At 45.2% G+C, this 71489-nt stretch overlaps 3 protein-coding genes and 2 long non-coding RNA genes across 5 annotated transcripts; 3 read left to right on the top strand and 2 right to left on the bottom strand.

Annotated features, from left to right (window-relative positions):
- The first annotated feature begins 2720 nt into the window (after nucleotides 1-2720).
- LOC149979074 (uncharacterized) lies at nucleotides 2721-5836 on the top strand. The gene is made up of 2 exons (XR_016484878.1): nucleotides 2721-2842; nucleotides 3019-5836. It is a non-coding gene; the product is annotated as an uncharacterized LOC149979074 (long non-coding RNA).
- Nucleotides 5837-17689: 11853 nt separating this feature from the next.
- LOC110536982 (long-chain fatty acid transport protein 4) lies at nucleotides 17690-49416 on the top strand. Its single transcript, XM_090191760.1, has 13 exons — nucleotides 17690-18337; nucleotides 20610-20771; nucleotides 23357-23751; nucleotides 24618-24776; nucleotides 25558-25627; nucleotides 31430-31521; nucleotides 31619-31728; nucleotides 32132-32341; nucleotides 32766-32892; nucleotides 39440-39577; nucleotides 39868-40032; nucleotides 42962-43108; nucleotides 44172-49416. The coding sequence occupies exons 2-13, from the start codon at nucleotides 20611-20613 to the stop codon at nucleotides 44327-44329; spliced, it is 1932 nt and encodes a 643-aa protein (XP_090047886.1). The 5' UTR covers nucleotides 17690-18337; nucleotide 20610; the 3' UTR covers nucleotides 44330-49416.
- Nucleotides 29994-31193, bottom strand: LOC149979073 (uncharacterized; the record flags this gene model as incomplete). The annotated part of the gene is made up of 3 exons (XM_090191355.1): nucleotides 29994-30183; nucleotides 30249-30493; nucleotides 30567-31193. Coding segments are annotated over 3 exons (1062 nt in total), but the record flags the coding sequence as incomplete, so codon positions are not given.
- A 610-nt stretch (nucleotides 49417-50026) lies between the features above and the next one.
- Nucleotides 50027-51003, bottom strand: LOC110536981 (uncharacterized). Its single transcript, XR_016484877.1, has 3 exons — nucleotides 50479-51003; nucleotides 50247-50309; nucleotides 50027-50130 (listed from the first exon to the last, which is right to left on the bottom strand). It is a non-coding gene; the product is annotated as an uncharacterized LOC110536981 (long non-coding RNA).
- Nucleotides 51004-63400: 12397 nt separating this feature from the next.
- On the top strand, nucleotides 63401-67722 carry ambp (alpha-1-microglobulin/bikunin precursor). Its single transcript, NM_001124386.1, is given in 10 exon segments — nucleotides 63401-63558; nucleotides 63820-63962; nucleotides 64614-64690; nucleotides 65023-65139; nucleotides 65513-65614; nucleotides 65865-65926; nucleotides 66162-66243; nucleotides 66660-66827; nucleotides 67129-67305; nucleotides 67520-67722. Coding segments are annotated over 10 exon segments (1071 nt in total). The 5' UTR covers nucleotides 63401-63444; the 3' UTR covers nucleotides 67549-67722.
- Nucleotides 67723-71489: the final 3767 nt, after the last annotated feature.

Here is a 71489-nt window from a genome sequence, read left to right as displayed (position 1 = left end):
ATTAAACATTAAACATTTTCATAATTAAACAAGGGTATGATTGTTGTTTTTTAAAGATTTGTGCTTGAGCCCTTCTGACTTGAAAAAGCTGCTGGCTGTCTACTGGTGAAATAGATTGGTTAATGCCGCCGCCTAGTGGTCAAATAGTACCATCACACCTAGCGAAGGGAAACCGAGTCTTTCTGAGGTCTTGGGGCTTTCACCAAATTGTGCCGGAAAACGGGTTTAACACAATGCACATTAGTGACATCTGCTGGCCAGCAATAAAAAGCAGCGTTTGATGTTCATTTTATACGTGTTTTTCTACAATATTAATAAAATCTCCGTTGCGCGGAAGGCTTGTTCACACTGCAGGCCTTAATTCTCAAATCAATTTAGTTTTTCAAATCCGTTTTGGACTACTGAATGTTAAACAGCAAGTTACAAGTGACCAAATCGGATGTGTGTGTGTTCAGACAACAGACATTTGACAAGGCTACGCTAGTTGTCATAGTAACGATGGGTGTGTGCAGTGGTGCAGGCTGATTGTTGGTGGTGCTTGTGCTTCCTACCGCTCAAGAAGTTATGTAGCAGTGGAGGCTGGTGGGATAAGCTATAGGAGGACAGGCTCATTGTAATGGCTGGATTGGAATCCGTGGAACGGAGTCAAACATGTGGTTTACATATGTTTAATACCATTCCAGCATGTCCACTGTTATATAGCAAGCTAAGGTGACAACAATGCCTGCAATGGATGTTCCCCAGTTGCTTTGAATGTTCAAAATCATAGGGTAAGAACACTTTTAAAAACCTCAAAGAAGAAGGTGATCCAACATTCAAAATGAGTCCTATAGCTAGCTGTTCAGCTTTCTAGCACATTCACTCCATCTGTTTGTAATTAATTAACAAGCTAATTAGCTACCACTGTCAACAGCGTAGTAGCTAGCAAGCTAAGCTAAGTTATGCCAAACACATCTTCTCTATGCTGGTGTAAACTATCTGACATGAGATGTAGAACTATCAGGGGCTATAGACTACCTGCCTTTAGCTAAGAAAACTATGGTAAAATATAATTACAATCGTAAACCCAGATTTGAGTCTGTAACAGCCTGTGCCTATTGAAATGACAAGTCAATCTCGCAAATGGGCCATTTATAACAGTTTGTTGTCTTAACATCTGGCACATAATAATGGCACAATTGCCAGAAAATAGCCTGACATTTGTTTTTTTTATGTTCATCCAAGTGTTTCTTGCTCAGAGATTGAGATCCTCTGTCCAATGCTCATCACTCAAACTCTCCCGTCGCATTTATCTAAAGTTATGCACATGCGCAAAGGGGATTTATTTACATTCATAAACCTGTTTCGAGCCCTGAGTGCTGATTTTATTTATTTATTTTTAACTGCCAATGTTATTAGAACAGGCTGAAAGGCTGAACGCCGTGCTATTTCTGACCATATACCACAGGTATGACAAAACAGTACTTTTTACTGTTCTAATTACAGTGGTAAGCAGTTTGTGGTAAGGGTTTGTGGTATATGGCCAATATACCATAGCTAATGGCTGTATACAGGCACTGCGCATTGCATCGTAGTTAAGATACACCACAGCTATGGGCTGTTCTTAACTAGGAAGCAATGCAGAGTGCCTGGATACAGCCGTTAGCTGTGGTATTTTGGCCATATACCACAAACCCTTGCCACAAACTGCTTACAATAATTATTATTTTGAGGAAACCCAAATGTTGCTTCTAACTTCATTACAAGTTACTATGATATTCCTTCTTAATAATTGGTTTGATAACGTTATGGGAAAATGGTTAATTGTATAGATATGGCAACTTCTCTCTTGCTGTAAAAAAAAATGTGGGCTATTTGTCGGCCTTTTGGGTGGGTTTTGACTGGTCATTGGGCTCGAAGTTTGAGCTTGGCTTTATCAGACTGCAGTTCAAACTCTTAAAAGACAAAGCCTCGTCCACCAAGATGGTGACGGGAATCCCCGTCGTTGGGGGGTTTGGGGGGGGGTTGGTTTAAAAAAAAAAAAGTTTAACTTTATGCAAGTCAGTTAAAGAACACATCCTTATTTACCGGGGAACAGCCTAGAGGAAAGGAGATTTAACTAGAGCGTTGGGCCAGTTAACTGCCTTGTTCAGGGACAGAACCACAGACTCGATCTAGCAACCTTTCTGGTCCAACGCTCTACGCACTAGGCTAACTGCCGCCCCACAGATAGCCCAAGTAAGCCCCTCAGCCCTCGTTTTTAGTCGAGTTTGCGAGTGTACAATTATGTTCAGTTTGAGGCCCGAAAATCCCCATAATTCAATTCGCGACGATTGTACATACGTTAGGAAAAGTCAGCCAAAAAAGTAAAACCTCAACATCAATATATGGAGTCAAAACGAATGTAAATCAAATAGAAAGTGTGCTAATGCACATGACGGAACAAACACGTCTCGTAAAAGTAATTATGTTTTTGTTTGGTTAGCTTTTGGAAATTTTAGAAATAAAACATTTTCCTTCTTCAGAAGTTCCAGCTAGGCAGGTTAACGTTATTTACCTAGTTCATTTGCTAGCTATCATACAGTAGACATATATTAATAATGATATATTTAACGTAAGTATACATACAACCATAATGGACTGTAGCTCATATAAAGCACCCACAAGCCACCGGTGGCAGAAAACACAATCATCGCGGGATGAACAAGTGACGAATTTCCGGGTAAGGGCGGTCCATTTAAAACCATTCCTTCCTCGCCCTGCAAGTGTATATTCGTCAGACGTCATCAGAAGTGTCACCTTGAATTTAGGGCTGAGGGGGTAGGTAGAGTGTGTTTGGACTGCTGCCTCATTTACCGAACAGGTTCGCACCTTCCATCATGCTTCCTTTTTGGGGGGGGTTTAAGGTGAATCTATGGCATTATTTAGGATGCTTAAGAAAGAAGCGTATACTTTACTAAATAAAACGAGCTGTTTGAACAACAATGTGCAGAAAGTGTGATTTCACATAAAACGATTGTGAAAATAATGTTTCCCCAGAAATGGACCACATTCCCTGGATCTAGTTCCTGAGACTGACTACCTGCTGTACCGTTCAAGTGACGCTACATGAACGGTCGGTGTAAGAAAGCAACTTGGAATAGAATAACTAACGTGAAATGAGTGGGATCTCGCATTTGAAACATACAATTTGAAAAATCACGCGATCAACCGAAGCTTCGGCAGTCCTAATCATACCTCGACCCATAACATAATGAGGACCAATAACAATGGCGTGCGTGTAGCGTTGTACGTTTTCTGAGCGCGGTAACGAGAGAATTAGAAAACTACAGGGAAATGGAGACAAACACCCCACGAAATATAGCTTACGTCTTTCTCAGATATGCTTAATTTGCCTTTTATGTGGCTAATACTGTACTTCGAGTGGTATGGAGACAGAACGCAGTACTGAAATCTGTGGCCATGTCCCGGATGTAAAGCGTCAACACCAAAGGGGCAGGGCTTTTCCACAGTTAAAGGGGCTCATAAAATATGCGAATTTAATTTATTTTGGGTAGCAGACAACTAAATGTACCATGTGGACCCAGAGAACATTACTTGAAGATGTTAATTGAAACGCTTGTTTACAAAGTGGTCCTCGATGGTAAAAACAATAACACACATTGATTAAAAGACAAGACAAAATTACAAACAATCATAAATACATTCACTTATATTGACGTCCTAAAAAGTGGCACTATTCACTGCACTTCTCCCGAACCTTAAAAATCAACCATATTCATTTCACATTAAAACAATCTATTAATTGCACATCATACGACCCTTCAAATAAATACACCTGACCAGCAGTAGGGGCCACAAGGGGCAGTGGAGTTGTTTCTTTTACTTAGACAACCTTGTCCAAATGAAAAGCTTTGCCTGCTTTTTAAAGCTTTAAAAAAACGTTTTAACTTTTTCTTTGCTTGATCTCCAAGGGAAGAATATTCCATAGACAAATGCCTGTGCTCCTCGCAGTACTGTTTACTCTTGGGGTTTTACAAGACATAACACTAGCTCTGGTATTGTGACTGTGTTGGTTATTGACCATATCATTGTGTGGGTACAGGAGCATGTAACATTATTGTGCTCATTAAGCGTAGTAGATTGGAAACTTTGTTCTCTGTTACCATGCTCAGCTCAAAAAACTCAAACTGTGTTCCACAAAATTACTAATGAGTTGTGCACTGGGCAGGTTCATAACTACCTCTGTTGTATCTTGGGGTGACACCGTGTTGTAATTGCTCCAAATTCAAGCGTCTTCTTTCAGCTGTAGATAACTAACATTGTTATTTTTCATTTAGTTAGCTGGAAGGTTGTTGTCATGCTACATCATCCTTGCCGCTAGGTGGCGGTAATGTAGCATTATTGAAACATTATCAACAAAATGGTTACGGGTTTGAAAACTGTCAGAGGATACTAGCATAGATAGAACAATGAGCACATCTTTGGTATTAGTGCACTTTCATCAAGGTACTATGGACTTTGCTTTGCCATAACTTAACTGTCAGAGGATACTAGCATAGATAGAACAATGAGCACATCTTTGGTATTAGTGCACTTTCATCAAGGTACTATGGACTTTGCTTTGCCATAACTTAACTGTCAGAGGATACTAGCATAGATAGAACAATGAGCACATCTTTGGTATTAGTGCACTTTCATCAAGGTACTATGGACTTTGCTTTGCCATAACTTAACTGTCAGAGGATACTAGCATAGATAGAACAATGAGCACATCTTTGGTATTAGTGCACTTTCATCAAGGTACTATGGACTTTGCTTTGCCATAACTTAACTGGCAGAGGGTACTAGTGCAGTAAGGTACCTTAATTAAAGTGCACTAGTACCTTCTGCCTGTTAATTTGGGGCAAAGTCCAAAGTGTGGCACCATTCAATATCTAAGTTTATTAATCTAGGTTTATTTCAAGCGTATCATATCATAACCTCTAACACAACTTGGTGATGGTATCTTGAAAGTAATCTACCTGCCTTATCTCTAGGTCTAGATGCCTGATAACCAGACCATATTATTATACAGCCTGAGATGTGGCATGTGGAAATATTCCATATAAGTTATAGGCCAGGGATTTCACTGAATAGGATATTATAGATGCACAATCAAGAGCATCCTGTCGGGCTGTATCACCGCCTGGTACGGCAATTGCACCGCCCTCAACCATAAGGCTCTCCAGAGGATGGTGCGGTCTGCACAACGCATCACCAGGGGCAAACTACCTGCCCTCCAGGACACCTACAGGACCCGATGTCACAGGAAGGCCAAAAAGATAATCAAGGACAGCAACCACCCGAGCCAACTGCCTGTTCACCCCGCTATCACCCACCCAGGCGAGGTCAGTACAGGTGCATCAAAGCAGGGACCGAGAGACTGAAAAACAGCTTCTATCTCAAGGCCATCAGACTGTTAAACAGCCATCACTAACATTGAGAGGCTGCTGTCAACATACAGACTCAAATCTCTGACCACTTTAATAAATGGACATAATAAAGGTATCACTAGTCACCTTACATAACACCACTTTAATAATGTTTACATATCCTACACTACTCATCTCATATGTATATACTGTTCTATACCATCTACTGCATCTTGTCTATGCCGTCCGTTCATCGCTCACCCATATATCTATATGTACATGTTCTTATTCATTCCTTTACACTTGTGTAAGGTAGTTGTTGTGAATTTGTTAGACTACTTGTTAGATATTACTGCACAGTCGGAACTAGAAGCACAAGCATTTCGCTACATTAACATCTGCTAACCATGTGTATGTGACCAATAAAATATGATTTGATTTGATTTGACTCGGGATACTTAAGCATCCGTTCCAGCTCCAAGTCACCTGTAAGTCTACTGATGTAGAATCGCTTTTGCATATCACTCACACACACACACACACATCCTAGTCCTTGTGTCTTTCCCATGTCCAGACCTCAAGTACTGGCCATGTCAACCCTGAAGAGGAGATGGAGGAACTGAAGGGGAGACGGGCAGAGTTAAACTCAGAGATTACACTGCTGGAGAAAGAGTGCGTACAAGCGGAGAATTAGTATAATAGAGTTGACATTAGATCATGGTCATTCATTCAGATATCCTTCACTATTACTGCTCTACTGAATGGTAGGACAATATTATACTTCTATCAAAGCTGATACAGATTTTGGCAGAGTAGTTAGTGTGTGAAGACGTATGTGTGTTTTATCTGATAGTGTCCAATATTATTGATAACATTAACACTTAGTTTTCATACTGTTATCTGTTATTACCAACCATATACTTGGCAGTATAGGTGAAACCATGTGTGAGGGAAGAACTGTCTGTATGTCTATAGTGGGATCACAGTTGTTGAGTTGGAGCAGCACATTGACCTGCTGCATGAGGACAACAACGTCACAGACATCGGACAGTCACTAGTAGACAGGATAGGTAAGGCCTACGCACGCACACACACACACACACACACACACAGGCATTCACGATACACACACAAATCCCCATCTCGCTATCTTAATCTCTCTCACGCACATACACACTAGGTACTAACTACTCTGCCGTAATCTTATCAGCTTTGGTCAAAGTATATATCATTTCCATCTAGTAGATTAGCCACAGTCCTTAAAGAGCATGTAAATTAGCCAGTGATTGGGTTCTAATTTCAAATCATTCAAATCTATTCTACTCTAGTAAGTCCCCAGTGGATCTAATTTCAAATCATTCAACTCTATGCTACTTTAGTAATTCCCATGTAGATATCATTTTAAATCATTCAAATCTATTCTACTCTAGTAAGTCCCCAGTGGATCTAATTTCAAATCATTCAACTCTATGCTACTTTAGTAATTCCCATGTAGATATCATTTTAAATCATTCAACTCTATTCTACTCTAGTAAGTCCCCAGTGGATCTAATTTCAAATCATTCAACTCTATGCTACTTTAGTAATTCCCATGTAGATATAATTTTAAATCATTCAACTCTATTCTACTCTAGTAAGTCCCCAGTGGATCTAATTTCAAATCATTTAACTCTATGCTACTTTACTTATTCCGCAGTGGAGTCTTGTCTTATTCAGGGACAAGTATTTGACTGTTAGAAACTGTCTGCTGCCACTGAGGAAGTGTGTTAAGGTTCACATGGAGGGTGTTGTCATCACAGCAGATCTGTCACATCTATCTTTGTCTCAGGTTGGTTATTAGTTCATATTGAATATTAGAAGTCAACTGTTTTTCCCCAATTGATGTTACTGGTGAAAGAAAGTCAACCGTTTATTCCTATTAGTTTATACGTAATTGCTTCTTAAAGAGTCCACTGTCTTTCTTTCCCAGCTAGCCACTGCACAGTACCCCTCAGACAGACAGTACAGCAATGTCAAGGGTGTGATAATACCATCCTTCTACACCACACTGGGAAGCAGCAGTGGTGCCGTTTCCCTCTTCACAGAGAGAGCCTTTCAGAGTGTCCTAAGCTATTCTACTCTGCTCTTTGACTGTGGGCTGAATGAGCTGTCTGGGGGTTAGTGGTAGGGGTGGCCTGTTGGAGGCAGTCGTAGAGGTCATAGCGGACAGAGTTGACAGCGGATGTCGTTCTGGCCCTGGGTCGGTAGGTCAGTCTGGCTGGGAAGACAACTATGCCTCTGTGTGTGTTGCAGACTTGGGTTCAAATACTATTCGAAATCTTTCAAATACTTCAAGCATTTTATTTTTTCCTGCCTGGATTGTCATATGACAGGGTTTACGGACTATTCTGTTTGCCAGGCAAGCTCAATCAAGCACAGATAGAGTATTTAGAGTGCCTTCAGAACGTATTCGTACCCCTTGACTTATTCCACATTTTGTTGTTACAGCCTGAATTCAAAATGTATTAAATCAACAACAAAAATCTCACCCATCTACACACACAATACCCCATGACAAAAGTGAAAACATGTATTTTTAAAATGTTACAAAATGTATTGAAAATGAAATACAGAAATATCTAATTTACATACAGTACCAGTCAAAAGTTTGGACATGCCTACTCATTCCAGGGTGCTTCTTTCTTTTTACTATTTTCTACATTGGAGAATAATAGTGAAGACATCAAAACTATGAAATAACACGCATGGAATCATGTAGTAACCAAAAAAGTGTTAAACAAATCAAAATATATTTTAGATTCTTCAAAGTTGCCACCCTTTGCCTTGATGACAGCTTTTCACACTCTTGGCATTCTCTCAACCAGCTTCATGAGGTAGTCACCTGGAATGCATTTCATTTAACAGGTGTGCCTTGTTAAAAGTTCATTTGTGGTGTTTGAACCAATCAGTTGTGTTGTGACATGGTAGTTGTGACATGGTAAAAGACCAAGTCCATATTATGGCAAGAAAAGCTCAACTAAGCAAAGAGAAATTACAGTCCATCATTACTTTAACACATGGTCGGTCAATATTGAACATTTCAAGAAACTTTAAAGTTTCTTCAAGTGCAGTCGCAAAGCCATCAAGCGCTATGATGAAACTGGCTCTCATGAGGACAGCCACAGGAAAGGAAGACGCGGAGTAACCTCAGCTGGAGAGGATTCTGCAGTATGAACTCTAAAGAGTTACCAGCCTCAGAAATTGCACCCCAAATACAGTTGAAGTCGGAAGTTTACATACACTTAGGTTGGAGTCATTAAAACTCGTTTTTCAACCACTCCACAAATTTCTTGTTAACAAAACTATAGTTTTGGCAAGTCAGTTAGGACTATTAGGTTATTTAACTTATAATTCACTGTATCACAATTCCAGTGGGTCAGAAGTTTACATACATTAAGTTGACTGTGCCTTTAAACAGCTTGGAAAATTCCAGAAAATTATGTCATGGCTTTACAAGCTTCTGTTAGGCTAATTGGCATAATTTGAGTCAATTGGAGGTGTACCTATGGATGTATTTCAAGGCCTACCTTCACACTCAGTGCCTATTCGCTTGACATCATGGGAAAATCAAAAGAAATCAGCCAAGACCTCAGAAAATAAATTGTAGACCTCCACAATTCTGGTTCATTCTTGGGAGCAATTTCCAAATGCCTGAAGGTACCACGTTCATCTGTACAAACAATAGTATGCCAGTATAAACACCATGGGACCACGCAGCCGTCATACCGCTCAGGAAGGACACTCGTTCTGTCTCCTAGAGATGAACGTACTTTGGTGCGAAAAGTACAAATCAATCCCAGAACAACAGCAAAGGACCTTGTGCCGATGCTGGAGGAAGCAGGTACAAAAGTATCTATATCCACAGTAAAACAAGTCCTATATCGACATAATCTGAAAGGCCGCTCAGCAAAGAAGAAGCCACTGCTCCAAAACTGCCATAAAAAAGCCAGACTACGGTTTGCAACTGCACATGGGGACAAAGATCGTACTTTTTGGAGAAATGTCCTCTGGTCTGATGAAACACAAATAGAATTGTTTGGCCATAATGACCATCCTTATGTTTGGAGGAAAAAGGGGGAGGCCTGCAAGCCAAAGAACACCATCCCAACCGTGAAGCACGGGGGTGGCAGCATCATGTTGTGGGGGTGCTTTGCTGCAGGAGGGACTGGTGCACTTCATAACATAGATGGCCTCATGAGGTAGGAAAATGATGTGGATATATTGAAGCAACATCTCAAGACATCAGTCAGGAAGTTAAAGCTTGGTCGCAAATGGGTCTTCCAAATGGACAATGACCCCAAGCATACTTCCAAAGTTGTGGCAAAATGGCTTAAGGACAACAAAGTCAAGGTATTGGAGTGGCCATCACAGAGCCCTGACCTCAATCCCATAGAAAATGTTTGGGGCAGAACTGAAAAAGCGTGTGCGAGCAAGGAGGCCTACAAACCTGACTCAGTTACACCAGCTCTGTCAGGAGGAATGGGCCAAAATTCACCCAACTTATTGTGGGAAGCTTGTGGAAGGTTTCCCAAAATATTTGACCCAAGTTAAACCATTTAAAGGAAATGCTACCAAATACTAATTGAGTGTATGTAAACATCTGACCCACTGGGAATGTGAATAAATACATAAAAGCTTAAATAATTATTTCTCTCTACTATTATTCTGACATTTCACATTCTTAAAATAAAGTGGTGATCCTAACTGACCTAAGACAGGGATTTTTTTACAAGGATTAAATGTCAGGAATTGTGAAAAACTGAGCTTAAATGTAGTTGTCTAAGGTGTATGTAAACTTCTGACTTCAACTGTAAATGCTTCACAGTATGCTTCACAGTAACAGACACATCTCATCATCAACTGTTCAGAGCAGACTGTGTGAATCAGGCCTTCATGGTCGAATTGCTGCAAAGAAACCACTACTAAAGGACACCGATAAGAAGAAGAGACTTGCTTGGGCCAAGAAACATGAGCAATGGACATTAGACCGGTGGAAATGTGTTCTTTGGTCAGATTTTTGGTTCCAACTGCCGTGTCTTTGTGAGACGCGGTGTGGGTGAAAAGATGATCTCTGCATGTGTATTTCTCACTGTGAAGCATGGAGGAGGAGGTGTTAGAATGTGGGGGTGGTTTACTGGTGACACTGTGTTATTTATTTATAATTCAAGGCACACTTAACCATCATGGCTACCACAGCATTCTGCAGCGATACACCATCCCATCTGGTTTGGGCTTAGTGGGACTATCATTTGTTTTTCAACAGGACAATGACCTAACACACCTCCAGGCTGTGTAAGGGCTATTTGACCAATAAGGAGAGTGATGGTTGTTTTAGCAAGGCTACTTAAAAATCAAGAACCTTGACTTGTATATACATAACAAACATGATAATTTGTTACTGCATCAGATGACCTTGTCATGTACTGTCATGTTGTGTCTTGTCTCTGTCCTTTCCCTTCACCCTGTCTCCCTCTGCTGGTCGTTGTTAGGTTACCTTTTCTCCCCCGCTTTCCCCCAGCTGTTCCTTGTCTCCTCTAACTACCCATTCACCCCGTTTCCCACCTGTTCCCTTTTTCCCTCTGATTAGGTCCCTATATCTCTCTCTGTTTCTGTTCCTGTCCTTGTCGGATTCTTGTTTGTTGTGTTTCATGCCTGAGCCAGACTATCGTCATGTTTGCTGTAACCTTGTCCTGTCCTGTCGGAATCTGCCGGTCTATCTGAGCCTACCTATGTTTGGTTATTAAAGAAGCTCTGTTTAAGTTAGTTCGCTTTTGGGTCCTCATTCACTCACCATAACAGAAGAATCCGACCAAGAATGGACCCAGCGACTTCGGATCCTCTCCACTCAGCCGTCGGGATCCAGGGAGCGATGCTAGGCAGACACGAGCAGGAAGTGTCTGCTGCTCGACATGCCGTTGAGACCCTGGCCACCCAAGTCTCCAACCTCACAGAACAGGTTCACCATCTCCGCCTCGATCCACCGGCCACTTCCAGGGCTTTCGAATCTCCGGAGCCCAGAATCAATAACCCGCCGTGTTACTCTGGGGAGCCCACTGAATGCCGCTCGTTCCTCACCCAGTGTGATATTGTGTTTTCTCTCCAGCCCAACACTTACTCCAGGAGCACTGCTCGTGTCGCCTACGTCATATCTCTCCTTATTGGACGGGCTCGTGAGTGGGGCACGGCAATCTGGGAGGCAAGGGCTGAGTGTACTAACCAGTATCAAGACTTTAAGGAGGAGATGATACGGGTTTTTGATCGATCTGTTTTTGGGGAGGAGGCTTCCAGGGCCCTGTCTTCCCTATGTCAAGGCAATCGATCCATAACAGACTACTCTATTGAGTTTCGCACTCTTGCTGTCTCCAGTGGCTGGAACGAGCCGGCCTTGCTCGCTCGTCTTCTGGAGGGTTTCCGCGCAGAGGTAAAGGATGAGATTCTCTCCCGGGAGGTTCCTTCCAGCGTGGATTCCTTGATTGAACTCGCTATTCGCATTGAGCGACGGGTTGATCTTCGTCACCGAGCTCGTGGAAAGGAGCTCGCGCTCTCCGTCGCCTCCCTCTCCGCATCACTACCATCTTCCTCTGCCGGCTCGGGTGCTGAGCCCATGCAGCTGGGAGGTATCCGCATCTCGACTAAGGAGAGGGAACGGAGAATCACCAACCGCCTCTGTCTCTATTGCGGTTCAGCTGGTCATTTTGTCACTTCATGTCCAGTAAAAGGCCAGAGCTCGTCAGTAAGCGGAGGGCTACTGGTGAGCGCTACTACTCCTGTCTCTCCTTCAAGATCCTGCACTACCTTGTCGGTCCATCTACGCTGGACCGGTTCGTCAGCTTCCTGCAGTGCCTTAATAGACTCTGGGGCGGAGGGCTGTTTTATGGACGAGACCTGGGCTCGGGAACATGACATTCCTCTCAGACAGTTAAAGGAGCCCACGGCCTTGTTCGCTCTGGATGGTAGTCCTCTCCCCAGGATTCAGCGTGAGACGCTACCTTTAACCCTCACTGTTTCTGGTAATCATAGTGAAACCATTTCTTTTTTAATTTTTCGTTCACCTTTTACACCTGTTGTTTTGGGCCATCCCTGGCTAGTTTGTCATAATCCTTCCATTAATTGGTCTAGTAATTCTATCCTCTCCTGGAACGTCTCTTGTCATGTGAAATGTTTAATGTCTGCTATCCCTCCTGTTTCCTCTGTCTCTTCTTCACAGGAGGAGCCTGGTGATTTGACAGGGGTGCCGGAGGAATATCACGATCTGCGCACGGTGTTCAGTCGGTCCAGGGCCACCTCTCTTCCTCCACACCGGTCGTATGATTGTAGTATTGATCTCCTTCCGGGAACCACCCCCCCCCCGGGGTAGACTATACTCTCTGTCGGCTCCCGAACGTAAGGCTCTCGAAGATTATTTGTCTGTAGCTCTTGACGCCGGTACCATAGTCCCCTCCTCCTCTCCCGCCGGAGCGGGGTTTTTTTTTGTCAAGAAGAAGGACGGGTCTCTGCGCCCCTGCATAGATTATCGAGGGCTGAATGACATAACAGTGAAGAATCGTTATCCGCTTCCTCTTATGTCTTCAGCCTTCGAGATCCTGCAGGGAGCCAGGTTTTTCACTAAGTTGGACCTTCGTAACGCTTACCATCTCGTGCGCATCAGGGAGGGGGACGAGTGGAAGACGGCGTTTAACACTCCGTTAGGGCACTTTGAATACCGGGTTCTTCCTTTCGGCCTCGCTAACGCTCCAGCTGTCTTTCAGGCATTAGTCAATGATGTCCTGAGAGACATGCTGAACATCTTTGTTTTCGTTTACCTTGACGATATCCTGATTTTTTCACCGTCACTCCAGATTCATGTTCAGCACGTTCAACGTGTCCTCCAGCGCCTTTTAGAGAATTGTCTTTTTGTGAAGGCTGAGAAGTGCACTTTTCATGCCTCCTCCGTCACATTTCTCGGTTCTGTTATTTCCGCTGAAGGCATTAAGATGGATCCCGCTAAGGTCCAAGCTGTCATTGATTGGCCCGTCCCTAAGTCACGCGTCGAGCTGCAGCGCTTTCTCGGCTTCGCGAACTTCTATCGTCGTTTCATCCGTAATTTCGGTCAGGTGGCAGCTCCTCTCACAGCCCTTACTTCTGTCAAGACGTGCTTTAAGTGGTCCGTTTCCGCCCAGGGAGCTTTTGATCTCCTCAAGAATCGTTTTACATCCGCTCCTATCCTTGTTACACCTGACGTCTCTAGACAGTTCGTTGTCGAGGTTGACGCGTCAGAGGTGGGCGTGGGAGCCATCCTTTCTCAGCGCTCCCTCTCTGACGACAAGGTCCACCCATGCGCGTATTTTTCTCATCGCCTGTCGCCGTCGGAACGTAACTATGATGTGGGTAACCGCGAACTGCTCGCCATCCGGTTAGCCCTAGGCGAATGGCGACAGTGGTTGGAGGGGGCGACCGTTCCTTTTGTCGTTTGGACTGACCATAGGAACCTTGAGTACATCCGTTCTGCCAAACGACTTAATGCGCGTCAGGCGCGTTGGGCGCTGTTTTTCGCTCGTTTCGAGTTCGTGATTTCTTATCGTCCGGGCTCTAAGAACACCAAGCCTGATGCTTTGTCTCGTCTCTTCAGTTCTTCAGTAGCCTCCACTGACCCCGAGGGGATTCTCCCTGAGGGGCGTGTTGTCGGGTTGACTGTCTGGGGAATTGAGAGGCAGGTAAAACAAGCGCTCACTCACACTCCGTCGCCGCGCGCTTGTCCTAGGAACCTTCTTTTCGTTCCCGTTCCTACTCGTCTGGCCGTTCTTCAGTGGGCTCACTCTGCCAAGTTAGCCGGCCACCCTGGCGTTCGGGGTACACTTGCTTCCATTCGCCAGCGTTTTTGGTGGCCCACCCGGGAGCATGACACGCGTCGTTTCGTGGCTGCTTGTTCGGTCTGCGCGCAGACTAAGTCCGGTAACTCTCCTCCTGCCGGCCGTCTCAGGCCGCTTCCTATTCCCTCTCGACCGTGGTCTCACATCGCCTTAGATTTTGTCACCGGACTGCCTTCGTCAGCGGGGAAGACTGTTATTCTTACGGTTGTCGATAGGTTCTCTAAGGCGGCTCATTTCATTCCCCTTGCTAAGCTTCCTTCTGCTAAAGAGACGGCACAAATCATCATCGAGAATGTTTTCAGAATTCATGGCCTTCCGTCGGACGTCGTTTCGGACAGAGGTCCGCAGTTCACGTCTCAATTTTGGAGGGAGTTTTGCCGTTTGATTGGGGCTTCCGTCAGTCTCTCTTCCGGCTTTCACCCCCAGTCTAACGGTCAAGCAGAACGGGCCAATCAGACTATTGGTCGCATCTTGCGCAGTCTTTCTTTTTGTAGCCCTGCGTCTTGGTCAGAACAGCTCCCCTGGGCAGAATACGCCCACAACTCGCTTCCTTCGTCTGCGACCGGGCTATCTCCTTTTCAGAGTAGCCTCGGGTACCAGCCTCCGCTGTTCTCATCTCAGTTCGCCGAGTCCAGCGTCCCCTCCGCTCAGGCTTTTGTCCAACGTTGCGAGCGCACCTGGAAGAGGGTCAGGTCTGCACTTTGCCGTTATAGGACGCAGACTGTGAGGGCTGCTAATAAGCGTAGAACTAAGAGTCCTAGATATTGTCGCGGTCAGAGAGTTTGGCTCTCCACTCAGAACCTTCCCCTTAAGACGGCTTCTCGCAAGTTGACCCCGCGGTTCATTGGTCCGTTCCGTATTTCTCGGGTCATTAATCCTGTCGCAGTTCGACTTCTTCTTCCGCGATACCTTCGTCGCGTCCACCCGGTCTTCCATGTCTCCTGCATCAAGCCCGTCCTTCGCGCCCCCGCTCGTCTTCCCCCCCCCCCCCCATCCTTGTCGAGGGCGCACCCATCTACAGGGTCCGTAGAATTTTGGACATGCGTCCTCGGGGCCGTGGTCACCAGTACCTCGTAGATTGGGAGGGGTACGGTCCTGAGGAGAGGAGTTGGGTTCCCTCTCGGGACGTGCTGGACCGTGCGCTGATCGAGGATTTCCTCCGTTGCCGCCAGGTTTCCTCCTCGAGTGCGCCAGGAGGCGCTCGGTGAGTGGGGGGGTACTGTCATGTACTGTCATGTTGTGTCTTGTCTCTGTCCTTTCCCTTCACCCTGTCTCCCTCTGCTGGTCGTTGTTAGGTTACCTTTTCTCCCCCGCTTTCCCCCAGCTGTTCCTTGTCTCCTCTAACTACCCATTCACCCCGTTTCCCACCTGTTCCCTTTTTCCCTCTGATTAGGTCCCTATATCTCTCTCTGTTTCTGTTCCTGTCCTTGTCGGATTCTTGTTTGTTGTGTTTCATGCCTGAGCCAGACTATCGTCATGTTTGCTGTAACCTTGTCCTGTCCTGTCGGAATCTGCCGGTCTATCTGAGCCTACCTATGTTTGGTTATTAAAGAAGCTCTGTTTAAGTTAGTTCGCTTTTGGGTCCTCATTCACTCACCATAACAGACCTGGCCTCCACAATCCCCCAACCTCAACCAAATTGAGATGGTTTGGGCTGAGTCGGACTGCAGAGTGAAGGAAAAACAGCCAACAAATGCTCAGCATATGTGGGAACTCCTTCAAGACTGTTGGAAAAGCATTCCAGGTGAAGCTGATTGAGAGAATGCCAAGAGTGTGCAACGCTGTCACCTAGGCAAAGGGTGGCTACTTTTGAAGAATCTCAAATATAAAATCTATTTTGATTTGTTGCACACTTTTTTTTTGTTATTACATTATTACATTTGTGTTATTTCATAGTTTTGATGTCTTCACTATTATTATACAATGTATCAAATAGTAAAAAATTAAGAAAAACCCTTCAATGTATATATGTATATAACACGTACTTATATAAGAAACCGCACCTGCTTTATGTCAGACTGGCAGTGTCTGGAGGAAGTGTTTATGCAGAATTAAGAGAACTTAATGGAGGAATCTTTGTTTTAAACTTGCTCTCCTACATGGCACTGATATAAGAGGGTTATGCATTTAATTCCTTTGTGTTTAGGTACGCCCACATTTAGTATGTAAATATAAAAACCTGCCTCTGAAGTGCCGGTGAAAATTTAGCTCTGCTCTGTTTCCAAGTTTAGTGCTAGAAAGTTTATGGGTCCAATATAAACATAGGCCTAATACAAAACATGTAATTTTAGTATAAAACAGCTTCATAAAAACATTATTTGAGTATAAAACAGTTTTATAAAAACATAATTTGAGTATAAATGTGTTATTTTCTAATTAAGTTATTCTTGAAGATTGAAAAATACAATAAAGAGATAATACTTTTGCAGTATAAATATTCCTACATTTGTATTATCAGATGCTTTTATTTTTGTCTGCAAATTATGTCATGGGTGCGTGTACAGAGAGAAAATGATATGTCCTCTTGTCTATCTACACACTCTTAGTAAAAAATGTGATATCTAGGACTTAAAAGGGTTCTTCGGCTGTCCACATAGGATAACTCTTTAAAGAACCCTTTTGGGTTCCATGTAGAACACTTTTTTCCATAGAGGGTTCTACATGGAACCCAAAAGGGTTCTTCCTAGACCAAAAAGGGTTCTACTTGGAAATAAAGAAGTTTATCCTATGGGGGCAGCCGAAGAGCCCTTTAGAAACCCGTTTTTGTAAGAGTGCAGTGTCTTTAGAGGTTGTCTACTTGATTGCCAGTCCACAGTCACATTGGCTCCTATTGTAGGAGAAAGTTGTGAAGGTCACCGAATGAGAATGAGGCGTTTCCCGTAATCTATGTGGAAAACACTGATAAGGTTTAGTCTTGGTGACTGTTAGAAGTGCTGCTGCACCTCCCAGATGATTGAATGATTCGTAGGCTAGGCCTACTGGTGTCTTCTCTTGTTATCTGATCTTCTGCATTTCTCAAAAAGAATAGTGTCCTCTGACCCTGCACTGTCCTGGACAGGTTTATACTGTACATTTTGTCATGCTGTAGAAACAGGATATGGCAGGCAACAGCTAGGCACCCTCATTGAATAAGAATTGTATAATACTAGTCAAAGGGGCTTTCTGTAATGATCAAATGTGATTATTTTAGCAGTCTTTTTTTTCAGTTGTCTGCAGTGACTTACTGTACTGCAATAGAAGGATGTGGTTATGGTGTAAAAAAATCTGCCTTTCTGAACTCTGCACCTCGGTCCATATCCGAGCATCCAAACTGTGCCAATGCTGCGTCGTTGCGCTCTAGTGGAGGCCTGTGTTTTATTATAGGACGAATAGAACTGCCGTTATGCGCAGGTCTGGTACAGTTCCAACGTTCACCAGCGGCTCCTCGAGTGGTGGTGGTATGACTGTATACGCAAGTCTCCCCCACCCATACGATTTGTAGCTATGTGGGTTTAATACGCGTCACACAGTCCCACAGCAAGCCCGTGTCGGTGTCACAACCGGCTGGAATGAGGCGTGCACTCACTCGTCGAAAGAAGGACCGCATTTCCTTGATTGTGAAAGTTATGCTGTAGCAGGCTCCACCTCTATGGGAAGCAATTATAAACTATGGGTAATTTGATTGGTCCTAGCGCTAGTCAATCTTCGCTGCTTACACATAATACCGGTGGATACGGAGGACGGCTCAACTAAGAAAATGATAAGGTCATTCGAATTACTGTGGCGAGCGAGTTTATTGCTACAATGAAACTGAAAAAAATTGTACTGGCGATAGGAATGAACGGATGATTTCTATAGAGGCAAAGTCGAACCAAGGGGGCAGGCAAATTTGATATAAATACTCCGGAGGGGGGGGGCAATGCGCTGTTATCTGAGACCCTTGTGTCTGTCAATGTGCAAGTAGACGCCAGAGCGGTGGAAGGTTTTGCTAAACCAATCAAGGTGGAATTGTACAAAACGAGTTCCACGTCCGGTGTAATACGCACATTACTGTGTTTGTGGGGGACGTGAAACAAGGTAGGCCTCACAACACTTGTAATTTCTATATCATTCAATGGTCTGGGTTTCCGGATCCATTATTAGCCTATTTAGTAGCCTAGCCCAGTGAAGTCTGAATAGCTCAGGCTTCACCCAACTGTCCTTTATCAACCTTGCCAGTGTATACATGGAAGGAAGCCTGTGTTTGAATGGACCAGGTTTGATTCTGTTGGACCATTTATCTTCGGTTATGGAGGCCTACCCTAATGTTATACAGCGATCAGCTCCAAGAGTGCAGTTTGCGAAAAACGGGATACAGTCAGCAGCGTTGACACAATACATTTAGAGGCTACAGGATAGCCACCACTCCAATCTAGTGTCCCGTTCGTTGCGCTCCACTTATCATCTTATCATAAACGGACAACGGGTACGTTCGATCGAATGGAGATGTAACGGTTCTGATTAGGTTATATTTCGTAGGCTCGCGCACATGGCGTAGCTGCTGGTGATGGGCTCGAGCTTTTTTATTTGATGTAGCAGTGAGCACGCCTCTCTCTCCCCACTACCGCAGTACCGCTGCTTCTAGAACGCTACGGTGCGTTAAACCATATAGTTTATAGATCAGGTTATTAAACATTCACCTTTTTCTGATGTTGGATGATGATGATTTATAGCCAAGTAAATAGTAATATTATTTAATCGCAGCAATGTTTCACCCTCTATTGAGGGCCATAGCCTAAACTACATGATAAATGTATGTATTGCCATGTTGGCCAGAGCATGTAATATCCCTCGTGCCGCAGAGTGAGTCTTGATGATGAGCACTTTGACGCATGCGATCATAACTAATCCTGCTCCCCCTTCGTAACGGAAATATATATCTCGTAAACAAAAATGATGTGCTCTTGTTGACACAGGTACCAACTATTGTTACCGCATGTGTCCTCGTGATCTGTGCTGGCTCTAGTCTCTCTGTCCAACAGTAAATCATCAATTTTAATGTCATCTGTGAGCCCAAGCTTGTGCTGTAAATGGACAGGATGTCCAGACAAGAACCATAATAAACAACATTTATCTCCGGTGCTGCATACCGACATGACGCTATTGGTCCAAAGCCAATTTTATAATTCCTTGATACCAACATATACATGTACCTTTGCCCTAGTTTGTACATCGATTGTGGTGCTGGCCTTGTACATGGCCAGGAAGACTTCTTTGGTCAGGACAGTCACAAACTGGACCTTGCAGAGACAGACAAGCATAGGGCCTATCCATAATTGAATGTAGTGGTCTAAATCTGGAAGTGATAAATAAATAGGAACACCTTTTAAAGGAGGGGGGGGGGGGTGAAGAGGGAACCACTGTAGAGATTTGGAACAGAGAAAGTGAGGCCTCTCTCCCCTGATGGAGAAAACCCTGGATGTACAGAACTAATCTTCCACAACTAGATGTGATTCCTGCTCAGGAAAGGCTTGGAGGTAGCAAAGGTTGTGTTTTTGGTCACCCTCTGTAGCCCTTTCCTGCAGTCAATGACCAATAGCACCCTCTCTGGCCTCTTGGGTGGAAAGTTATTCATATTTTTCATAATTACTTTTTTAATGAAAATCCTGTCTTTCTATGTCAAACAGTTTTGTTATATTTCAGTGTTTTGTGATGTATATAAAGTGTAAAATTGGGATGGAAACTCAAAATGGAATACATTTAAACTATATATCTGACATGGTACAAGTTCCTTTTTTTTAAAGCCCACAACAATGTGTGTGAGGTGGATACTTTTGTTTCAAAGTAGATTTGTTTAAGACGACCAAGAATGACTCTGTATGGCCCTGATTTAGCCCACTGCAGTAAAAGGTTAAATTAATTACCGTACCTGGTGGTGACACTCATCTTGTGCAAAAAGGTCAGACTGTAGGCTGTAGATCTATTGTCAGGGTATATTTTCTATATTAGCTAGTAATTCAGTAGGCACTCCTATCCAGAGAGCACTGAGTGCTTTCAACTTAGGAAGTAGAGAAGACCACACACCACAGGTTCACTGTGAGTGCAACCTCTGTGCTAGAACAGAAGAGAGAAGAAAAAAAGTGAACGTGTTTTGTCAAATATAATTCTAGTTTTTCAAGCTTTAGAACAGCTTGTTAACGTTTGTTTTGTGGGAGGGAACCAAGGAAGCAAGGTGTCCTTTGCAAAAGCCAAAATGACTAACTCTTTTTCAGAAATATGGAACCATTGATCGAGACACTTGTTATTCTAAATCCAGAAAATGAATGTAACATGATGACATTAACGGTGACTTGTTTTCCTTTCTCTCCAGGATGATGCGCCTGGCTTGCTGCACCGTCCTCCTCTTCCTGCTCCGTCTCTTGGTGGGCCTGCCCTGGTTCCAGGTCCTCCCCTCCATCCTCATCTTCTACCTGGGCTCTGGAGGCTGGAAGTTCGTACTCATTTTCGCCAAAACCATCAGAAGAGATTTACAGTGAGTGGAAGTATAGTGTGGGATGTTGGGCGTGTGTCAGTGTGGACCTGTCTACACCTGTCTACACCTGTCTACACCTGTCTGCAAGTCAGAAGCACGTTTACAGAAACACAGGTTTTAATGGCGTTGAACAACCAATACATTTAGACAACAGATACCTTCACCATGGTTAGGACTATAGGAGTTTAATTGTCTACAACAAGAAAAGCAGCACATTCCTGTAAGACAAGGAGGAATGTGCCACAGAGGAGACAAGAGCTCATGTGTGTTACAGAAGGGAATGTTGAGTTAGTCATGTATGGAGGAATGTTCAAGGACGAACGAGAGACTAAACGTGGTGGAGAGAGAGTAAAGACAAAGCAGACAGAGGAGAGAGAGAGAGAGAGGGAGAGGTTCCTCTGTATTACGAGTTCACATTCAAAGCTAGCTAATGTTGTGATCTGTTCACCATGGTGACAGGTACTTCCCCTTGCACTTCAATGTTCTGATCCGAAAGGTCTGGATTGGTGTAGTAACACTTCAATGTTCTGATCCGAAAGGTCTGGATTGGTGTAGTAACACTTCAATGTTCTGATCCGAAAGGTCTGGATTGGTGTAGTAACACTTCAATGTTCTGATCCGAAAGGTCTGGATTGGTGTAGTAACACTTCAATGTTCTGATCCGAAAGGTCTGGATTGGTGTAGTAACACTTCAATGTTCTGAAGTGTCTGGATTTGGGAAGGGGAATCAGTTGTTACCAAAATACCAGAAAAACCCTTACTTGGAGTGAAGTTTGGTGTGTCGACCTGATTAGTCAGACAAGTAAAGTAATGTCCTATCTCACTTTCAATTAAAAAAAAAATATTATTTCACCTTTTATTTAACCAGGTAAATCAGTTAAGAACAAATTCTTATTTACAATGACAGCCAACACTGGCCAAACCTGGAAGACGCTGGGCCAATTGTGCGCCGCCCTATGGGACTCCCAATCACTTCCGGATGTGATACAGCCGGGTTTCAAACCAGGGACTGTAGTGACACCTCTTGCATTGAGATGCAGTGTCTTCGAGCGAGTGGCGCAGTGGTCAAAGACATGATAAGGTTTATTCCATTAGGGACAATTGTGTCGGCCACACGGGTTTCATCAGTGTCATAGATGACTCCCATAATAAACCAACCTATAAATGAATTAATTTATTATGTGATTCATCTATGGCCATGATGAAACCAATGTGGCCGACAAGGTTTATTCCATTAGGGGCTACTTTCAACTACTTGCACATTCATCTTCAGCACATCTATCACTCCAGTGTTTAATTCCTAAATTGTAATTATTTCACCACTACGGCCTATTTATTGCCTTACCTCCCTAATCTTACTACATTTACACACACTGTATATACACTTTTCTACTGTATTATTTACTATATGTTTGTTTATCCCATGTGTAACTCTGTGTTGTTGTTTGTGTCACACTGTTTTGCTTTATCTTGTCCAGATCGCAGTTGTAAATGAGAACTTGTTCTCAACTGGCCTACCTGGTTAAATAAAATATTATTGCAAGTGAGATAGGAACATACCTTTTTCTATCTGAATCGGTTGTTACTACTTACCCAAACCGAGGCGAGTTCTGTTACCCTAGTCTGGTCAGCCGTCCACCATAGTGGCTGGAACCAGGCAGGATAGGACAATGAAAATCAAATATTTGAGCCAGCACAGTGCAGTTTGGATTCGCATGATAGTGTTAAAAGAGTAGTAGTGGTGATTGGCTGTTATTGTGAGACTCATGTGAGGGGCTCTGTTTCCCTTTACCCTACTGTACAGTTTAGTAATAAAACTAAAGAGGAACTAGTCACTGGTTGGAGAGACGCCTCGTACCCCTTGAGTGACACACCCCAAAGGAATGGTTTCAGTTAAACCTGCCCGTTCAGAGGGACAACCTTGATGGACCTGTATAGCTTATGAATAGAAAGAATACAACGGGTATAACGTTTAGATACAGTAAAATACAAAGAGTACTACTCCCACTCAAATCATACAGAACAATACTTGCAGGAGGCATGTATAGCTTTCTGAAAATGTCATCTATAGCCGATCCTCATGAATAGGATGTTTTTATTGCTTATTTAGACTTTGTCCTGGAGAGCGAAACAAACCTTGGTGTTACAATATTTTACAACTGAAAGACGCTGTTTCACTAACTAATGAGTCTTTAAATGAACACTGTCTGTTTGCTCAAGAATTGCCACAGTTATAAAATTATTATAAAAGTTATAAAGTTACACGCTACAGTTTTATCAGCGTATTTGTTTCTCAATGTAAATTGGAAGCCTTTTCTGGATTTGAACTTTGATCCCGGAAACAAAACATGTATTGATAGATCGCTTAATGTAGTTTATTGCTTCCTCAGTGTACTTCACACCAGCTGCTATTTAGTCAGGAAAACCATGCAGAACAACGTCAGGGTTGTGTTCATTAGGGCATGCAAGTCCGGCTAGTTTACCACCATGTCTCTACATTCAGATTAACGTTATGTTCTCTTTCGGCTCTTAGTTCTCTGAGTTGTTGTTTCTCAGCCCCTCTTTAACCTCCCTCTCCTCCACAGTGCGGCAGGCGTCCTCCTCAAGGTGAAGTCAAACGTCAATCGTCACCTGAAGGAACGAAACACCCTCCCTAAGATCTTCGCCGAGACGGTGCGTCGCCATGGGGACAAGACTGCGCTCATTTTCGAGGGCACAGGCGAGAAGTGGTCCTTCCGGCAGCTGGATGAGTACTCCAACCGTGTAGCCAACCTGCTGCTCCAGAGGGGCTTCGTGGAAGGGGATGTGGTGGCTCTCTTCATGGAGAACCGGTCCCAGTACGTGGGCCTCTGGCTGGGCATGGCCAAGATAGGAGTGGAGGCTGCTCTGATCAACTTTAACCTGCGGCTGGAGGCCCTGGTGCACTGCGTCACCATCTCAAACGCTAAGGCTGTGGTGTTCGGCAGCGAGCTGACCGAGGGTGAGGACCAGGGGAGTTAGTGGAAGGATGGGGGGAGGATGTGGGATGGAGGGAGGATGTGGGATGGAGGGAGGGAGGATGGAGGATGTGGGATGGAGGGAGGGAGGATGTGGGATGGAGGGAGGATGAGGGATGGATGGAGGGAGGGAGGATGTGGGATGGAGGGAGGGAGGATGTGGGATAATGTATTATTATTTTTTACCTTTATTTAACCAGGCAAGTCAGTTAAGAACAAATTCTTATTTTCAATGACAGCCTAGGAACAATGGGTTAACTGCCTGTTCAGGGGCAGAACGACAGATTTGTACCTTGTCAGCTCGGGGGTTTGAACTTGCAACTTTCCGGTTACTAGTCCAACGCTCTAACCACTAGGCTACCCTGGCTGAGTGACAGGTGGCTGGAGGGGCGGGAGGGAGTGGCTGAGTGACAGGTGGCTGGGGGGATTGTTTGAATGACGGATGGAGGGAGGAAGTGGATGGAGGGATGGACAGGGGGCTGTAAATCTTTATTTAAGTAAATTGTACATGCTAAAGGCCCATTCCTGGACATACTGTAGATTTGGACTAGTGCTGGACTACATTCTTTTTAGTCTAGGACCAGGCTTAGTCTAGAACCAGGCTTAGTCTAGGACCAGGCTTAGTCTAGGACCAGGCTTAGTCTAGGACCAGGCTTAGTCTGAGTCTGGGAAACCAAGGGTTTTATTTGATTCTCTGTTTCTGTGACATTAACTTTAAGATCACTTTCCTGTCTTGTCTCGCTCTCCATCTCTCTCTCCCAATCGCCCCCTTTCTTTCTCTCTCTACCTCCCACTCCCTTTCTCTCCCTTGCTCTCTCTCTTCCCCGTCCTCCCTCCCTCTATCCTAAAGCTGTGTGTGAGGTCCACAGTTCCATGGGGAAGACAGTACAGATGCTGTGTTCAGGGGACTGGGACCCCAAACGTGTCCCTGCAGGGACAGAGTGCCTGGAGCCTCTACTGGATGCCGCCCCAACCCACCTGCCCATCCGCCCAGACCGCTGCTTCACTGGTCAGTCAATCAATCTGTCCAATCACACTCAGTCAGTTTATAAGGAGCCAAACCTGGACTTGGTTAGTATTTTTCTTTCCAAAATGTTTTAGTGTTTGATTGAACCTGTCTAAAGTGCAGTGTTTGATTGAACCTGTCTAAAGTGCAGTGTTTGATTGAACCTGTCTAAAGTGCAGTGTTTGATTGAACCTGCCTAAAGTGCAGTGTTTGATTGAACCTGTCTAAAGTGCAGTGTTTGATTGAACCTGCCTAAAGTGCAGTGTTTGATTGAACCTGTCTAAAGTGCAGTGTTTGATTGAACCTGCCTAAAGTGCAGTGTTTGATTGAACCTGTCTAAAGTGCAGTGTTTGATTGAACCTGTCTAAAGTGCAGTGTTTGATTGAACCTGCCTAAAGTGCAGTGTTTGATTGAACCTGTCTAAAGTGCAGTGTTTGATTGAACCTGTCTAAAGTGCAGTGTTTGATTGAACCTGTCTAAAGTGCAGTGTTTGATTGAACCTGTCTAAAGTGCAGTGTTTGATTGAACCTGTCTAAAGTGCAGTGTTTGATTGAACCTGTCTAAAGTGCAGTGTTTGATTGAACCTGTCTAAAGTGCAGTGTTTGATTGAACCTGTCTAAAGTGCAGTGTTTGATTGAACCTGTCTAAAGTGCAGTGTTTGCATTTTCTGGAGTATTCCAGGCAAGATCAATCAAGCCCCTAGTTTTACTGCTTTCTCCACTGTTTTCTATTGTAGTTCTGTTGTATGTTTTTATTGATTTCTCCCCATATGTCGGTCTTCCAGATCGTCTGTTCTACATCTACACATCTGGGACCACCGGGATGCCCAAAGCTGCCATCGTGGTGCACAGCAGGTAGGCACTCTGGATCTTATATATACAGTGCCTTGCGAAAGTATTTGGCCCCCTTGAACTTTGCGACCTTTTGCCACATTTCAGGCTTCAAACATAAAGATATAAAACTGCATTTTTTTGTGAAGAATCAACAACAAGTGGGACACAATCATGAAGCGGAACGACATTTATTGGATATTTCAAACTTTTTTAACAAATCAAAAACTGAAAAATTGGGCGTGCAAAATTATTCAGCCCCTTTACTTTCAGTGCAGCAAACTCTCTCCAGAAGTTCAGTGAGGATCTCTGAATGATCCAATGTTGACCTAAATGACTAATGATGATAAATACAATCCACCTGTGTGTTATCAAGTCTCCGTATAAATGCACCTGCACTGTGATAGTCTCAGAGGTCCAATAAAAGCGCAGAGAGCATCATGAAGAACAAGGAACACACCAGGCAGGTCCGAGATACTGTTGTGAAGAAGTTTAAAGCCGGATTTGGATACAAAAAGATTTCCCAAGCTTTAAACATCCCAAGGAGCACTGTGCAAGCGATAATATTGAAATGGAAGGAGTATCAGACCACTGCAAATCTACCAAGACCTGGCCGTCCCTCTAAACTTTCAGCTCATACAAGGAGAAGACTGATCAGAGATGCAGCCAAGAGGCCCATGATCACTCTGGATGAACTGCAGAGATCTACAGCTGAGGTGGGAGACTCTGTCCATAGGACAACAATCAGTCGTATATTGCACAAATCTGGCCTTTATGGAAGAGTGGCAAGAAGAAAGCCATTTCTTAAAGATATCCATAAAAAGTGTCGTTTAAAGTTTGCCACAAGCCACCTGGGAGACACACCAAACATGTGGAAGAAGGTGCTCTGGTCAGATGAAACCAAAATTGAACTTTTTGGCAACAATGCAAAACGTTATGTTTGGCGTAAAAGCAACACAGCTCATCACTCTGAACACACCATCCCCACTGTCAAACATGGTGGTGGCAGCATCATGGTTTGGGCCTGCTTTTCTTCAGCAGGGACAGGGAAGATGGTTAAAATTGATGGGAAGATGGATGGAGCCAAATACAGGACCATTCTGGAAGAAAACCTGATGGAGTCTGCAAAAGACCTGAGACTGGGACGGAGATTTGTCTTCCAACAAGACAATGATCCAAAACATAAAGCAAAATCTACAATGGAATGGTTCAAAAATAAACATATCCAGGTGTTAGAATGGCCAAGTCAAAGTCCAGACCTGAATCCAATCAATAATTTGTGGAAAGAACTGAAAACTGCTGTTCACAAATGCTCTCCATCCAACCTCACTGAGCTCGAGCTGTTTTGCAAGGAGGAATGGGAAAAAATGTCAGTCTCTCGATGTGCAAAACTGATAGAGACATACCCCAAGCGACTTACAGCAGTAATCGCAGCAAAAGGTGGCGCTACAAAGTATTAACTTAAGGGGGCTGAATAATTTTGCACGCCCAATTTTTCAGTTTTTGATTTGTTAAAAAAGTTTGAAATATCCAATAAATGTCGTTCCACTTCATGATTGTGTCCCACTTGTTGTTGATTCTTCACAAAAAAAATACAGTTTTATATCTTTATGTTTGAAGCTTGAAATGTGGCAAAAGGTCGCAAAGTTCAAGGGGGCCGAATACTTTCGCAAGGCACTGTATCTCTCTCTCTCTCTCTCTCTCTCTCTCTCTCTCTCTCTCTCTCTCTCTCTGAGGAGCTCACAGAGGTGGTGCTCGCGCTCTCTGTGGCTCTCGCTCTCTGTGGCGCGCGCTCTCTGTGGCGCGCGCTCTCTCTCTTGCTCTCTGTGGCGCACGCGCTCTCTCTCGCTCTCTGTGGCGCGCGCTCTCTCTCTTGCTCTCTGTGGCGCACGCGCTCTCTCTCGCTCTCTGTGGCGCACGCTCTCTCTCTCGCTCTCTGTAGCGCACGCTCTCTCTCTCGCTCTCTGTGGCGCTCGCTCTTGCTCTCTGTGGCGCACGCTCTCTCTCTCGCTCTCTGTGGCGCACGCTCTCTCTCTCGCTCTCTGTGGCGCACGCTCTCGCTCTCTGTGGCGCACGCTCTCTCTCGCTCTCTGTGGCTCTCGCTCTCTGTGGCGCACGCTCTCTCTCGCTCTCTGTGGCTCTCGCTCTCTGTGGCGCACGCTCTCTCTCGCTCTCTGTGGCGCACGCTCTCTCTCGCTCTCTGTGGCACTCTCTCTCTCTCTCTCTCTCTCTCTCTCTCTCTCTCTCTCTCTCTCTCTCTCTCTCTCTGAGGAGCTCACAGAGGTGGTGCACGCGCTCTCTCTCGCTCTCTGTGGCGCACGCGCTCTCTCTCGCTCTCTGTGGCGCACGCTCTCTCTCTCGCTCTCTGTGGCGCACGCGCTCTCTCTCGCTCTCTGTGGCGCACGCTCTCTCTCTCGCTCTCTGTGGCGCACGCTCTTGCTCTCTGTGGCGCACGCGCTCTCTCTCGCTCTCTGTGGCGCACGCTCTCTCTCTCGCTCTCTGTGGCGCACGCTCTCTCTCTCGCTCTCTGTGGCGCACGCTCTCTCTCTCGCTCTCTGTGGCTCTCGCTCTCTGTGGCGCACGCTCTCTCTCGCTCTCTGTGGCACACTCTCTCTCTCTCTCTCTCTCTCTCTCTCTATCTATCTATCTATCTCTCTCTCTCTCTCTCTCTCTCTCTCTCTGAGGAGCTCACAGAGGTGGTGCTCGCGCTCTCTGTGGCGCATGCTCTCGCTCTCTGTGGCGCGCGCTCTCTCTCTCGCTCTCTGTGGCGCACGCGCTCTCTCTCGCTCTCTGTGGCGCGCGCTCTCTCTCTTGCTCTCTGTGGGGCACGCGCTCTCTCTCGCTCTCTGTGGCGCACGCTCTCTCTCTCGCTCTCTGTGGCGCACGCTCTCTCTCTCGCTCTCTGTGGCGCACGCTCTTGCTCTCTGTGGCGCACGCGCTCTCTCTCGCTCTCTGTGGCGCACGCTCTCTCTCTCGCTCTCTGTGGCGCACGCTCTCTCTCTCGCTCTCTGTGGCGCACGCTCTCGCTCTCTGTGGCGCACGCTCTCTCTCGCTCTCTGTGGCTCTCGCTCTCTGTGGCGCACGCTCTCTCTCGCTCTCTGTGGCTCTCGCGCTCTGTGGCTCTCGCTCTCTGTGGCGCACGCTCTCTCTCGCTCTCTGTGGCGCACTCTCTCTCTCTCGCTCTCTGTGGCGCACGCTCTCTCTCTCGCTCTCTGTGGCGCACGCTCTCTGTGGCGCACGCGCTCTCTCTCGCTCTCTGTGGCGCACGCGCTCTCTCTCGCTCTCTGTGGCGCACGCTCTCTCTCTCGCTCTCTGTGGCGCACGCTCTCTCTCTCGCTCTCTGTGGCGCACGCTCTCTCTCTCGCTCTCTGTGGCGCACGCTCTCTCTCTCGCTCTCTGTGGCGCACGCTCTCTCTCTCGCTCTCTGTGGCGCACGCTCTCTCTCTCGCTCTCTGTGGCGCACGCTCTCTCTCTCGCTCTCTGTGGCGCACGCTCTCTCTCTCGCTCTCTGTGGCGCACGCTCTCTCTCTCGCTCTCTGTGGCGCACGCTCTCTCTCGCTCTCTGTGGCTCTCGCTCTCTGTGGCGCATGCTCTCTCTCGCTCTCTGTGGCGCACTCTCGCTCTCTGTGGCGCGCTCTCTGTGGCGCACGCTCTCTGTGGCGCACGCTCTCTGTGGCGCACGCTCTCTGTGGCGCATGCTCTCTGTGGCGCACGCTCTCTCTCTCGCTCTCTGTGGCGCACGCTCTCTCGCTCTCTGTGGCGCACGCTCTCGCTCTCTGTGGCGCACGCTCTCTCTCTCGCTCTCTGTGGCGCACGCTCTCTCTCTCGCTCTCTGTGGCGCACGCTCTCGCTCTCTGTGGCGCACGCTCTCTCGCTCTCTGTGGCGCACGCTCTCGCTCTCTGTGGCGCACGCTCTCGCTCTCTGTGGCGCACGCTCTCGCTCTCTGTGGCGCACGCTCTCGCTCTCTGTGGCGCACGCTCTCTCTCTCGCTCTCTGTGGCGCACGCTCTCTCTCTCGCTCTCTGTGGCGCACGCTCTCTCTCTCGCTCTCTGTGGCGCATGCTCTCTCTCTCTCGCTCTCTGTGGCGCACGCTCTCTCTCTCTCGCTCTCTGTGGCGCACGCTCTCTCTCTCTCGCTCTCTGTGGCGCACGCTCTCTCTCTCTCGCTCTCTGTGGCGCACGCTCTCTCTCTCTCTCGCTCTCTGTGGCGCACGCTCTCTCTCTCTCTCTGTGGCGCACGCTCTCTCTCGCTCTCTGTGGCGCACGCTCTCTCTCTCTCGCTCTCTGTGGCGCACGCTCTCTCTCGCTCTCTGTGGCGCACGCTCTCTCTCTCTCGCTCTCTGTGGCGCACGCTCTCTCTCTCTCGCTCTCTGTGGCGCACGCTCTCTCTCTCTCGCTCTCTGTGGCGCACGCTCTCTCTCTCTCGCTCTCTGTGGCGCACGCTCTCTCTCTCTCGCTCTCTGTGGCGCACGCTCTCTCTCTCTCGCTCTCTGTGGCGCACGCTCTCTCTCTCTCGCTCTCTGTGGCGCACGCTCTCTCTCTCTCGCTCTCTGTGGCGCACGCTCTCTCTCTCTCGCTCTCTGTGGCGCACGCTCTCTCTCTCTCGGTCTCTGTGGCGCTCGCTCTCGCTCTCTGTGGCGCTCGCTCTCGCTCTCGCTCTCTCTGGAGCTCTCGCTCTCTCGCTCTCTCTGGAGCTCTCGCTCTCTCGCTCTCTCTGGAGCTCTCGCTCTCTCGCTCTCTCTGGAGCTCTCGCTCTCTCTCTCTCTGGAGCTCTCGCTCTCGCTCTCTCTGGAGCTCTCGCTCTCTCTGGAGCTCTCGCTCTCTCTGGAGCTCTCGCTCTCTCTGGAGCTCTCTCTCTCTCTCTCTCTCTCTCTCTCTGGAGCACTCTCTCTGGAGCACTCTCTCTGGAGCTCTCTCTCTGGAGCTCTCTCTCTGGAGCTCTCTGGAGCTCTCTCTCTGGAGCTCTCTCTCTCTCTCTCTGGAGCTCTCTCTCTCTGGAGCTCTCTCTCTCTCTCTCTCTCTCTCTCTGGAGCTCTCTCTCTCTCTCTCTCTCTCTGGAGCTCTCTCTCTCTCTCTCTCTGGAGCTCTCTCTCTCTCTCTCTCTGGAGCTCTCTCTCTCTCTCTCTCTGGAGCTCTCTCTCTCTCTCTCTCTGGAGCTCTCTCTCTCTCTCTCTCTGGAGATCTCTCTCTCTCTCTCTGGAGATCTCTCTCTCTCTCTCTCTCTGGAGATCTCTCTCTCTCTCTCTCTCTGGAGATCTCTCTCTCTCTCTCTCTCTGGAGATCTCTCTCTCTCTCTCTCTGGAGATCTCTCTCTCTCTCTCTCTGGAGATCTCTCTCTCTCTCTCTCTCTGGAGCGCTCTCTCTCTCTCTCTCTGGAGCGCGCTCTCTCTCTCTCTCTCTGGAGCGCTCTCTCTCTCTCTCGCTCTCTCTGGAGCTCTCGCTCTCTCTGGAGCTCTCGCTCTCTCTGGAGCTCTCGCTCTCTCTGGAGCTCTCGCTCTCTCTGGAGCTCTCGCTCTCGCTCTCTCTGGAGCTCTCGCTCTCGCTCTCTCTGGAGCTCTCGCTCTCTCTCTCTCTGGAGCTCTCTCTCTCTCTCTCTGGAGCTCTCTCTCTCTCTCTGGAGCTCTCTCTCTCTCACTCTCTCTGGAGCTCTCTCTCTCTCTCTCTCACTCTCTCTGGAGCTCTCTCTCTCTCTCTCTGGAGCTCTCTCTCTCTGGAGCTCTCTCTCTCTGGAGCTCTCGCTCTCTCTCTGGAGCTCTCGCTCTGGAGCTCTCTTTCTCACTCTTTCCCATCTTCTAATTCACTCTTTCTCTCACCTGTGTTTGACAGGTACTACCGCATGGCAGCCTTGGTATACTACGGCTTCGGTATGACATCTGATGATGTGTTGTACGATTGCCTTCCACTCTACCACTCCGCAGGTAACGTGCGTGTGCGTGTGTGTGCGTGCATGTGTGTGTGTGTGTGTGGTCCGTCCATTGTAATTGTTTCTGAAACACGTGTGCATGTCTTCTCCAGGAAACATTGTTGGCGTGGGGCAGTGCCTGATCCACGGCATGACAGTGGTCATCAAGAAGAAGTTCTCTGCCTCCCGGTTCTGGGACGACTGTGCCAAGTACAACTGCACGGTGAGACAGAGACACGCTGCTAGCTGACTCCCAGCAGCTCAGAGACTGTATGACACATATGTACAGAATAGGAGACCAGTAGAGAGAAGATGCATGTTTTGGGTTACTGCTCTGTTCAATTTGTTGATGTTTATCTACAGCGAGAGCTCAAGGATATTCAGATTTACCATTAGGGTTCAGGGAAAGATCTGTTCAGTTGGTCAAAGTAGTAAAATGTAAATAAGCAGGAAGTCATGTGGGTAGACAGCATTATAAGACTACAGAAGTACCCAAAGACAACAAACTCAGAAGATTTGGGGAATAATAAAATAATATTTAGATCTGTAGATTGGTGTGGGTTCTTCACTTATCTGCACTCGTCTCATTGTGCTGGTGACTGACTGTTCGTCTCTCTGATCCCCAGATTGTCCAGTACATCGGGGAGATCTGCCGGTACCTGTTGAACCAGCCGGTAAAGGACATAGAGGGTAAACACAAGGTCCGTATGGCGCTCGGTAACGGCCTGCGCCAGTCCATCTGGGAAGAGTTCACCTCTCGCTTCAACGTACCACAGATAGCAGAGTTCTACGGAGCCACAGAGTGCAACTGTAGCCTGGGAAACTTCGACAACATGGTGAGGCGCTAGGAGGACATTTTGGATCTCACAGCAAAGAGCTGGAAGCAAATGATGCTCTCATAGTTTATTTTATGGTATTGGCAGACATTTTGGCTCTGAAGGCCTGCTTTTTCTATAGTGTGTGGTCCCAGGGAATGAACATCTTCTGTGTGTTGATCTTTATTATGGCTCTCACTTCACATCTCAAAGCACATAAAAACACGTATGGTATTTCATCCTCAAAGTAAAGATGAGGGTATTAGTGGTCAGTGATGGCCTCTGTCACTTTGTATTGAATTTGGACTGCATGTTGTCGGTCTCCATTCTCCCATTGATTTGCTGAATCATAGCTATGGTGTGTCGCAGTTGCTGTAAAGCTGAACAGAGTTTCAGTGGTTTTAGATGGGTTGACGTTAACAGTATGGCATTGTCTCTGTTACAGACAGGAGCATGTGGCTTCAACAGCCAGATCCTCCCCTTCATCTACCCCATCAGACTGGTGAAGGTAGATGAGGAGACCATGGAGCTCATCAGAGGCCCTGATGGCGTCTGCATCCCCTGTGGGCCTGGTACGTCACTACTAGTATAGCTATAGTATTACTCTCTCAGGCCTGGTTGGTTTTAGTATAGCATACCTTAACCCTGACATTCTGAATGCTGTGCAAGCCTGGTATGGGTGAGATGGGCAACTTTGATGGGGGTGGGGGCCGCCCCAAAACATCTGAACTCATCATGAGGGTCCGCAGTTTCTTGTGGGTCTGCCTACCCACATCGTACCCACTACCGTACCCATGTGCCTACCTACATGTCTACCCACACCCACATGCCTACCCACATGCCTACCCACATGCGTACCCACATGCCTACCCACATGCGTACCCACACCCACATGCCTACCCACATTCGTACCCACATGCCTACCCACATGCGTACCCACATCCACATGCCTACCCACATGCCTACCCACATGTGTACCCACCAGCCTACCCACCAGCCTACCCACCAGCCTACCCACCAGCCTACCCACCAGCCTACCCACATCCGTACCCACATCCGTACCCACATTCGTACCCACATGCCTACCCACATCCACATGCCTATCCACATGTGTACCCACATTCGTACCCACCAGCCTACCCACATGCCTACCCACATCCGTACCCACACATGCAGTCAGAGCCGGGCCCAGTCTTTGGGGGCTCTAAGCAACATGTATGAAGAGACCCCAGGCTAAACTACAGGAGATCTCTGAGCAGTTGTGGGCCCCAGAGACGAGGTGTGCCGGCCCACCCTGGCACCCGTCAACCACTACCCCACCTATGGGTTAATTAACCCATAAGGCACAAGGGGGTGTGGTATATGGCCAATATACAGTGCCTTGCGAAAGTATTCGGCCCCCTTGAACTTTGCGACCTTTTGCCACATTTCAGGCTTCAAACATAAAGATATAAAACACAATCATGAAGTGGAACAACATTTATTGGATATTTCAAACTTTTTTAACAAATCAAAAACTGAAAAATTGGGCGTGCAAAATTATTCAGCCCCTTTACTTTCAGTGCAGCAAACTCTCTCCAGACGTTCAGTGAGGATCTCTGAATGATCCAATGTTGACCTAAATGACTAATGATGATAAATACAATCCACCTGTGTGTAATCAAGTCTCCGTATAAATGCACCTGCACTGTGATAGTCTCAGAGGTCCGTCAAAAGCGCAGAGAGCATCATGAAGAACAAGGAACACACCAGGCAGGTCCGAGATACTGTTGTGAAGAAGTTTAAAGCCGGATTTGGATACAAAAAGATTTCCCAAGCTTTAAACATCCCAAGGAGCACTGTGCAAGCGATAATATTGAAATGGAAGGAGTATCAGACCACTGCAAATCTACCAAGACCTGGCCGTCCCTCTAAACTTTCAGCTCATACAAGGAGAAGACTGATCAGAGATGCAGCCAAGAGGCCCATGATCACTCTGGATGAACTGCAGAGATCTACAACTGAGGTGGGAGACTCTGTCCATAGGACAACAATCAGTCGTATATTGCACAAATCTGGCCTTTATGGAAGAGTGGCAAGAAGAAAGCCATTTCTTAAAGATATCCATAAAAAGTGTCGTTTAAAGTTTGCCACAAGCCACCTGGGAGACACACCAAACATGTGGAAGAAGGTGCTCTGGTCAGATGAAACCAAAATTGAACTTTTTGGCAACAATGCAAAACGTTATGTTTGGCGTAAAAGCAACACAGCTCATCACCCTGAACACACTATCCCCACTGTCAAACATGGTGGTGACAGCATCATGGTTTGGGCCTGCTTTTCTTCAGCAGGGACAGGGACGATGGTTAAAATTGATGGGAAGATGGATGGAGCCAAATACAGGACCATTCTGGAAGAAAACCTGATGGAGTCTGCAAAAGACCTGAGACTGGGACGGAGATTTGTCTTCCAACAAGACAATGATCCAAAACATAAAGCAAAATCTACAATGGAATGGTTCAAAAAGAAACATATCCAGGTGTTAGAATGGCCAAGTCAAAGTCCAGACCTGAATCCAATTGAGAATCTGTGGAAAGAACTGAAAACTGCTGTTCACAAATGCTCTCCATCCAACCTCACTGAGCTCGAGCTGTTTTGCAAGGAGGAATGGGAAAAAAGTTCAGTCTCTCGATGTGCAAAACTGATAGAGACATACCCCAAGCGACTTACAGCTGTAATCGCAGCAAAAGGTGGCGCTACAAAGTATTAACTTAAGGGGGCTGAATAATTTTGCACGCCCAATTTTTCAGTTTTTGATTTGTTAAAAAAGTTTGAAATATCCAATAAATGTCGTTCCACTTCATGATTGTGTCCCACTTGTTGTTGATTCTTCACAAAAAAATACAGTTTTATATCTTTATGTTTGAAGCCTGAAATGTGGAAAAAGGTCGCAAAGTTCAAGGGGGCAGAATACTTTCGCAAGGCACAGTACCATGGCTAAGGGCTGTTCTTATGAACAACGCAAAGCGGTGTGCCTGGACCCCAGGAAGAGTAGCTGGGAACTGAGCAGATGTGAGATCAACATAGCAGCTCTGAGTGAAACGAGGTTACCTGACGATGGCACCATCATTGAACCAGTAGGTGGCTATAGGTGGAAAGGGAAACAAACGACGAGGACAGAGTACATGGGGTAGACCAACCTTCACACATCTGCATGACACCTTCTGGCAGAAATTAGCCTTGTGAAAATCAGGATTCCTCTCAACAAGACCAGGCATGCCACAATAATTTGTGCCTACGCACCTACATTACCAAGCCCTCACAATAACCAAGCCCTCACAATAACCAAGCCCTCACAATAACCAAGCCCTCACAATAACCAAGCCCTCACAATAACCAAGCCCTCACAATAACCAAGCCCTCACAATATCCAAGCCCTCACAATATCCAAGCCCTCACAATATCCAAGCCCTCACAATATCCAAGCCCTCACAATATCCAAGCCCTGACAATAACCAAGCCCTGACAATAACCAAGCCCTGACAATAACCAAGCCCTGACAATAACCAAGCCCTGACAATAACCAAGCCCTGACAATAACCAAGCCCTGACAATAACCAAGCCCTGACAATGTGAAAGAGCAGTTCTACTCAGAGCTAGACGACTAGTCATTCCTTGAGACTTCAATGCTAGGGTTTGATTAATGAATTCTTTAAAATTTAAATACAGACATAAGGGCTCCAGCTGGTGTCGCCTCCACATACAATTTAAGACAGTCATCAAGGATAACAAAAGAACTCTTAAAAGGTTATTTCCATTGTGGGCAAAGATGGAGTGGGACACTTAAAAAATAAACCGTTTTTAGACTTTCTCCATGTAACCCACATACAAATGAGCATAGTTAGGAGCCATGGGGGATCCCATAGAAGTACCCTTTGTCTGAATAAAGAAAGCATTTAGAAACATGAAGTAGTTGTGTGCGAGTACTATTTCAGCCAATGTTATGCATGCACTGGAAGGTAGTTCATTAGGGTCACGTTGCAGAAGAAAATGTTCCATGGCTTCAATACCGCCCTCTTGTGGAATATTTGTGTATAATGACTCAACATCAAAAGTAACTAATAAAGTATTTTCGGGGAGAGGATCAAGAGATTCAATAATGGGGATAGTTTAAAGACCCTTGCTCCCTTCGGTCTCAACGTAGACGTTGATCTGAAGCCATTCTTGTGATGACTGTGATTGTGCCGTTGTAAATGTTTGTAGGCTTATGTGGCCTAATTGTATCTATGATCGTACGCTACCCGTTTTGTTTTTGAATGCTATTTTAATATGAGACCAATGACATTGTGTATATAGGTCTCATATATGTGATTTTCTGGATTATTGTTTTAGATTCCGTCTCTCACAGTTGAAGTGTACCTATGATAAAAATGTACAGACCTCTACATGCTTTGTAAGTAGGAAACTGACGATTTTGCAGGTTATCAAATACTTGTTCTCCCCACTGTAAGTAGCACACAGGAGGACATTTTTCTCTGTTAAGACCATTTCCTTTTGCATTTCTAGCCAAACATAAAATGTTCCTGTTTTGATTAATTTAATGGAGTGAGTTAGGTCTGCTCTATACTAAATTAGCATACCCCCTGAGTCCATTCCCTGTTTCACACCTGGTAGTTTGGTGGATGGGACTACCAGGTCTCTGTAACCTAGAGGGCAACCAGTGGGTCCATCTCCTCTATACCATGTTTCTTGCAGGGTGACAATGTCTGTATTTCTGAGTTCTTTGGTGAAGTCCAGGCTCCTGCTCTTTAGGCCAAAGGCAGATGACCTCAGGCCTTGGATATTCCAGGATGAGATGGAAGGCTTTGTGTTCCATAAAGTGCCCAATGTTAATTGTGTGGTTTGGCCTCAGACCAGTAAGTGTGAGTATGTCTGATGAGTCTGATGAGCATCTGGTACATGCTAGTGTAAGAGTGGGCCTGTTTGCCTGCTCATGGCCTGGGCGTATGTGTGACTTTTCATATTGAGGCCCTCTTTGCGGGAGTGGGGGGTATGGGGTGGGCAAGTGGGGGCGTAGGTCTGATCTGAAGGGGCCTATATGGGGTGGGGGCATGGTTGTTTTTTTGTTTTTTTTGGGGGGGGGGGGGGGGGGGGGTATTGATTGGATGTGGTGCTGTGGCCTGGATTTAGGTCCTCTATATGTAGGTCCCGCAGGTCTGGGAGAGTGTCTCGCTGGTCTTGGCAGGTGGTCTGTTGATCTGTGGCTCCTGTGTGAGGTGTTGGGGCTGCGGTTGAGGGCAATGTCCTTTAGACTCCGTGCTAAGGTGGGCACTGCTGCCTTGTATATGTGGACCTGGTCATAAAGGCTGTTCAAGTCCAGGGGGGAGTGGTGGGCCAGGGGGGAGTGGTGGGCCAGGGTGGAGTGGTGGGCTAGGTAAACATTTGGTTTTGAGGCACAGTCATGGGAAATACTTGTGTTTGCCCGCCCTAATGTAGCAGGGTGGAGATAACCACTTGTGCATTGGGAAAAGTATAAGCTTTTTCAATCACTCCCTTGAGTGCTGTGGCCACCCTTTCCTGCTGGGCCCTCGGGTTGTTTGTGCATGTGTGTATTATGTGGCTGGGTGACCCTAGTTGGTCCTCAGACAGAAGGTCTAGTGCATGCTGGGTGTTTGGACACCACAGTTTATTTTCTTGTATATATTTCCCATTCGAGTCCATAAGGAACACAAGCCACAGTGTGTGTGTGTGTGTGTGTGTGTGTGTGGGCTTCTTCATTTGTCTATCCTGCTGTGATGTTGAGGCTATGGTCAGGGTCTGAGGTGGGCTGTTCTGCTGACTTCTCTGTGGGGGTGGCCTGTCTCTAATGGGTTGTTCTGTCACACGTCATCGTTCTCACCTTCTCCTCTAGTGTTCTGCTCTTTCTCCAGTTAATGTTGTCTCTCTGTTCTGGTTGAGGGGATGTTGTTGAGCTGGACAATTTTTTTTGGTGTTGGCTGGAGTGTTTTCACCTGCTGTTCCAGCTCCACCTGCTTTACTTCCAGCTGGGTGAATTTTATCCTTCATTTCAATGAGGGACTAGTGCTCTGTGCTGGGAGGTTGACTTTCCTCTTGGGGTTACTCATCTGTGGGGTTGAGTAAGGAAGAGGTCTGACACGCTCGGTATCTTTCTCAGGAGAGAGCTTCTCCTGCTGTGCTCCCTCTATGATTATGAGAAAGTCCAGCTGAAACTGTTTTGGGATTGCCCTGTACCAATACTGTTCCAGACTTGTACAGGTTGACATTGGCTGACTCGGTCATTGTTGAATATTATCCTGAGTTTCTACCCTTTGTGAACACCCCCCCCCCTCTGTTAACAGAGGGGTAGTGTGTTAATATAGCTCTGTGCCATGCCAGGGGATGGTCTGTGTGGAAAATTAAGTTGCTTCAGGTCGGGGGACCATTTTTATAGCAGTCAGCAAAAGTGTATTTTTATTTTCCATAAGGAGCTTATTTTGTCCTCTTTCCATGGCTTCTCATTTTTTACATCCAGGGGGTACTGTATTGTAATGACCTCTGCACAGAGGGAGGGGGCGTCAAAGGCCTCTGCAATTGGGTGGGTGAAGCTGTGAAGCTTTGACACCTCTCACAAACCTCAGTGCTAATTGAAGTTGCAGACGGATCTGTTCAACTCCACATGACATCAACATGGTAGCAGCATAAAACATGGACAAACATTATTGGGCTAACAACAGTAGATGGGCCAATGTGTACATGCACATTTCCAGATATCATCAGCAGTAATACAGTTAGGGCACGGTAGAGGACCGGGAGCGCTCAAATTAAATACATATTTTTGTAATGTCTAGGCTTTAAAAGTAGCTTCAGACTAAAAATTAGTCACTCAGTTCCAGGTTGGATGGTGTTTTCAGGTTTCCGTTGTGCTTCTTTTCCTGGTTGTTGGGTTTTCAAGAGCACTTGCTGTATAGTCCTTGGGAATAAGAATCTTTGGTAGTAGGAATCCTTCCATGTAATTTTGTCCAAAATCATGTTGTAGGTTTGGAGTTTTGATTTGGAGTGAAAGTTGTGGAGGGGGTAGTATCCTGTATATGTCCTTGTGGAAAAATCCAAGTTTATCGATCTCTCTCGCTCTCTCTCTAGGTGAGCCCGGCCAGTTGGTAGGCAGGATCAATCAGAAAGACCCCCTGAGAAGGTTTGACGGCTACGTGAACGAAGGAGCCAACAGCAAGAAGACTGCTAACAGTGTCTTCAAGAAGGGAGACACTGCCTATCTCTCAGGTGAGAAGCTATTTAACTTTATAGACTGAGAGAGACTTTATTTGTCTGTCTTTCTCTCCCTCACACATTCTGACAGTGAGGTGTTGAGGTATCTACTACGGAGCTTTACCTTGGCCCAGTCAAAGATGACTGCATTTCACAAGTCTCTGTCTGGATAACAGTGGTATTTGTTACTGAGTGGACTGTCCTGGCTAAATAAAAATGGTGGTCCTCATCATGGACCCATATGGTGACATGTACTTTTACAAACGCACAGCTTTGTTACTGATCTGTTTGCTTTCTCTCTCCAGGCGACGTCCTAGTCATGGACCAGTATGGTTACATGTACTTTAAGGATCGTACAGGGGACACGTTCCGTTGGAAGGGAGAGAACGTGTCGACCACAGAGGTGGAGGGAACACTGAGCCGTCTGCTGGACATGATGGACGTGGTAGTCTATGGAGTGGAGGTGCCAGGTACAGTAACCACTCCAAACCACCACACAGCTCTTTTTTTCACCATTGTCTGTATTGATTTTCAATTTACAACAATGGGGACATTGTCTTTGTTATCCTGACACCAAAACCAATCATACAACTGGGCCTCCACTGCCCAAACTGGTACAACAGTTCTCATACACAGAGTATTATAGTTTCCCCAAAGAAAGGTTCTTAGCTAGCCTGTCACCTACTTTCTGTCTGACAACTCCGCTCCGACCATTGATGTTTCTTCTGTGTGAACAAGCGAAATGCGCAAAGTGAAGCGCTTTGCTGTTCTACGAGTGGTGTGGGACGGCGTGGTCGAGAGATAAAGTACCCTGTTAGCTACAAAGCTTAAGGGAAACTCACCCCAGATCCCCAGTTTTGGTGAAAGGAGGAGAAGAAAGTGCCTAAGAAGAACTATCCCACTGGGCACAAATGTCTATTCAACATCTGTTCCATGTTGGTTCAACATAATTTCATTGAAAGGACGTGAAAACAACGTTGATTCAACCAGTGTGTGTCCAGTGGGATAGTGCTCTGAATTTCAATGGATTATCAAGGGGGTGTGCTTTGCTTGCACTTTCTATTTGAAGGATGTTAACTGTGTAGCCTGCTGGTCGTAATGTGAAGAGCACTAAAGCAGCAGCGAACTGGGTTTGGGCTGTGTGGCCCATGACGTCATCACTACAGCATGTTTTCAAGGCAATTCCAACTGTCTCCTTGGTTCTTACAGCAGTTGTGAAATACTTGATGATGTAGATGCAGATGCCTGTTAGCATCAATTAATTGTCAGTGATAAAAAAAAAATCATCAGAAATAATCTTAACATGTTTTATAGTGCTGATGGGACTATACCACCTTCTTACACTGAACAAAAATATAAACGCAACATGTAAAGTGTTGGTCCCATGTTTCATGATCTGAAATAAAAGATCGCAGAAATTGTCCATATGCACAAAAAGCTTACTTCTCTCAAATTTTGTGCACACATTTGTTTACACCCCTGTTAGTGAGCATTTATTCTTTGCCAAGATAATCCATCCACCTGACAGGTGTGGCATATCAAGAAGCTAATTAAACACCATGATCATTACACAAGTGCACCTTGTGCTGGGGACAATAAAAGGCCACTCTAAAATGTGCAGTTTTGTCACACAACACAATGTCAAAGATGTCTCAAGTTGAGGGAGCCTGCAATTTGCATACCGACTGCAGCAATGTCAATCAGAGCTGTTGCCAGATCTTTTCATGTTAATTTGACTCTACCATAAAGCCATAAGTGATTTTAAAACAGAGTTTAATTGCTGTGATAGGAGATAACTGAGGATGGATCAACAACATTGTAGTTACTCTACAATGCTAACATAAATAACAGTGAAAAGAAAGCTTGTACAGAATACAAAATATTCCAAAACATGTGTCCTGTTGACAACAAGGCACTAAAGTAATACTGCAAAAAATGTGGCAAAGAAATAAACTTTTTGTTCTGAATACAACGCGTTATGTTTGGGGCAAACGCATCACTGAGTACCACTCTTCATATTTTCAAGCATGGTGGTGGTTGCATCATGTTATGGGTATGCTTGCCATCGGCAAGGAGTAGGGAGTTTAGGATAAAAAATAAATGGAATAGAGCAAAGCACAGGCAAAATCCTATAGGTAAATCTGGTTCAGTCTGCTTTCCAATAGACACTGGGAGACCTTCACCTTTCAGTAGGACAATTACCTAAAACACAAGGCAAAATATACACTGAAGTTGCTTACCAAGATGACATTGAATGTTATGGCAAGTCTGTTTAGCAATGATCAAAAACCAACTTGACAGAGCTTGAATATTTGGACCATCTACAGTGGGGAGAACAAGTATTTGATACACTGCCGATTTTGCAGGTTTTCCTACTTACAAAGCATGTAGAGGTCTGTCATTTTTATCATAGGTACACTGTGAGAGATGGAATCTAAAACAAAAATCCAGAAAATCACATTGTATGATTTTTAAGTAATTCATTTGCATTTTATTGCATGACAAGTATTTGATCACCTACCAACCAGTAAGAATTCCGGCTCTCACAGACCTGTTAGTTTTACTTTAAGAAGCCCTCCTGTTCTCCACTCATTACCTGTATTAACTGCACCTGTTTGAACTCGTTACCTGTATAAAAGACACCTGTCCACACACTCAATCAAACAGACTCCAACCTCTCCACAATGGCCAAGATCAGAGCTGTGTAAGGACATCATGGATAAAATTGTAGACCTGCACAAGGCTGGGATGGGCTACAGGACAATAGGCAAGCAGCTTGGTGAGAAGGCAACAACTGTTGGTGCAATTATTAGAAAATGGAAGAAGTTCAAGCTGGATACTTATCTCCCTCACTAACTATAAGCATCAGCTGTCAGAGCAGCACTGCACCTGTACACAGCCCATCTGTAAATAGCCCACCCAACTACCTCATCCCCATATTGTTATTTTTTTTCTCTTTTGCACACCAGTATTTCTACTTGCACATCATCTGCACATCTATCACTCCAGTGTTTAATTGCTAAATTGTAATTATTTAGCCACTGTGGCCTATTTATCGCCTTAACTCCCTAATCTCACTACTTTTATACACACTGTATATAGATTTTTCTATTATGTTATTGACTGTGAGTTTGTTTATCCCATGTGTAACTGTGTTTTTGTCATTTTGCTTTATCTTGGCCAGGTCGCAGTTGTAAATGACAACTTGTTCTCAGCTGGCCTACCTGGTTAAATAAAGAAAGAGGACTAAATGTGTAAAAAGTTGGTGTGAATACTTTCTGAAATCACTGTTTTCTGATGCGTGTGTCTGGGGCAGAGGGGACTGTGTGACTTAACTCGAACCCCTGTAGCAGGCTGAGGGCTTTATACAATCATAAATGTTTCCTTTGCATGTCTCAGGGGCTGAGGGGAAGGCTGGGATGGCCGCCGTAGCAGATCCAGAGAGATCTACAGACCTGGAGAAGTTTGGGAAGGATCTAGAGAAAGCTCTGCCACCCTACGCACGACCCGTCTTCCTACGCTTCCTCAAAGAGGTCAACAAGACAGGTGGGTGCAGTTGGTCATGTATACAGTATCTGTTACTTATGTTATACACTGAGTATACAAAACATTACGGAACACCTTCCTAATATTGAGTTGCACCCCCTCTTTTGCTCTCAGAAGAGCCTCAATTCGTCAGGTCATGGACTCTACAACGTGTTGAAAGCGTTCCACAGGGACGCTGGCCCATGTTGACTCCAATGCTTCCCCCAGTTGTCAAGTTGGCTGGATGTCCTTTGGGTGGTGGACCGTCCTTAATACACAGGGGAAACTGTTGAACATGAGAAACCCAGCAGCGTTGTAGTTCTTGACACAAACCAGTGCGCCTGGTACCTACTACCATACCCTGTTAAAAGGCACTTAAATAATTTGTCTTGCCCATTCACCCTCAATGGCACACATACACAATCCATGTCTCAAGGCTTAAAAGTCCTTCTTTAACCTGTCTCCTCCCCTTCATCTACACTGATTTGAAGTGGATTTAACAAGTGACATCAATAAGGGATTATAGGGGGCCTCCCAAGTGGTGCAGCGGTCGCCATGCTAGAGGCATCACTACAGACCCGGGTTCGATCCCAGGCCGGGGTAGGGGAGGGTTTGGCCGGCCGGGATGTCCTTGTCCCATCGGGCTCTAGCGACTCCTGTGGCGCATGCAGGCTGACTACGGTCGCCAGTTGTACGGTGTTTCCTCCGTCACGTTGGTACGGCTGGCTTCCGGGTTAAGTGAGCAGTGTGGCTTGGCAGGGCCGTGTTTCAGAGGAGTTAAATTGGGGGTAAAAAAAAGTATAAATAATAAGGGATCATCGCTTTCACCTGGATTCACCTAGTCAGTTTGTCATGGAAAGAACAGGTGTTCCTAATGTTTTGTACACTCAGTGTATATTGTATCCTCTCCTCAGGGGGAGGTCAGGGACTGTATTCAAGAAGTGATGAAGTAGGACTGTGGATCTAGGATCAGGTCCCTTCTGTCCATATAATCTTATTCATATTGAACTAAAAATACAAAACTGATCCTGTATTAGCTGTTCTACTTGAGTCTAATTCAACCCCCCTCTTGCTCCTCCTCCAGGCACCTATAAGTTCCAGAAGACAGACATGCGGCAGGACGGTTTTGACCCCAGCATGGTATCAGACAAACTGTACTTCCTGGACCCCACCAGGGGGCGCTATGTAGAGCTGCATCAGGAGCTCTACAGCAGCATCATCTCAGGGAAGCAGAAACTGTAACTGTGAGATCTGATCACTCTTACCACCCCCCCCCAAAAAAAGAAATATCACCCCATCCACCCACACACACACACACACACACACACACCCTATTCCTGAAGTCACTCTCCCTCCCCCAGAGAAACTCTTAACTCTTACAACCCACCTCTCTGCTCTCTCTAAGCCCACACCCCTCGTTACTTCAGTGACCACAGTGAGGGGCAGCTGGCTCATCCAGGTCACATGACAAGCCAATCTGACACCATATCCCACGATAGACCTAGAGCGACCTTTGACCTCTAAAGGCACCCCCCCCCCCCCAAGAGCTTGACCTTGAACTTGACCTGCCCTGGAGCTATAGGAACGCTCGCTGGAAGGACACAGCTCGCTGGCTGAGAGGGGTGTGTGGCATGTCCAGAATGCAAAAACATAGTAACTTACTCAAAATGTAAGAGTCCTAGCTATAGGAACTTGACACAGTGAAAGAACTTGAATTGATTGAAGGAAACAGTCCTGTTGGTCTGTCGGTTTGTCCGTCTCATGTTGAGGTCATTCCCTCATAGGTCCAACCTGCACACTGCCCAGTCAGTGACCAGTGGCTTCTGTTGTGACACAAAATGGCCGATTTTGGTTTTAGTGGTGTTGACTCGGCACATCCATGTTAGACATACAGTACAGCTAACCTGAAACTGATGGATTTAAGTGCAATAGGGCTCCAGCAGTGGCAGTTTACAGCTGTGAAGAAGCTCTCTATTATATTTAAATGTCTGCATTATACCAAATATATTTAATTTGTAGAATAGTCTTTACACGTTTTAAAACAAAAGGATGATTGTATGTTCAAGTTCCTGATAATATTCAAATTCTAATCATGTTTTGCTATATCCACAATTGTGCTCGGCTTTCTCCTCCTTGTCTGTGTCAACATTGTGCAGGTTGGGCCCAATGGATTGGCTTCGTCTTGTATGGCACAGTAGACATTTTAAAGCTTGCCGAAGAGCGTGCTGAAGTGAAAAGCACTAACCTCCTCTGTCTCTGAGGTGTTGTTGAGGATAATACTCTGGTGCTACAGACAGAAGGAGACTCTGACTCTGGTGCAGCAAGCCAAATGATCTAAACCAGGCCTTTCCAACCCTGTTCCTGGAGAGTTACCATCCTGTAGGGTTTCACTCCAACCATAATCTAGCACACCTGATTCTAATAATTGATAAGCTGAATCAGGTCAGTTAAAACTGGGGTTGGAACAAAAACCTACAGGAGGGTAGCTCTCCAGGAACAGGGTTGGAGAGATCTAATTTAAAGATGGTCCTTGCTCGAAGGGGGAAGAGGAGAGGAAAAGAGAAGAGAGAGAATATTATTTTTGTTATTGTTTGTTCTTCTACTTTCTTGTTTCATCTTCTCAGCAGCATGAATGATCAACATAGAGTACTGTGCCTTTACTGTGAGTTTACCCTCTCAGATTCACAGACCCTGTTCCCATCACCCCCTACCCTAACACTTCACTCCCTACAGTCCCCATCACCCCCTACCCTAACACTTCACTCCCTACAGTCCCATCACCCCCTACTGTCCCATAGCACCCTACTCCCTCACTCTCCTCACCCCCTACTGTCCCATAGCACCCTACTCCCTCACTCTCCTATCACTCCCTTGTCTGTCCTCTGTCCCTATCATCAGGTACTAACCCACATTTCCCATTCACTTTTATTCAGCACCCCAATTCTGTTGTACCCTAACCCATGATCACTCCTGTTAGGCATGTCTCCCAACCTCTCACCCAGTCTCCCAACCTCTCATCCAGTCTCTCACCCAGTCCCTCAAACGCTCACCCTTCCCAGGCACCTCTGTTTGATCCTTGCTTCTCTTGTTATGGCTAGACATTCCTCTCGGTCTGTCATGATGTTATTCCCTCAGCTCCGAGGACATGACGTGTGATTAACGACAGTCACCTCCCCAGCTCTCGTACCGTCGGCAGTACTCTACGTGATGGGTCACCATGTCCTCTCAAAACAAACAAATTATGAGCCGGTTTCGTCAACCAAATATCCTGTCTGTGTGAAATCGAAGGTGGAGACCGAGGCACAATGATTCTCCTTGTCTTCTGTCTGGTGTGTCTCTTGTCGTGTTACACGGGCACACCTCGCTGATGAGGAAGAGGAAGTGACAACATAGTTCTCCAGCTCCACCCATCAGTATCAGTGTATTTATTACTAGTGATGATCGTTTCATTTGTCAAATGTTTGAGGAAGAAAAATGTTTAATTAAGGGGGGGGGTAAATGTTGGCAAAGAAGAGTATATACATTTTGGGGTTATATGAGAATGCTGCTTTGACTCTAGTGATCCTGGGGTGTCAAATGGTAGTATGACCACGAGGTGGCGCCTGACTGGGCAGCCCCAGAGGAGTCCAAATGGGCATTGGGCAATATTCTGAAGTGGCTTCCTTTCCTTGTCTCCTTTCCTCCATCTGCACTGATCTGAAAGGAGTGGAGGTGAAAAATAGCCATATTGTTTACACCTATGCTGTTGAAGCAGAGGAGACGAGGAGAGGAATCTGTTTTAGACTATTGAGATTCACCTCCTCTCTACCCTAGATGTTTCCATTCCCACTTTTTCTCATTTTAAATTATTATTTTATAAAGTATTAGTCATTCTTGATCTGATTGTGCATTGACTGTGTCGCGGCTATGCATTGCATTTGTTAGTTATTTTCTGTGTGTGAAATCAAAGCTTTGATGTCTCAGGGTTCTGGAAGTGAGTGAAGGGTTTCCGTTGGTTTATATGTCTACCTGTTTGACTGTAACCAGAACCCAAACCTATGACGGCACCAGCCCACTGTCTTATGACACTGAGTAGAGACAGACTGTCGTCTGTCACGGGCTCTCTGAGGTTATGTGTCTTTGGGACGGTTTCCTGGACACAGATTAAGCCTAGTCCTGGACTGAAACATGTCTCCATTGAATATGCTTTTTAGGGAAACCAACCCCCTATGTCTGTCAAACCAATGGGAGCTATAGTAGTGTGAGAGAGTGACAGGGTGTTGGTCACATCTTTAACCAGAGGGAGGCTGTGTTTCCCACAAAAATCCTCATTGCTGCTGCCTACTGCTACCCATAGAGATAGATAAAGGACTCATCTTTGTATCTGCGCCATTATAATGCCTATGGCAGCGTGGAGTAGTCTCCATTAGGAAGTAGTCAATTTTCTTATTCACGATTGGCCGATCCCTCCTGATGACCCGGTTGGACATGACTCCAACAGGGTCTCCAGGATGGCTCAGTCAATAAAGTTGGAAGTCCCACCCAATTGACTACATTCAAATTGTGGAAGCCTTCAATGGCGCTGCCCATGCTAACATGGCCTTTTGGCCACTAGAGGCCTCTATCATTCTCTAGTACAGTGGTCACCAACCTTTTCTGAGTCAAGATCACTTTCTGATTCAAAATGCAAGCTGAGATTTACCACTCATATTTATTTTTTAAATGTAAGCCTATGCAACATTAACCAATTAAAAACTATTCTGTAGTAATGAGGTTTGCAGTAGGTTATGGGCCGAAGACACTATCACTGTATATTGGCTACGCTTGACTTACCCTGCCAATGTTGTTCTTCTCAGACCATTTTGAAATTCTATATTTTTTAAATGTGGTATATGATAATTGGTCATTTGTAATTGTTGTATTCATTGTGAGGCACAGCTCAGGCTCATGGCCTGCATCTGATGGTCAGTCTGAGGTGAGAGTGACACAGTCCAGCTGAAACTCAAGTAGCACTGCATTATTTCATGCACCAATTCATGTTGTTACTCCTATGACCAGAGAAAGTGAAATATTCCTTGATATTAAAAAAGACAAGCTGCTAATAATAACAACGCAAGCTTATTGAAACACTTTGCTATGCTCATTCATTACAGCTGCAGTACAGCTGCATGTTTTGAAATCTCACAGATGGCTCAGATCACTGTGCAGTCATGGTGATCTCAGCTATCTGATTGGCCAGTGGTTGGCCTATAGGTGCCCTTGATTTGCTCTCTGGGCTGGCCGGGTAGGCGGAGTATTACCTTCAGACACATGAAATGGTTAAAAACACTTGGCCTTCCCAGCGCTAGGGCTGCTGAATCAAGTGCACCTCCCACCAACAGCACTAAATAAAACCAAACAATAGGAACGCAAGGCTTTATCGTTGTTTTTTTTTAACCGAAATATTTGGTGATCGACTAGGAATGCCTTGGAGATCGAATTGTCCATCACGATCGACCGGTTGGTGACCACTGCTCTAGTGCTACCATACCAGTGAACCTTCATTCCATAAGAGTAACCATTATGTCCCTAAGTGTATTAAAGAATGTCTGATGTATTTATAAAATCAATGCATTGCTCTTCTATAGTACTGGGATTATGGCTAATGAATAAAACAGATTGATGAATGGAAACAGTCTGTTATCCACTGTGTTGTATTAAACAGTCTCAAAGGGCCATTAAGTAATGGGCTATACCATGCTTTTTCATCATCCTTCACATCAGTTATATGGTATGCTTGAGCCAATCGTGAGGCCTGATGCTATGAGAAACAGGAAGTAAGATATAGCACTAGAAGCCTGCATTGAATATATTTGGGTTTTTTTTGTGGTTTTTTTTTACACCTTTTTCTCAATGCACTCTAGCCCTTGATCTGTCAAGAAAACTGCATCAGACACCTAAACCTATCATGGGGTAGTGTGCATTGTGTGGGCAACAAAACATCTTTCTCCTAACTGATGATTGATTGGGCCATAATTCTGTATCTCTGGTCAGAAAGAATCACTCCAGTTCAGAAATAATAATACCCTGTTCTTCTCACTGACCTGGCCTCATGATGCACATTTAATTTGTCTTGTTTTTCTGTTCTGTTGTGGTACTCAGGAACAATGAGCAATGGCAGAGAAGGGAAGGTGTGTGTTACTTTGTTGGACAGGCTGCCATGCTTAGTATGTCATACTGTGTGTGAGGTGTGTGTTGTCTGCAACACACTGACGTCATCTTGTATCTAAAAGACTAGCTGGCTGTAAATCATGCATTTAAAAAAAACATTGCCAACGGCAAATCCATATTAATAAAAATTATTTAAATTGTTTGATTGTTAATTGTTGTATTGTTGAAGGCAGAAGGTTGAGAGACCAGACTCATACATGTCATCATGCCGCTTTCTCCATTCTTTCATCTGCTTGCTTTCATTACCCAGGGTGCATCAGTGAAGGGCCTGCTCTGCTTCAACAAGGCATTTCACATCACACCATCTGGGTAACTCCATCAGTGTGAACTCATCTTTGAGGGGAAACGATTAACTTCATTTTAAGAGGGCAATAGGGAACCCTCTTTGCCTGCCAGTCAGTCTGTTGTCAGCAGGTGGCGTGTAACTTAACAGTAGGTGGCGTGTAACTTTGACGGGGAACAGCAACCGCTGATTTGGCCTCATTTTTTTGGCTTGCTCCTCAAGAATTGCTGGTGACCATGACAGAAGCAAAACATGAGTTGGGTTGGGGGTGTGGTTTGATGTGGGTGTTTCTTGGGTATGTCCTTGCCACCACCAAGACACACCCATCTGTCAGAACCTTGTCTGCAGCTGTCCCCCTCACATACAACAGGGGTTCCCTGATCCTGGTGCAGAATACACAGGGTTTTCCCTCCTCATTTTGACTGATAACATTCAATTCAATAATACAAATAGACAATACAAGTCAAATTTGTGTCTAGTAACATTTTAATGCCGAGTACCAGGTCTCTCTCCATTCAGAGACATCAGTATCAAGCCCGTCTGTCTCCATGTGCTGGCTCTATACATGTTTCTGTGAATGCATACACACAGAGTCACTGTTCTATTACCAAAGGCAGTTAGGATAGGTCATATCTGAAACACAAACAGGTACTATGTTGAAGTATGAACAAGTCAGATAAAACCTACCCTATTATGGTCTGCCCATCAAGTGACTGAGGACGCCGGCTGGCAAAACCATCTCTAGTCCATCTGTAAAAATAGGCAGAGTTCATCAGTGACACATGGAATCAAAAGGGACTCTGCATCTGTAGAAACACACACAGTCACTGTTCTATTACCAATGGCAGTAATGGATAGGTGATATCGGACAAACAAACAGGTACTACGTTGAGGTTTGAACAGGTCAGACTAAACCTACCTAATTCTGTTGTCATCGACGACCATCGGTGAGCAGGCTGGAGGTGAGGTCTTTGCCAGAGCCCCATTGATGAGAATAGCAGCATAGATCAGCTCCTGGCCCCTCATCAAAGATACTGGTTGGTCACACACACAGAGCACTGATTACATTATCAATGGTGGTTATGATTAGCCTGGTGAAACCAACCTGATCGCTGTGTTCACCTGTCAAAGGAATTTAACAATTCCTATGGAATTTAACAATTCCTATATATATATTCATTAACCAATTAAATTTAAATAACTTAAACTTTAAATAACTGTTTCTAAGAATTTGTTAGATCCTCATTTGCATAAAATAGACAGAGACCAGTCTATCAAGATAAGCCAATAGCATTATATGGTGAACACAGGGCTCAGGTTGGTTCCACCTGGTTAGGTAATGACCTGGACATTATATGGTGAACACAGGGCTCAGGTTGGTTCCACCTGGTTAGGTAATGACCTGGACATTATATGGTGAACACAGGGCTCAGGTTGGTTCCACCTGGTTAGGTAATGACCTGGACATTATACGGTGAACACAGGGCTCAGGTTGGTTCCACCTGGTTAGGTTATGACCTGGACATTATATGGTGAACACAGGGCTCAGGTTGGTTCCACCTGGTTAGGTAATGACCTGGACATTATATGGTGAACACAGGGCTCAGGTTGGTTCCACCTGGTTAGGTAATGACCTGGACATTATATGGTGAACACAGGGCTCAGGTTGGTTCCACCTGGTTAGGTAATGACCTGGACATTATATGGTGAACACAGGGCTCAGGTTGGTTCCACCTGGTTAGGTAATGACCTGGACATTATATGGTGAACACAGGGCTCAGGTTGGTTCCACCTGGTTAGGTAATGACCTGGACATTATATGGTGAACACAGGGCTCAGGTTGGTTCCACCTGGTTAGGTAATGACCTGGACATTATATGGTGAACACAGGGCTCAGGTTGGTTCCACCTGGTTAGGTAATGACCTGGACATTATATGGTGAACACAGGACTCAGGTTGGTTCCACCTGGTTAGGTAATGACCTGGACATTATATGGTGAACACAGGGCTCAGGTTGGTTCCACCTGGTTAGGTTATGACCTGGACATTATATGGTGAACACAGGGCTCAGGTTGGTTCCACCTGGTTAGGTTATGACCTGGACATTATATGGTGAACACAGGGCTCAGGTTGGTTCCACCTGGTTAGGTAATGACCTGGACATTATATGGTGAACACAGGGCTCAGGTTGGTTCCACCTGGTTAGGTTATGACCTGGACATTATATGGTGAACACAGGGCTCAGGTTGGTTCCACCTGGTTAGGTTATGACCTGGACATTATATGGTGAACACAGGGCTCAGGTTGGTTCCACCTGGTTAGGTAATGACCTGGACATTATATGGTGAACACAGGGCTCAGGTTGGTTCCACCTGGTTAGGTAATGACCTGGACATTATATGGTGAACACAGGGCTCAGGTTGGTTCCACCTGGTTAGGTAATGACCTGGACATTATATGGTGAACACAGGGCTCAGGTTGGTTCCACCTGGTTAGGTAATGACCTGGACATTATATGGTGAACACAGGGCTCAGGTTGGTTCCACCTGGTTAGGTAATGACCTGGACATTATATGGTGAACACAGGGCTCAGGTTGGTTCCACCTGGTTAGGTAATGACCTGGACATTATATGGTGAACACAGGGCTCAGGTTGGTTCCACCTGGTTAGGTAATGACCTGGACATTATATGGTGAACACAGGACTCAGGTTGGTTCCACCTGGTTAGGTAATGACCTGGACATTATATGGTGAACACAGGGCTCAGGTTGGTTCCACCTGGTTAGGTTATGACCTGGACATTATATGGTGAACACAGGGCTCAGGTTGGTTCCACCTGGTTAGGTTATGACCTGGACATTATATGGTGAACACAGGGCTCAGGTTGGTTCCACCTGGTTAGGTAATGACCTGGACATTATATGGTGAACACAGGGCTCAGGTTGGTTCCACCTGGTTAGATTATGACCTGGACATTATATGGTGAACACAGGGCTCAGGTTGGTTCCACCTGGTTAGGTTATGACCTGGACATTATATGGTGAACACAGGGCTCAGGTTGGTTCCACCTGGTTAGGTTATGACCTGGACATTATATGGTGAACACAGGGCTCAGGTTGGTTCCACCTGGTTAGGTAATGACCTGGACATTATATGGTGAACACAGGGCTCAGGTTGGTTCCACCTGGTTAGGTAATGACCTGGACATTATATGGTGAACACAGGGCTCAGGTTGGTTCCACCTGGTTAGGTTATGACCTGGACATTATATGGTGAACACAGGGCTCAGGTTGGTTCCACCTGGTTAGGTAATGACCTGGACATTATATGGTGAACACAGGGCTCAGGTTGGTTCCACCTGGTTAGGTTATGACCTGGACATTATATGGTGAACACAGGGCTCAGGTTGGTTCCACCTGGTTAGGTAATGACCTGGACATTATATGGTGAACACAGGGCTCAGGTTGGTTCCACCTGGTTAGGTTATGACCTGGACATTATATGGTGAACACAGGGCTCAGGTTGGTTCCACCTGGTTAGGTAATGACCTGGACATTATATGGTGAACACAGGGCTCAGGTTGGTTCCACCTGGTTAGGTAATGACCTGGACATTATATGGTGAACACAGGGCTCAGGTTGGTTCCACCTGGTTAGGTAATGACCTGGACATTATATGGTGAACACAGGGCTCAGGTTGGTTCCACCTGGTTAGGTAATGACCTGGACATTATATGGTGAACACAGGGCTCAGGTTGGTTCCACCTGGTTAGGTAATGACCTGGACATTATATGGTGAACACAGGGCTCAGGTTGGTTCCACCTGGTTAGGTTATGACCTGGACATTATATGGTGAACACAGGGCTCAGGTTGGTTCCACCTGGTTAGGTTATGACCTGGACATTATACGCATCTAAGAAGTAGAAAACAAGTAACAAATAATGCCAGTTTATATACATTATGTTTCATTACTGGGGTTTCAAATGTATCAAAGTAATGAAGTGGGTTACCTTCTGTATTTGTACAAAATGATGAGCCTGTGAAAGCTGTTGTCGATGACAGGTTTGTCTAACCGGATGCTTGCCAACAGCTGGCTGACTGATCCGTTCATTGTTATGCTCACAGTGAAGTCTTCACTATGCTGCATGTTCTGCTGCCATCTGTACATCTCTCCAACAACTGCAACAGGCAATCTGATGAGGTGGTGTTGGCTGGGAGGGCCTGTGACAGGGTGATATAATAGACAGCCAAGTGGTAAATTGCATTTTGTTCTAAATAAAGGACAAAGCTTTTCGCTAATGCACTTCACACCCAAAATAACTATGTTAAAGGCATCTTCTTGGCTGGGGAATTAGTCTACTAGCTAGTTTATCAAGCCGGGTTTTTTTTAATACAACTTTTCACATTACACACATTACCTGTTCGTTGTTGACAAAGCCGTCTGTCATCAGGGCAGTAACTCTGGTCACTATGAGAGGCTTCATGATGTCCTTTTCATAGGAGTCGAGGGAGACTCTGGCATCAACGGAGGAGGTGCCACAAGGGTATTTGTGTTGCATGACACACTTTTACTCTGAGATCCTGCCTGACAAGCTGCGAAAATAGTTGGCGAACAGTGAATTAAATTATTTTTAGAGGTCGCTAAACCATAGCTATCACATGTTATGTGATGATACCCACCTTTGCTAGTTCTGGTAAGTTCCGGCATTCTGTTCATAACCAGGGGATCTGTCTGGCACCAAACTGTACATTTTGTCTAATCGAGTCAACGATTGTCATCATCCCTAAAATAGCTTAAGAAATAACGTAATCACGTTTTGAAGTTATTTCTATGCTTTACAGATGTAGACTGACTGGCTCAGGATTGGATTCAAGCCGGTGACGCCGTTACACTGTACAACCAACTGTGACATGTTACGCTATGGCCCTGGGTTGGTTAAGTTTGTTGCTGCTAGTGAGTACACTTTTGTAGTCAGACACGAGTTAGCTACAGTAGAGGTGTATCCAATATTTATTTGTGCCCTAGACATGGGTTGCACCTCCTAGGCTAACATGACTGTTTCGTCAAAATTACTTAGTAACATTGCCTAAGTAGTCAAATAATTAGTAGAAAACACCTTTTCCATTTTATGATTTTGTTAAATGTAAACACCCACCTAATTATGATAACATTTGAAAAAAATGATAATATGGAAAAGGTGTTTCACACAAGTACATGTGAATTGGACATTTGTTTTTTGAACATCCCACTCCCCCCGAGAGACCCTCAGAGAGTGGGGTCATGGCCAGGGATCAGCCATTTCTGACAGCGACCCTGGAACAATTAGGGTTAAGTGCCTTGCTCAAGGGCACATAGACAGATTTTTCACCTAGTCAGCTCGGGCATTTGAACCTGTAACCTTTCAATTACTGGCCCAACGTTCTTAACCGCTAGGCTGCCAACCACCTTTTCTGCTCAATAGTGTCCTTCAGGAAGGCCACGTAAACCACGGTTGTTGGCTGTGCAACGTGCTGGAAGCATGTATTTCACGGTCCGTCTCAAATGGCCGTGATCCTTTGACCGCATTGGGGGCGATGAAACAACGGAGGCCAATTCAATGAAGGAAAGCGAAGTGGACAGAGGGGGGATTTGCACGTGGAGCTTGGCATAGAGGGGGTATGATTTGTTGACATAATTGTAATCCAAACCCAACCTACTCGCTGTGATGCACTGAGCTTGAAAACTCTGTTTTAGACAAGACTGACTTTATGGCCAAAATTATCCTATTTACATTTTGTAGTACATTTTGTAGTACATTTTGTAGTACATTTTGTAGTACATTTTGTAGTACATTTTGTAGTACATTTTGTAGTACATTTTGTAGTACATTTTGTAGTACATTTTGAATAAATATTTTGAATAAATGCTTCTGACTCATATCAAAACACAAGCAGTTTTCCAAGGAATTAGTTGGTCACTTTGACCTCTAGTCTGTGAGTCTTTTATTTAAATAAGTTCTTAGTAATCGACATGTTACCCTACCCCACATGTTCAGTACTCTGTTTGTTATTGGCTGTCTGATAGGGAAGGGAATGGTGTGTCCCAGTGGTGGTGGGGACAGGGTAGCATTAGGACAGAGGCTGAGGCTGAACCCAAAGCAAACAGTGCTAGGGGTCAAAGGGTTGCAACACTGACAGGATGACTAGCGATGCACGCCAAGTTCCCTCCGCCCATGGGGGAGACACACTGGACAACCACGGACATACAACTGCCTTATGAGATACATGTCTTGCTGCCAGATTTACAGACTCTTCCTGTTGTTGACGCTGTTGAAAGAGTCAAATTGCTGATTTGATCTTTAATTAAACCCAAGGACGATACTGGTGTAGGTTTGACTCTCTATGTGTAGTCTACTGTCTGCATGTTATGTTCAGCTTGCAGGGAAGAGGCTGGGGTATGACTGGCTAGGTGTTACTCTTATAAGGTTACTCTGGTAGGCTTGATTGAGTCCCTCTGTGTGTATGCAGGGAAATGGTACATTGTGGGCCTGGTGTACGACTCCCCAGTCTTCGCCCCCTACAAAGACAAGCTTAGAGTATCCATGGGCATCCTGACTCCACAGACCAACGCTAACATCCTGATTCCACAAGCCAATGGCAACGTCAACATCCTGACTCCACAGACCAACAAGCAACGTCAATCTCCTGACTCCACAGACCAACGTCAGTGTCAACCTCCTGACTCCACAAACCAATGACAACATCAATCTCCTGACTCCACAGACCAACGTCAATGTCAACCTCACCAAGTCGGCCCAGAGGATAACAGAATGATATACAACACTAGAATGGGAATTGGCATCCAGGCAACCTAACTAAAGGACAGCCACCTGGGTTAGGGTATTGAGGATGTACTAAGATGGATGCATATTCCTACTGTATCATTATGTTCTTTCTCCTTGTGTGAAGATCGTCATGATGCCGCAGTAAGCTCTACGCATACGAAAAGACAGTGATACATGGTGAATTCGTCCAATGGCCTTATTTCTATTACAGCATATTGGATGACTGTTATTCATATTCCATTCACCCATACTTGAATTTTTCCTTTTTCTCTAAATCTGTAAACTTTCATTCATTGGCTAGGTTGTCTAGCCTCTGCCTGCAATTTATCTGTTTCATTCCGTTTTCTTACCCTTAAGAAATGTTTTCACCAGAATCGACGGAATGAATGCACCCCTGATCACACATAGATGGACCCCTGATCACACACTGATAAAGATGGTCCTCATAGGAGCCACATAAAAACAACATGATCACTTTTCTCATTGTATAATTCCTTCTCGCATTTACGCGATCTCCTCCTCTCACATCTTCCCTTCACTTGTCGACTTCAGTGCACATTAGCTGTCTGTGACCAGGCAAAAAACCTTTCCAAGCCAAACCTTGATTTCATAACCGTTAAGCGCTACACAGAGCCTACATCATTTTCCCCATATTCGCTAACGTCAGTCAACATAGTTACTAGAACTAACGTGTAAACCCACTGCAATCATGCAGTACAGTGTACAGTCAGCAGGCAGTTTAGCAGTTACACCGGCAGCCAAGGTGGCAATAAATTAATAAAACCAAAAGCTTACCTTGACTTGGAAGAGTTCCAGTGTTGGATAGCCATAGCTGGCTAGCTAACATAGCATCCCTCTTTGTTTGAGCCTGGTGTTTGAGTAGGCTAAACTAGCAAGCTGCATTTGCTAGCTAAGTAAAAGTTCAAGTGAAAATTAATACAACAAAATATAGCAAGCTCGCTTTCTCTCAGTTTTATAATAAATTCAATGTACCAAGAGGAGGACGGAAACTAGCTGTCCTCCGGCTACACCATGGTGCTACCCTACAGAGTGCTACTGAGGCTACTGTAGACTATTGCAAAACAGTGTTTTTTAATCATTTATTTGATGATGTGAATATACTGTATTTAGTGTAGTTTTATCTAAAAAGTTTCATAAAAAATAACTATTTCACCTTCTCCACTGATAAAGATGGTACTCCACTTCCTCCTCTGAGGATCTTCCACTGCTCTAGTCCTCTGCCTGCCGTTACAAGAGAAGTCCTCTGCCTGCCCTTACAATATAAGTCCTCTGCTTGCCCTAACAAGAGAAGTCCTCTGCTTGCCCCTACAAGAGAAGTCCTCTGCTGGCCCCTACAAGAGAAATCCTCTGCTTGCCCTTACAAGAGAAGTCCTCTGCCTGCCCTAACAAGAGAAGTCCTCTGCCTGCCCTAACAAGAGAAGTCCTCTGCTTGCCCCTACAAGAGAAGTCCTCTGCTTGCCCCTACAAGAGAAGTCCTCTGCCTGCCCTTACAAGGGAAGTCCTCTGCTTGCCCCTACAAGAGAAGTCCTCTGCCTGCCCTAACAAGAGAAGTCCTCTGCCTGCCCTTACAAGAGAAGTCCTCTGCCTGCCCTTACAAGAGAAGTCCTCTGCCTGCCCTTACAAGAGAAGTCCTCTGCCTGCCCTTACAAGAGAGGTCCTCTGCCTGCCCTTACAAGAGAAGTCCTCTGCTTTCCCTTACAAGATAAGTCCTCTGCTTGCCTTAACAAGATAAGTCCTCTGCTTGCCTTAACAAGATAAGTCCTCTGCTTGCCCTTACAAGAGAGGTCCTCTGCCTGCCCTTACAAGAGAAGTCCTCTGCTTGCCCTGACGAGAGAAGGCCTCTGCTTGCCCTGACGAGAGAAGGCCACTGCTTGCCCTAACGAGAGAAGGCCTCTGCTTGCCTTAACAAGAGAAATCCTCTGCTTGCCTTAACAAGAGAAATCCTCTGCTTGCCTTAACAAGAGAAATCCTCTGCTTGCCTTAACAAGAGAAATCCTCTGCTTGCCCTAACGAGAGAAGTCCTCTGCTTGCCCTGACGAGAGAAGGCCTCTGCTTGCCCTGACGAGAGAAGGCCACTGCTTGCCCTAACGAGAGAAGGCCTCTGCTTGCCTTAACAAGAGAAATCCTCTGCTTGCCTTAACAAGATAAATCCTCTGCTTGCCCTAACAAGATAAGTCCTCTGCTTGCCCTAACAAGATAAGTCCTCTGCTTGCCCTAACAAGATAAGTCCTCTGCTTGCCCTAACAAGATAAGTCCTCTGCTTGCCCTAACAAGATAAGTCCTCTGCTTGCCTGAACAAGACATGGTCTCTGCTTGCCCTTACAACAGAAATCCTCTGCTTGCCCTAACGAGAGAAAGCGTCTGTTTGCCCTAACGAGATAAGTCCTCTGCTTGCCCTAACAAGATAAGTCCTCTGCTTGCCCTAACAAGATAAGTCCTCTGCTTGCCCTAACAAGATAAGTCCTCTGCTTGCCCTAACAAGATAAGTCCTCTGCTTGCCTTAACAAGAGAAATCCTCTGCTTGCCTGAACAAGATAAGTCCTCTGCTTGCCCTAACAAGATAAGTCCTCTGCTTGCCTGAACAAGAGAAGGTCTCTGCTTGCCCTAACAAGATAAGTCCTCTGCTTGCCCTAACAAGATAAGTCCTCTGCTTGCCTTAACAAGATAAGTCCTCTGCTTGCCTTAACAAGATAAATCCTCTGCTTGCCCTAACGAGAGAAAGCGTCTGTTTGACCTAACAACAGAAATCATCTCCTTGCCCTAACGAGAGAAGGCTTCTGCTTGCCCTAACGAGAGAAGGCCTCTGTTTGCCCTAACGAGAGAAGGCTTCTGCTTGCCCTAACAACAGAAATCATCTCCTTGCCCTAACGAGAGAAGGCTTCTGCTTGCCCTAACGAGAGAAGGCTTCTGCTTGCCCTAATGAGAGAAGGCCTCTGTTTGCCCTAACGAGAGAAGGCTTCTGCTTGCCCTAACAACAGAAATCATCTCCTTGCCCTAACGAGAGAAGGCTTCTGCTTGCCCTAATGAGAGAAGGCTTCTGCTTGCCCTAACAACAGAAATAATCTCCTTGCCCTAATGAGAGAAGGCTTCTGCTTGCCCTAACGAGAGAAGTCCTCTGCTTTCCCTAACAGAAATCCTCTGCTTGCCTTAACAAGAGAAGTCCTCTGCTTGTTCTAACAAGATAAGTCATATGCTTTATGCTTGCCCTAACAAGAGAAGAGCCTTCTCTCAGCATCTTCATAACAAACCAGCATATCTGTTCAAAGTTGGTGATCTTGGTTTCATCTGGGAACTGTTGTGATTCGAAACATAGTGAAAGAGAGAGAGAAATCCCCAACACTGGACAATTGAGGAGTGGAAAAACATGGCCTGGAACATGACCTCAACCCAATAGAGCATCTTTGGGATGAGCTAAAACAGGCTGTTCCCAGCATGAATGTACTGCCGTCCAATCTGCAGCAAGTGCATGATGCCATCACGTCAGCATGGTCCAACATGTAGAATGCCCTGAAGAATTCAGGCTGTTCTGGAGGCAAAGGGGGGTTCGACCCAGTAATAGAATGGTGTACCTAATAAACTGGCCGGTGAGTGTATGTGACCATATACAAACATAAGCAAAGTTTGAGATTATTATGTTTTAGTGAATTATTATATCTGTTTGGGCTTCTTGCGGTCGATTTGTAGTCTACAAATTATTTGTCATTATGTTCCGGCCCCCTGACCATCCACTCATTAAAAAATTGTCCTATGGCTGAATCTAGTTGATAATCAAAGGATTACAATATTAAAAGTCCTTTGAACATCATCGTTCTTTCCAGACTATAACCAGGTGAAGGACATTACGGTAGAGGCGACCAACCAACTACAATGAATATGCAGTGGTCCTGAAGCACAAGAAGATGGACGGAGAGTACACACTGGGGGTTTAATATTTTCCCAGTATTTTACAAATGTTCCATCCCGAGAATAAATCCATTTTCTCCCAGGTAACCCGGTATGCCCCACCAAAACCCGAAGTCTCATTCAAAAGCATGATAAAGCTTATAAATAGGCCTATGTATAGATTTGATTAGAGCTTGATTAAAAACATTAAAACCTGATGCTACCTGAGTGTCACGTTCTGACCCTAGTTCTTGTGTTATTTGTTTGTTTTAGTTGGTCAGGACGTGAGTTGGGTGGGCATTCTATGTTTTGTGTTTCTAGGTTGGTTTTCCGTGTTCGGCCTAGTATGGTTCTCAATCAGAGGCAGGTGTCGTTAGTTGTCTCTGATTGAGAATCATACTTAGGCAGCCTGGGTTTCACTGTTGTTTTGTGGGTGATTGTTTCCGTGTCTGTGTTTGTTCGCCACACGGTACTGTTTCGGTTTTGTTCACGTTTATTGTTTTGTATTTCATTGAGTGTTCAAGTTATGTTTTAAATAAACAACCATGGACACTTACCACGCCGCATCTTGGTCCGATCCTTGCTACACCTCCTCTTCAGACAAAGAGGAGGAAAACCCTTACACTGAGCCTGATGAGGCATACATTAAATACATTTAATGAGACCAAGCCCAAAAGATTGTGCCGTTATCCAATACATACTGTACAGTGCATTCAGAAAGTATTCAGGCCCCTTCACTTTTTCCACATTTTGTTATGTTACAGCTTTATTCCTCATCAATCTACACACAACAACACATAACGACAAAGCAAAAACAGGTTTTTAGAAATGTTAGCAAAATTATTACAAATGAAATACTGAAATATCACATTTACATAAGTATTCAGACCATTTTGCACAGTACTTTGTCGAAGCACCTTTGACAGCGATTACAGCCTCAAGTCTTCTTGTCTTCTATGATGCTACAAACTTTGCACACCTGTATTTGGGGAGTTTCTCCCATTCTTCTCTTAAGATCCTCTCAAGCTCTGTCAGGTTGGATGGGAAACATCGCTGCACAGCTATTTTCAGGTCTCTCTAGAGATATTTGATCGGGTTCAAGTCCGGGCTCTGGCTGGGTCACTCAAGGACATTCAGAGACTTGTCCCGAAGCTACTTCTGTGTTGTCTTGGCTGTGTGCTTAGGGATGTTGTCCTGTTGGATTGTGAACCTTTGCCCCAGGTCCTGAGTGCTCTGGAGCAGGTTTTCATCAAGGATCTCTCTGTACTTTGCTCTGTTCATCTTTGCCTCGATCCTGACTAGTCTCCCAGTCCCTGCTGCTGGAAACAGCCCCACAGCATGATGCTGCCACCACCATGCTTCACCGTATGGATGGTGCCAGGTTTTTTCCAGACGTGATGCTTGGCATTCCGGCCAAAGAATTCAGTCTTGGTAACATCAAATCAGAGAATCTTGTTTCTCAAGGTCAGAGTTGCTTATGTGCCTCTTGGCAAACTCCAAGAGGGCTATCGTGCCTTTTACTGAGGAGTGGCTTCTGTCCAGCCACTCTACCATAAAGGCCTGATAGGTGGAGTGTTGCAGAGATGGTTGTCCTTCTGGAAGGTTCTCCCATCTCCACAGAGGAACTCTGGAGCTCTGTCAGAGTGACCATTGGGTTTTTGGTCACCTCCCTGACAAAGGCCCTTCTCCCCCGATTGCTCAGTTTGGTCAAGCGGCCAACTCTAAGAAGAGTCTTGGTGGTTCCAAACTTCTTCCATTTAAGAATGATGGAGGCCACTGTGTTCTTGGGGACCTTCAATGGAGCGGAAATGTTTTTGTACCCTTCCCCAGATCTGTGCCTCGACACAATCCTGTCTCTGAGCTCTACGCACCATTCTTTGACCTCATGGCTTGGTTTTTGCTCTGACAGACATTGTCAACTGTGGGATCTTATCTTATCAATTTAATATACCACAGGTATACCACAGGTGGACTCCAATCAAGTTGTAGAAACATCATGATCAATTATCAAATAGGATTCACCTGAGCTCAATTTCGAGTCTCATAGCAAAGGGTCTGAATAATTATGTAAATAAGTTATTTCCGTTTTTTTGTTTTTATAAATTGGCAGAAATATCTAAAAAACAGTTTTCACTTCGTCATTACAGGCTATTGTGTGTAGATTGATGAGGGCCCAAAAATATTGTAACGTAACAAAATGTGGAAAACGTCACGGGGTCTGAAAACCTTCTGAATGCACTGTATATGATATAGGCTACTGCACATTACTCACAACATGAAAGCCCATAGATGTAGCTAGCTATATGCTCTCTTGGGTAAAACGAAGAAACTAGCTCCAGTAGGCTAATCTTTTTCAGTTGAACTGTATTACTGTACTTTGTTGTATTATACTGTATTATATGGACCGGAATTACGCACATTGTTCAAACCATTATAAAGCAGGGAGAGCTCATGCGATTCTGTTGCACCTACAAAGTTACAAGTATAGGCTAGCTATTTTTATTTTAATTTTGAAATATAATAGCTCTTATATCTCTTTCACTCTCTATTGTTGCTTCATTCCTTCCTTGCTTTCAACAGTTGAATGAAATACGTTTCGTTGTCCTCTTCTTAGATGCAGAAGGCTTTCACTTCTCTTCACGAAGATTGAAAAGGTATGGGTCTAACCTGCCATAGCCTACCGCCATTGCGCGTTCGCACTTCTTTCAAACTACCCATGATTTCTATTGGCTGCTTTTTTTTAAAATTCAGCAAACAAGAGCTTGTGTACCTCTTCGAATAGTCTATTGGTATAAGAAATGTCGTTGGGCCAATATTGTTTTAGCTATGCATGCTACTGCTCGGTTGTGCTTAAATTTGAGATATTTTTTCCTATTAAATTTAACTTAGAAGTCCAATGTTACAGAGACAAACAGAGAGATAAGGAGAACTTTGCTCTGTTTGCGGTTTGTTTTATGCTGGAGTTTGAGGGGGTACAGGAAGGGGTAGACACACATGGTCATTGGCCATTGGCTTGCTAGCCTATTCCAGTGGAGGGTGTTGAGGTTGAGGGTTGGAGGGGTAAAGGTTGGAGGGGTGGAGAGATTAGCTCTCCCAGCAGTTCCAAGAGCTCAGGGTAAGCCTCAGTCAGACGTTGGTATCAGAGACAGGAAGACAGAATGCAGCAGGTTGTCGTACTCGCGCTCCTCTTGGGCCTCGTTTGCCTCCTCCATGGAGTGCCCTTGCTTCCCGAACCTCTCTTCCCCACACAGGAGAACTTCGACCTGACTAAGGTCAGAGTGTCTTCTGTTTCTCAGACCATGGATCTGTCTCTCGCCTTATCTGATCTATTAGTCATAATCAGTAGAGTAATTGGTTTGAAAATTCTTCGTAACGTTACTTGATGGCCAATAGACTGATTTGGTTGAGTTGTCAAGCTATGCATATTTTGTGATTTTAGTGTGTTTATACGCCTCAGATGTCTAAATACTTGCTGTTCCCAGTACAGTATTACAGGTTGTTAAAACCTTTCCATCTGTCTCTCTATTGGTCAGTTCATGGGGAAGTGGCATGATATTGCGGTAGCGTCCACCTGGCCCTGGATGCAGCGCCACAAGGGAGATGCAGCCATCGGAATCCTGGAGCTGCAGGCCAGCGGCACCGAAGACAAAGTCAGCATGACAAGGAGCATGAATAAGTGAGGTTACACACACACACACACACACACACACACACACACACACACACACATTGATATTCGTGTCTCTGAACTGTACCTAATAATGGAACTGGATTCACCATAGCTTTAAAGACCCAATGCAGTCAAACTTCTGTTTGAGACGAACGCTGTAAAAGTGAGATTCTTTTGTAAAAAAATCAGTGTTATTACATAGTTGTTGGTTAAATAAAATGCAATTACACAGGACGTTCTAATCAGCAGGTTTTGTATGGGTGGAGTTTAGGCTTGCCTGGTGACATCACCAGGCAGTATAAGTTATTAGACCAATAACAAAGAGTTCCAAATCTCTGCCAATAACAGCTAGTTTTCAGGTTACATATCCCTCCAATTAGGCCCCTCACTCAGACCACTCCCAGACAGTCCTACCTAATTATTGTTTGAGGAATAGTTTTTTAGATTTGAATTAAAAACAGTAAGGTACTTAATTGTTAAGCAGATATTGAGATTAAAACATCTGCATTGGCCTTTAATTCAATATATGCTGTGTGTGTGTGTGTGTGCATGTGTGTGTGTGTGTGCATGTGTGTGTGCGCGTGCATGTGTGTGCGTGTGTGTGCGTGCATGTGTGTGTGTGTGTGCGTGTGTGTGTGTGTGTGCGTGCACGTGCAGGCACGGGACATGTCAGCAGATCTCTGGTGATTACAAGCTGACCGACACACCTGGAAGATTCACCTACCACATCGCCAGTAAGTCTGTTTGTCACTTCCTCTCCTCAACCATGTCTGAAAACTTGACCTTCCCTGTCCTTGTTTTCTTAAGTCCTTTCAAAGCTAATTGGAGGAGAATGTTCAAGGGAGGTACCTTGGATCCTCTCCTACAATGCACTTTGAGAGGAATTAAGGAAACAAGGACAGCTAGTAACGGAGGAAGCAAGGATGTGACAGCTAGTAATGTTTCCATACGCAGCCTGTGTATTTTTGTAATCGATGAGAGGTCAACGGTGAGAGGTAATGGGCATTGTGTACTATATTTATGCTCGTACTCTCCTACCATATAAGTCCATGTTTCCTTCATGCAGAGTGGGGGGCTGATGTTGATGCCTATGTGGTTGACACTAACTATGATGAGTACGCCATCGTCATGATCAGTAAACAAAAAACAGAAGGCGAGAAGACAAAGTCTGCCAAGCTATACAGTGAGTGTCACTCCAGTGTCCTTTATTTAACCTCACACCACTGAGACAGTAGCCTGGTACCAGATCTGTTTGTGCTGTCTTGCCAACTCCTTTGGTTGTAATTATGATTGTCACGACAACGGCCATATGATTTGGCTATACAGTCAATCAAAACCAATTGATTTGGCTATAGAGCAGCACAAACACAAATATGATTATGACTATAGGAGTTGGCAGGTCCACAAACAGATCTGAGACCAGGCCTCTCAGACACAGCTATAGTGTTGTTATATTCAGCAGCAGAAGATCTGATCTGAGACCAGGCCACTCAGAAACAGCTATAGTGTTAATTATATTAAGCAGTAAAAGTCAATTAGAATGCTGCCTCCTTCAGGTCGCACCATGGAACTGTCACCCGCTATCCTGGAGGACTTCAGGAGGCTGGTGAGGGAGCAGGGCATGGATGACAACACAATCATCATCAAACAGAACAAAGGTAGAGGCACACACACAGGGGCGGACTGGGACCAGAAATCGGCCTTGGCATTTCTAAATCGGCCTTGGCATTTTCCTTCAGGCCCCCATTATTAGCCGAATATTTATAATTTTGCACAAAAAAACAAAGTTAAACAGGCCCACTGGGCAAAATATGGACCAGCCAGTCCACCCCTGCACACACATGCACAAATACATCCACTATGTGTCTGGACATTGTTTGACCTTTGAACTCCTCTCTCTGTCCACAGGGGAGTGTGTACCAGGAACAGAGCCTGTAGCATCAGAGCCTCAGCCTGAGATCACAGCACCGGTACTTCCTGTATTAAATTATTCAATGTTGAAGTTGTACCGCGTGACAGAGTCTGGGATTATATCGAAAAGTGGCTTTGGTTAAAGGCATTACAGAAAGTAAATCAACATTTTCCTCAATGAAAAGCATTGAAGATAATTGGAATTGGAATTTCAGTATACTTCCTGAATTGATTGGAATGAAAATGAAATTTACACCAACCCTGCTGAGTACTCATCTGTCTGTCTGTCCCCAGAGAGCCAAGAGGAACATAGTCCTCCCTGAGTTGCTTGCTGAGGAGGGTTCTGGTGCCGGAATCATGAAGTTCAGGAGTGAAGGTGAGAGTGCATGGTGGGCCTCTATTTTCATATCATCCGTGTGCATTGGCACTTGGATTGAAACCAGTGCTTGGTCAGATGACATGAAAATATAGTTATTTGGCCATGCACACCAGTGTTGGGTGCCATTATCCTCGCTAGGTGAGGTATTGAAAGGGGTGTCAATTTTGACCGCTACATTTTTGAGAAAATAATTATTACTTATTATTAGTAAATCTCTTTCTCTGAGCAATTGTATTATGTATAAAATAATATAATTTCCCAAAGAAATGTAGCATACAGTATAGCTCGGTATTTTAATTATTTATTTTATACAGTTATTTTTGCTCATCTTTATCAAGGGTGTCAATCATTTCAGACCCCACTGTATGTCTATGGCTAAAACACACAATACACCGCTTTACATCTCTCTACAGAGTCCTGTAACGCCGAGCCGGACGCAGGTCCCTGTTTCGGGATGGTGCAGAGGTACTTCTACAACTCTACCAGTATGGCCTGTCAGCTGTTCACCTACGGAGGCTGCATGGGCAACCAGAACAACTTTGTGACCGAGAGGGAGTGTCTCCAGAGCTGTCGCAATGAGGGTGAGTGGATAGAGTGTAACAGTGGTGGTTTTTCTGCTGGTGAACCACACTCTTGTTACGGGTCATCTTGTCTAAGAGCTTGAAACTTACGTTAGCTCCACAGAGCTAATGCCTTCACTTTAGCTCAGTGGGCTTATACAGTCCTGTAGGAGACACAGGCTTGACTTCTAACCTAGTTGATGATGTGATAATGCTCAACACACTTCAAGAACCAATATGATGTTCATGCCCATAGACTACGTGTGAGACAAGATTGTCCCTCATGTCTTTCCTCCTGTCTGGTGTGTGTGTCTCTCTACAGCTGCCTGTAGACTGCCCATGGATTCTCGGCCCTGCACTGGACAGCCCAAGATCTGGGTCTTCCACTCAAACTCTGGTCTCTGTCTGGATAATAAAAATGACTATTGCCAGGTCAACAGTAACAAGTTCTACTCCAAGATGGAGTGTGAGGAGTACTGTGGGGTGATGAAGGATCCAGGTAAGAGACACACACATATTGTCTGTTATAACAAGGTTGTTTCCCTAGGCCTAGGGAACACTGCCATGTCATTCTGATATATTTTGGGATTACATGGTCAAGTTGTACTGATTGTGAAATTAAGTTTTTCAACATATTTTTAGTGACACAAAAAAGGCATTATTTACCTGGTTTTAGTCTGCTTATCTGATGTGAATGTGCCTTTGTATTACAGGAGAAGGGGAGTTCCTCAAAACAAACTAAAGGAGATGAGAACACAGAACGTACAGCACAGATCAACCAAAGATCAACCACAGAACGTACAGCACAGATCAACCACAGAATGTACAGCACAGATCAGATCAATATGTTGATCAACAGTAACACACTATGGATATCATACATTACCATAGAGCACAATAAAATGATGGATGAACCTGCTTGGCATCATGTCTTATGTAAACTTGATCTTGACTTTGTGCTGTTGAGTTTATAGTATGTTTGGTTAACTGCCACCAACTGAATGCAGATGATACACCCATTCATAGATGTAATATAAAGGTATATATTAGGGAAAGTTATTGTTCAGCCAAATATATACAATATACAATATACTGTATTTCTTGAAATGTGTATTATGGTGGGATCTGATGACCAGTGAATGAGTAACCAGCAGAGGGCGATGTTGCTCCATTTACAGTGACAGCCGTCTCCTAAATCTCTCCTCCCCGTCTAGTGCTGCTCTGCTTGGTCCAACCAAGGAACGACTGGATCGGTGCTAGCTTCCTGCTCCTGTTCCCAGAGTTCCCGGCTGCTCTCTGCGCTGCGTTCCGCTGGCCGTAGAATGCTGAGAATATCCGGAGAGGAAAAGGGAACTGACAGCATGGAGGGACCATCTGTACAAGAGCACACCACCTGGTCGGACGGAGAGAGATGGCAAACAAATACACCACTGGGCCAGCTAGGGACTTTAGCACAGACAACTCTCACACAAATAGTAGCACATGGCTCAGTAGACCATACAGTTTAACTTTCAGACAGAAATAAAATACAATACACATTCCCTCTTAGAGTCAGACACAATATATTCACCAAAAAGTGATCGGCCGGTGAGTTTCCTAGAATGTTTCACTTTCTCACGCAAGCATGCATTCAGTGTACGTGAACGCACACACACATGCACAGAGAGAGACAGAGAGAGAGACAGAGAGAGGCAGAGAGAGAGAGAGATAGAGAGAGACTGACCAAATATGCTGCTGAGATCTACTCACACAGAGCACACATACTAAACATATACTGAACAAAAAATATAAACGCAACATGCAAAATGTTTACTGAGTTACAGATCATATGAGGAAATCAGTCAATTGAATAAATTCATCATAGATCTATGGATCTCACATGACTGGGAATACAGATATGCATCTGTTGGTCACAGATACCTTAAAATAAATGGGTCTCACAAAGGGCCTCAGGATATCGTCACGGTATTTCTGTGCATTCAAATTGCCATCGATAAAATGCTATTGTGTTGGTTGTCCGTAGCTTATGCCTGCCAATACCATTCCCCAACACTACAATGGGGCACTGTTCACAACATTGACATCAGCAAATCGCTCGCCCACATGACGCTATAAATGTACGTGGTCTGCGGCTGTGAGGCCAGTTGGATGTACTGCCAAATTCTATAAAATAATGTTGTAGGTGGCTTATGGTAGAGAAATGAACATTCAATTATCTGGCAGCTTTGGTGGACATTCCTGCAGTCAGCATGACAATTGCACGTTCCCTAAAAACTTGAGACATCTGTGGCATTGAGTTGTGTGACAAAACTGCACATTTTAGAGTGCCCTTTTATTGTCCCCAGCACAAGGTGCACCTGTGTAATGATCATGCTGTTAAATCAGCTTCTTAATATGCCACACCTGTCAGGCGAATGGATTATCTTGGCAAAAGAGAAATAATCATTAAAAGGGATGTAAACAAATTTGTGCACAAAATTTGAGATAAATAATATGTTTTGTGCATATGGAACATTTCTGAGATGTTTTTATTTCAGCTCATGAAACATGGAACCAACACTTTCCATGTTGCATTTATATTTTTGTTCAGTGTAACATAGTGAGCAAACATAGACCTGCAGCCTTTTCAAGCGGGAGTTAATGCACCGACCCCCTTTACGTGTGAGGAAATGAAAACAATCCCTCAATGCTGATATATGCCTCCTTTAGAACAATATTTCAGTGTTAGCTATTGTAGTTGAAGTTTCAGTGTAGTTGGCATTGAAGTTGGCTATTTAATTGTAGTTTGCCCTGTTTTTTTTAAACACTGTTTCAGTATAGTCTTTCAAATGAAAAGGAAGTGCAATATCCCTTTCTGTTACAGCAGACTGTTACTAATGAGAGACTGACACACACACACACACACACACACACACACACACACACACACACACACACACACACACACACACACACACACACACACACACACAAACACACACAAAGTGGCAGAAAAAGATGTCAACTGTGACTGTCCGACAGACATGCTCACAGTATTTGCTGTTTGACCAACAAAAAAAAGAAGAGTTCCCATGAAAATCCTCAGGATGTTTTCTATCAGCTTTGGCAAGTGGACCAGTGGAAAGCAAAGACACATGAAACTGTGAGACTTTTGGCAGAAAGTGCACCTCTTGCTTTCTCACAGAGGCTTAAGAGTCTGACAGTCTGAGCTGAGTGAATCACATAAGTGTTGTCGGTTAAGTCCAGCAGGTTTGGGTTTGTTGGAGCTCTACTCTATATGCAGTGACCCAAGTCATAGACTGTTATCTCTGCTACCGCACGATATGCGGTACCGGAGTGCCAAGTTCAGGACCAAAAGGCTCCTTAACAGCTTCTATCCCCAAGCCAAAAGACTGCTACCACCCGGACCAAATTTCATTGACCCCCCCCCCTCCATTTGTTTTTAAAATTGCTGCTACTCGCTGATTATTATCTATGTATAGGCACTTTACCCCTACCTACATGTATAAATTATCTCAACTAACCTGTACCCCAGCACAGTGACTCGGTACCGGTAACCCCTGTATATAGCCTCGCTATTGTTATTTTATTGTGTCACTTTTAATTATTTTTTACTTTAGTTTGTTTGGTAAATATTTTCTTAAACTCTTTCTTGAACTGCATTGTTGGTTAAGAGCTCGTAAGTAAACATTTCACGGTAAGGTCTACACCTATTGTATTCAGCATTTCACAGTAAGGTCTACACCTATTGTATTCAGCATTTCACTGTTGTATTCGGCGCATGTGACTAATAAAGTTTGATTTGATGCAGTTTGGGAACTGGAAGGAAACTGCAGTCAAATAGTAGACGACTATTCACAACTGTGTTGATATGTTTGGACCATGATAGATCCTTAGTGATGTGGATTCCGAAGAACTCAAAACTCTCGACCCGCTCCACTTCAGCCCCATCGATGTGAATGGGGGCGTGCTCGGCCCTCCGTTTCCTGTAAACCACAATCAGCTCCTTTGTCTTGCTGACGTTGAAGGAGATGTTGTTGTCCTGGCACCACTCCGCCAGGGCCCTCACCTCCTCCCTGTAAGCTGTTTCATCGTTGATGGTAATCAGGCCGAGCACTGTTGTGTCATCAGCAAACTTGATGATGGTGTTGGAGTTGTACAGGAGGGGGCTGAGCACGCAGACTTGTGGGGCCCCCATGTTGAGGATCAGCATGACGGAGGTGTTGCTGCCTACCTTCTCCACCTGGGGGTCGGCCCGTCAGGAAGTTCAGGACCCAGTTGCACAGGGCAGGGTTCATAACCAGTGCCCCGAGCTTAGTGATGAGCTTGGAGGGTACTATGGTGTTAAAAGCTGAGCTATAGTCAATGAACAGCATTCTTACATAGGTAATCCTCTTGTCCAGATGGGATAGGGTAGTGTGCAGTGCAATGGTGATTGCATCTTCCATGGATCTGTTGGGGCTGTATGCAAATTGTAGTTGGTCTAGGGTATCAGGTAAGGTGGAAGTGACATTATCCTTTAACTAGCCTCTCAAAGCACTACCTTCTCTTTCTTGGGTACAGGAACAATGGTGGACATCTTGAAGCAAGTGGGGACAACAGACTGGGATAGGGAGAGATTGAATATGTCCGTAAACACTCCAGCCAGCTGCTCTGCATATGCTCTGAGGACGCAGCTTGGGA

This window comes from Oncorhynchus mykiss, chromosome 12 (genome assembly GCF_057628025.1).
Source record: "Oncorhynchus mykiss isolate SJ-2025 chromosome 12, ASM5762802v1, whole genome shotgun sequence".
In the NCBI taxonomy this organism is placed as follows: domain Eukaryota; kingdom Metazoa; phylum Chordata; class Actinopteri; order Salmoniformes; family Salmonidae; genus Oncorhynchus; species Oncorhynchus mykiss.
Note: the sequence above shows the minus strand (reverse complement) of the source record. Positions and strands in the feature narration are given on the sequence as shown.

What these genes read in the sequence shown, in the direction of transcription:
- LOC110536982 (XM_090191760.1), top strand. Translation starts at nt 20,611, where the DNA reads ATGATGCGCCTGGCTTGCTGCACCGTCCTCCTCTTCCTGCTCCGTCTC. An exon ending in ACCATCAGAAGAGATTTACA is followed by an intron (nt 20,772 to 23,356) that starts GTGAGTGGAAGT and finishes TCTCCTCCACAG; the next exon opens with TGCGGCAGGCGTCCTCCTCA. An exon ending in CGGCAGCGAGCTGACCGAGG is followed by an intron (nt 23,752 to 24,617) that starts GTGAGGACCAGG and finishes TCTATCCTAAAG; the next exon opens with CTGTGTGTGAGGTCCACAGT.